Here is a 72,089-nt window from a genome sequence, read left to right as displayed (position 1 = left end):
CGCACAATTCTTATATCCAACATTGGTTATATAATCTGAACTCTCATTTCAATCATTGAGACATTCTTAGAGGGCGTTACATAGTTGTTATTCACAAACCATTTTTCGTCAAAATCATTTTCAAAGTGATTGAAACATAACATGACTTTCCTCACTAGGTAAAGATGAACTTGGCCAAAGCGAAAGCTTACCAACATATATTTCGAGAAATAGATAGGCGAGATAAACTCGGCTCGAAATTGAAAATGTGTATAATCAAAGTCTATATAGAAAAACGACTTTTGTCTCAAGATAGGAGATAGAGTAGATAGACTTTTGAGTGATATATAAGTTCAAGTCTTCAGATACATTTTAGTCGATGAAGTTCCACAAGTTCCTTGAATAGTCCTTCGTCTTGTATGATGATAGCCATGGAGTTCTTGAGCTAAACTACACTTTCTATCCTAGTCCGAGACTTAGCTATAGTAGACTAGAAATCAAGACTTATAGTTTTGATCTCTAACATTGACAAACAAGCTTGAGATAGCAACGCATGCGAGTTCTACTGAGCAATGCTCTAACATTGAGGACGTCATCGCCAGTTTTGAACGTTTTATCTTCAAATGGCTAGTATGTTTGGGTGATCGAGGGATCGATTTTTCGTTTAAGCAGCCTATCCCTGGGCGTCTCTTAGCATACACCGAAGGCACCCATGAATATCAACTTTTCATGCGTCGTCGAGCTTTGAACTTCCCTTTGCGAGAAGCATCTCCTCCTCGCGACTTGTCCTATGAAGACCTTCGGCCGCTTCACGCGTCTGTAAAGATCAAACTTGATGATGTCGTAGATGGCGTCCACCGTCTTGTTCCCGCTACCAAAGGTCTCCCTTTAGAGCCTTTGGTGACTTCTTGGGCTCCCCCTGAAGGATCTGAGCCTACAAGGCCAAAGAAGGGAAGAAGTCATTTTCTGACCGTAAGCCTCCCCGACTAGATGCACCTAGGCCAGTTGTTAGTCCCCTGACAGTGCAGGTATATATCGCCTTCTCACCTGTTCTTTATTATTTTTTATACATGTTTGATTTTTATTGGAGGAAAGTGATGGGGATCATATTCTTAGGGATTTCCTCTCTCCAATCGTGTGGGGTGGAAGGCCCCTTCTTACGTGATGGAGGAGTATCTAAACATGCCTGAGAGTGATTGGACTGAGAAGAGCCTCGCTAAGAAGGCCAGACGAGAAACAGTCAAATTTTTTGCTCTGTGCCCTTGTTTCTCTGCTAATGTCTCATCCTTACAACCTCGGAAAGCCCGTCAGAGGAGCGTGTCACGGCCTCCCAGGAGCGCTAGTGGCAGTCCGACTCCCTCATTCGTAGACCAGTTGAGGGATCTTGGGGTGGATATCCCCAAGGGGACCAGTTGGGTATCCCCGCGTCTCCACATATCATCATTTCATCCTCTTCGTTCTGAGATTGTCCATTTTAGGGGCATGCCTCCAGTATCCCCTAGTGCCGTTTTGCAATCGATGAGACCGTCTGGGTCTAGCCGGTCAGTTTTTGGTGGGTCCTCGTCCCACGTGACACCACCTGTTGGTGATTCTGAAGGTAATTTATACAACCCCTTATTTAATACATGTCTTCGTTTTTATCGTTCTTCTCTCCTCTCTTCCTCCCCCCCCCCCCCCCCTCCTCTTTTTTTTTTATAAATATGGGTTTTTCTTCGCAATGGTGCTCATCTCTCATCTTTCAGGCTGCACTAATGACTCTGAATCATCTTCTAGTTCTTCCATGTCTCGTCCCAAACATGTTGATTCTCCGCTCGATTCATCAATTCCTGAGGTTAGTCTCTTGTCTTTTCTTTTGAATTGTATTTTCGCTTGCTTGTTAAAACTTCGCCGTTGGCACTAGGATATGGGTAACAAGCGCAAAGGGACCACTAAGCCTGAAGGCCCCGACACGGATGGTGTGCGGCTTGTAGTACCTGGTGGTGACGAGTCTACTAAATGTTCTCGGTTGGATGGTAGTAGTTCTTTCACTCCTTTGGAGAAGAGGACTGGTGTTCCTGACGTACCAGCTGTACCCATCGTGCCAGCAAATCCCGAGGACACGCAGATTCGGTTTCCTTTAGTAGTAAGTTCTGCTGAGGTTGTGGTAGATCCTTCCACCCATACACTATTCCACGTTTTTTGGGTGCCAACTGTTTTCGCCGCTACTTATAGGGACATTATGGAGCGTGGCGGCGGTCACATGAAGAGGGCAGATCTTTTGGACATTCGCACTTTGTGTTATATGACTAAAAACCTCTTGGAAGTCGCCGACCAACTCACGCGGGTAAGGGATGATCCTATTGATGCGGTGATAATGCGTGGCTAGGAGACTACCGTGCAGTCAGCGGTCAACATTAAGTTACCGATAGGGTGGTTGGAGGAGCTGTTGTGAAGGTGAAAAGTCGTAATGACCCTCGTGTTCGGCTTACAAGTCAGATTTCTAAACTGGAGGAGGAACTGGAGAAGCGTTCCAAGATGACTGCCAGCAGGAAGAAGGCGCTAAATCAATTGGTCGCTGATGTGGGGGTGGATAGCGATGAGGTGATTTGGGATGAAACCGCGGAGGAGGCAGCTCGGACGGAACTTGAGAAGAAACGGCAGGAGTTTTCCTCGCTTCAGACCGCTTAATGCATTGTTGTTGTCTTTCTGTTTCTTTGGTTGTACTGAACCCTTGTTTCTTGGATAATTTTTTATTGTTGGCGTGTTTGTTGCTGTCTTTTTTTTTTGGATATTGAGATTGTTTGGTTGGTATTAATTTTATTAGCGTTGCTTAAGTTTCACCAGCTTTGACTCCGTGATTTGATGATGCGTTGGATGCTCATGCTTACCTCCCCCCTTTTTTACGGATGAATGGTGTAAGCAGTGTGTTGTTTATGCGTGCATATTCCCCTTTTTCTTTTCTTTTTCAGAGATGGGGTGAGGTGGGTCGGGCGTAGGTTAGACGCGCCTACCGTATTTTCAGATGAATGAGATTGAATGGGTAGGGTGTTGGTTAAATACGCTTAATCCATCTTTCTTTTTTTGATGGATGGGGTGAGGTGGGTAGGGCTTTAATTAAACGCGCCTACTCCCTCTTTCTTTTTCAGATAGATGGGGGTGAGGTGGGTAGTTCTTTGGTTGAACGCTCCTACTCCCTCCCCCTTTTTTTTAAGATAGATAGGGTGAGGTGGATAGGGATTTAGTTAAACGCGCCTATTCATTCTTTGTTTTTCAGATAGATGGGGGTGAGGTGGGTAGTTCTTTGGTTGAACGCGCCTACTCCCTAGATAGATGGGGTGAGGTAGTTAGTTCTTTAGTTAAACGCGCTGATTCCCTCTTTCTTTTTCAAATAGAGGAACGGGTAAGGCGTACGTTAAACGCGCCTACACTTTCTTGGAAGTCTATCCTGTTGGGTGCCTTTGGCATTTTCGTGGCCTTTTAGAGATCCGCCAGCCGACTGGGAGCCTTTGGCATTCCCCTAGCTTTTGTATATCCGTCAGCCGACCAGGCGCCTTTGGCATTCCTGCAACCTTTTGTAGATTTGTCAGCCGACCAGGCTCTTTTGGCATTCCTGTAGACTTTTGTAAAAATTTTAGCCAATCAGGCGCCTTTGGCGTTCCTGTAGACTTTTGTATATTCGTCAGCCGACTAGGTTCCTTTGGCATTCCTGTAGCCTTTCGTAAATTCGTTAGCCAACCAGGCGCCTTTGGTGTTCCTGTAGCCTTTTGTATATTCGTTAGCCGACCAGGCGCCTTTGGCATTCCTGTAGCCTTTTGTAGATTTGTCAGCCTACCAGGCGCTTTTGGTATTCCTGTAGCCTTTTGTAAATTTTTTAGCCAACCAGGCGCCTTTGGCGTTTCCGTAGCCTTTTGTATATTCGTCATCCGACCAGGCGCCTTTGGCATTCTTGTAGCTTTTCGTAAATTCATTATCCAACCAGGTGCCTTTGGCGTTCCTGTAGCCTTTTGTATATTCGTCAGCCGACCAGGCGCCTTTGGCATTCCTGTAGCCTTTTGTAGATTCGTCAGCCGACCATGCGCCTTTGGCATTCCTGTAGCCTTTTATAGATTTGTCATCCGACCAGGCGCCTTTGGCGTTCCTGTAGCCTTTCGTAGATTCGTCAGCCGACCAGGCGCCTTTTCCATTCTTGTAACCCTTTTGTAAATTCGCCAGCCGACCAGGCACCTTTAGCATTCATGTAGCCTTTTGTAGATTTGTCAGCTGACCAGGCGCCTTTGGCATTCCTGTAGACTTTTGTAGATTTGTCAGCCGACCAAGCGCCTTTGGCATTCCTGTAGCCTTTTGTAGATTTGTCAGCCGGCCAGGCGCCTTTGGCATTCCTGTAGCCTTTTGTAGATTTGTCAGCCGACCAGGAGCCTTTGGTATTCCTGTAGCCTTTTGTAGATTTTTCATCCGACCATGCGCCTTTGGCATTCCTGTAGCCATTTGTTTTCCATATTGCTCATGAATTCGAAAGAAAAGATTATTCTTACCATAACAAAAGAAATGGGTTGTTTACAAGCTAGGTGTGATCATTCCTTGTTTCTTCTCCCCTCTCTTCTCTTTTTTTATATTTTTTTTGTTCTTATCTTTTTCTCTCTCAATGGCGGGAAAAGGGGTCGTGTTCGATTGTTTGTTTCACTGCTTCGAGCTCTCCGGAAGCGCATTTTCGCTCGAATATGCTCCTTATGGCGAAACAGTCCACCGTCGCATGTCCCAACCTCCGATGGTAGTGACAATACTTGGTCGCGTTCTTATCCATCTTGTTTACATCTACCACTGTTGGGGGAAGCTGAATTTCCTTTCTTGTAACCCATTGGTTAAGGAGTTCAATCGCGTGTTCTCTACTGTAGGGTACGGGAGGTGGTGGATTTGCGTCTCGCCTAGTCCATCCGCTTATCCTTTGGCCTCCATCGACTGCTTGAAACTGGTCTCCTTTCTCCTTGTTAATATTAGACCTTACATTACGTGGTGCTTCGGATATGGTGTTGACTGCGTGGCGCTAGACCGGGTCTGAAGGTACTTCCTCTACACAATCAGTGATTCATTCAGCTGCTTCCTCTAGCTCGACAAAAGTCTGGAACATGAAATTGATCAAACTTCCCTTAAAGGATTGCATCATTCTACACACACATATTTCGACGAGCGCTCCTTCGCTGATGTCTTCATGGAAATCTAGCGCTAGACGTCGGAAGCGCAAGATATATTTTCCTATCTCCTCTCCTATCCGCTGACCGCTCCTGCTTAAGTCTATTGATGTGATTTTCCTCTTGGGTGAATAGAATTTTCCAAGGAAAAGTGCAGACATGGTTGGCCAGGAATCCACACTTTCCTCCTTTAAATTGTCGTACCGGGTGAATGTTGTTCCTGTTAGTGACTTAGGAAATTCTCTTAATCACAGCTTTCCATCAGAGGCTTTGTCATTCATTGTCGATAAGAATTGGCTAAGGTGTTCTCGTGCATTTCCTTGCCCATCATACGTTTTAAATTTCGGAGAAGCATAGCCTTGGGGTACTAGTATTCTTGGATACTTGTTGGGTAGGGGCTGCTTACGAGGCAGTGATTGTCTTGTGTTTATCACATGGTATTTTCTATAGGTATCTTGTCATTTCTTCCTGCGGTGTCGTGATCTTTTCGCTTCGTCGTTCCTCGCCCTTAGTTACTTCTTTGGGAGTGTTTTGTCCTGCTATCACTGCTTGTGCTATCCAGTCCTCTAGCTCTTGCCTTTTTTGCAAGCATTCATCTAGCTCTATTTGTATGTATTGCAGGGCTGGAGATGCGGGCTCTGGTGATTGGATTACCTGCATGTTTTTCTCCTGAGTTACTCTCATTTATCCATTTTGAGGTCTGCGTCCTATCGGTTTCTTTGCGTCGTTTTGGGTTAGCACTTCTTGTTCGTTGTCCTCGTCGTCTATTGTTACTTCATCCATATTGATGGGTTGGTTGGTCGATTGATTTTTTGCGGCGCTTGAGTTAACGCTTCCTAGGTGTGTCATGGTGAGCTAGGCACGAGCCTCCGGGTGTGGTCACCAAATGTCGATGGGTGATTTTAGTTTTGGTTTCACCCGTCCTAGCTACACCAAGTGACCTCAGATTTCTAGGAATAATAAGAGAGGGAGTTGTCTTTCCATTGTACCTTTTCCTTCCTTATATAGACTTTCCAAAAGCCCCTTCCTTTTATGACATCATGCCACATGTCCTAAACCTCCTTAATTACTCCTAATGTAATTATTTCCTTAATATAACCTCCTTCTTATCCATTAATCCCTTCCTTGTCCTTTCTGTTTCATGGGTATCTTCTTATTTGGGCTTGGGCTTAGTCCCCATGTATCATGTTAGGCTTGCCACCCTCTTTGGGGGAACCCTAAACCTGTTAAGGGGTATTATTTTTCATGTATCAACACTAAACTCAATCAAGGAAAGTGTCCGGAGTTATCTTTCTCTCTCTTGCGATTAAAACGTTTACAAAATTGAATCCGTGAACCTAATCACAATAGAGTTCTTGGACGGTACCAAAGACCAATGTCCAAGGATCAATCAATATCCAATAAACTAGGTCGGACGTATCTACTATGATTTATCAACGCACAACCTGTGATATTTCAATTATAAAGATAAACAATATAATGCGGAAAAAGAAAAAACACAGACACCAGAAGCTTTGTTAACTATGAAACTGCAAATGCAGAAAAACCTCGGGACCTAGTCCAGATTGAACACCAAACTGTATTAATCCGTTACAGGCACTAGCCTACTACCAATTAACTTTGGCCTGGAATGTAGTTGATCCCGAACTCAGTCTCACACTGATTCAAGTACAATCGCGCTCCTTACGCCTCTTGAATCCAAGAAGGACTCCGCGCAATTGATTCCCTTAGATGACGTCACGCCAACTAAGAGTTGCTTCAACTCAATTGAAGACTTTAAACCAAATATGCCTCCCACGGATTAAGCCTATATAATTGATTTCCTGATTAAGATCGAAACGTATGATCAAAATCAAACGTAGGATCAAGGTGATAGAAATCGATAGCACTTTGACAAAGGTCTAGCTATCCTCAAAATCTAGACTTATGCAACCCGAAATGCATCCTAGATTATTATTCACCTCACAAGTATAAAACTTGTGGAATAAATAAAGTTTGAGACGAAGAGAACTTTGATGATTACTATCAATCTTGATCGATGGATCAAGCTCTACAAACAATCAAAATCAGGATACTCAAGTTATCAAGATAAAAGATAACTGGATCTGGCTTCACGAATCCCAATGAAGTCTTTATAGTCGCTAAACCTTAAAAGTCTTTCTGGAGATGACGACTCTATGTACAAATAGGACACACCAAAATGTAGTGTCAGGATTCACAGATCCTAGTTGCTAAGAGTTCTCTTTTTATAGACATTCAAAGAATAGGTTTCTTTAGGTTTAAGATAAGATAGCTTTGGAACCAAGCCAACAACAATAACCGTTGGATGAAACTTTGAATCTCATTTACATAAGCAAGATATACACTCTAGTTAGGTGAAACTGTAACCGAACCGTGTACAAAGACTATGTTCAACATGGTTAGCCGAAACTAGCCGGTTTGAACTTTAAAAGCTTAATACTCATTTTCATGAACACAAAGACATTAATCTTGAGTCACAATCATGTGATCATATAAGTCTAGTGTTTTAGAGAATTAATCAAATGCAAATTATCTCATAGAAATAGTTTAATCACACTTGAGCATAATCGACATGATTAGTAAATGCACAAAGTACAAATACCTTAATCGTTCGTGAATCGGTTGAGTCACATTACGCGTACCGGTTTGGAAGCTAAAGAGCTAATCCGAGTTTCGGAGTTGACAGAACTTTATCAGTTCATGTACCGGTTTGGAAACCTTAAGATTTTTACCGGTTCTGGAGTCCACAAAACTTTTCAAGTTTGTGTAACGATTTGGGTACTAAACGAGTTCAGGAACACATAACTGTTTTGGTTCGCATAACGGTTTGGATACTTAAACCCGGTTCCCTAACCACAGTTCCAAAATGGTTTGCATACTGATCCGGATCACAAATCAAACAGATTTTCCGTGATGTGCATACGGATATGTGTATCACACAATCCGTAAGTCGATATATAACTACTCCTCTATGTGTACGAGTACATGTAATACGGTTTCATACATATAACAATTATCTCAGTTTGTAATACTGATAACACTGTCCTGTATTCTGAATATAATAGTTCTAATTTTTCTCTAAATCAATTCGAAACATTCCCGAATAACGACAATGACACATATCACTGTTCCAGGCTATTTTCGAATGATAAACTTGAATCAAGATTTTGATTGCAAACAATAAATTGTTCTTAACCGAAATTCATCAAGCATGAATAAATGTTCATTAAGCTTAGTCATTATATTTCGATAAATTCGTTAACTAGAAATTAGTCATCGGCTCGAAATTCTTGTTTATGCATAATAGTCGAGTTAGTTATGCGACATCGTCTCAGATGATAGAAAGTGAATATAACTTGAGAAATAGGTGGTTCAGTCTTCACTTACCTTTTGTTGATGAAGTTCTCTAAAAGCTTCGGTTGATCTTCGCCTTCAAACGGTAAAACGCAATGATGACTGGCTCATTTCTCAACTACCTCTATCCTAACCGAGACTTAACTAATTGTAGACTAGAAATCAAGATATAGTTTTGACAACAAGCTTGTGATAGCAACACTTGTGAGTTCAAGCTCTAACAATGATGAAAGCAACAGAAAGGAAAAAAGAAAAGATGTATAAGAACGGTGAGAAGACAAAAGGCTGAAGAAGAAAACAAAGGAACAAAGGTAAATGAGAAAACGAGGTAGATATCCTCTTAAATAGAAAAAATATTCTAAGAAAACCAACATACGTGGGTTATAACAGATAAATAAAATGGAGAAATCGATCAATGATGTAGAGGTACGATGCAGAGAAATTTTTGAGATGTGACTAGTCACAACTGACAACAGGATTTTCTTCCCATCGTAGCCTTGTCCCGATAAGAAGAAAAGAGGCAAACTTTGAGGGATAAATATCCATAGAATACGTGGAGAACATCGGATAACAATAGAGTAAGATAAGGTGTATACAGGAAAGTCATGGAATCATATCACCTACGTGTATGCATCAATCAAGAAATCTACCAAAAGAAAGAAAAGATGACGCGTGTAAAAGAAAAATGAAGATGAACGAAGTAGATTGAAAGGAGCGTTGGAAAGCATTTAACATTGAAATCGTATGAGAAGTTGTGAGAAGACTTTATAGCTAGTTAACGTGTCAAGCTTAGATAAGCTACATACTCGGGGACTATCGATAACCACACCATTGATTCTTCTCTCATGTCCTCAAAACCATCTCAGATTTGTCACTGTAAGTTCCTAAAACACCAATAACGCCTTTAATTCATTGAGATTCCTAGTTCTAAGACACCTCTTCTACAAGTTTTCTAAGACTCCAAGATACCTAGATTCCAAGACTCGAAGACACCTTTACAAAGTTGTTGTGATTCCAAGACTGTCGTTTTCTCTTGCAATCGAGCTTCATTAGACCGTGTTATATCAAATTACAAAATCCTAAGTCTCCTGTTATTTAATTTCTACTGATTTTCCTTTGTGATGCTAATAATTTAATCGATTTCCCTTTGCATCCCCTCAGGCTTTTCAGATCTACTTTTATCTTTCTATCAATTGATCTCTATCTGTCTTAATTAATCTAATTTTCTTACAGACTACCTTTTTTTGTCTCTTAATCTTCCTGTTTGTTTTCTGTGTTTCTGAAATCTAATTGCTGAGGTCTTTTCTTGATATCTAGCCAACAGATTTGATTAAATTAATTTCCCTTATTTCTTCATCTCTGTTAATTTCCCTTTATTCTTTTTCTGGGTTTGTTCTTAGCAGACCAATGAAGTTCTTTAATTTCTGCAAAGGAAAAATAAAATCACTGCCAAAACTAATGCATTCTAGTCTGAATACAGGTACCATGTGCTATAATTAAAATAAATCATGCTGATGATTTGATTCAAATTCATACAAAGAAAGGCTTGCAGTGCTGCAATGAGGTAAACCTAACCTCAAATTTGTTGCCTATTAAATCTAGGAATGTTGTGAGTAAATCCTGCATATATTTGGTTGGTCACCGTTTATCACTTGATTATTGTGTTGTAACCATATTTATATGCGATACGGTTGAACATCTATATTACTGTCTCCTCCCTGCTCTTTACTATGATAGAAAACTAGATGCTTCTTTAAGTTTGCATTGTGAAAATTATTCTTGTTTTGTGCTAGTTGAATTTAGATACCCTGTAATCTCTTATTTTTGGCGGTTTATAAGTATGATAGCCTGGAACTGCCAGGGCTTAGGAAAACTTGATGCTAGAAATAGTCTCTTAGAGCATCCACAATGGTACGATCATAACCAAAGATCAAAGACCAAAACAAACGATCAAATTTGAGAGTAATCTGGAGTGTGACGTTAAGGCAGTGGAGTATATTTAGTCGAGCGGATGTATAATCTACGCTTGCATGTGGAGCGTTCATATAATCTTCGTCCCGAAGAGGCGTAGATATAGTTTACGCTGGTTGTGGGGCGTTGGTAAAGAATACGCTCGTTGTGGGGCGTACATATAGTTAACGCTCGGAGAAGGGACGTAGATATAATCTACGCCTGGTGTGGCGGACGGGTAAATCAACGCCTCCTCCAGGCGTACGTATAATCAACGCCTCATCCAGGCGGACGTATAATCAACGCCTCATTCAGGCGAACGTATAATCAACGCCCCTTGTCAGGCGTACGTATAGTGTTTGACTTGTATTAACACACGTATCGAGCACGTGTGGACTAAGAGAAACTACCACGTATAGCACACGTGTTCACTTGGTGTTTACCCTAATCTTCTCCGTCTTCTTCTTTTCTTTTCTTCTTTTCTTTTCTACCTCCTCTTTGTTTCTACCGCCCACAAACACAACACATCACAGTAACTAGCAGGAAAAGAGAATAAAAAAAAACGAGATACTTGATGAATCCCGGTTAGAAAAGAGGTATGTTTCTTTTTTCTTAATCTCTTTTGTTTTATCCGTATTGTTGTATAATTTATTTAGGGTTTTATTTGTTAAAATTAGTTTATATTAAGATGGGTTTTAAAGAACAAATATGAATATGAAATTGATTAAATATAATTGGGTATGTGTGTTTTGTGATTTTAGAGAATAATATGTATGTGAAAAAAACCATATTTGATGCTTATGTAAATTTGGTTAAAAGAAATTTTAAAATAATTATAGAAGATCTAATTTGTGGGTGGAATAGATTTAAAAGTTTTGGCTACTGTAAAAATTGGTAGTTATGTAGATTATGTGTGTTATATATGTAGAAGAGATGATTTGTACATATGTGAATATGGTTAAAAATAATTGAATTTGTATTGTTTTTTATTGAATTTTGAGGTGATTAATTTTAGTTGTTTTTTGGTTTATTTTTGATGTTCATGTGAATTAGGCTAAAAGATTTTATGAAATTTTGTCAAATATGTACAACACTTAATTTGTGGGTTATATAGATTAATATGTGTTTTTACAATTCACGTGGTTATGCCAAAAATTATAGTTATGTACATTTTGTGTGTTACATATGTAGAAGAGCTAATTTATATGTATGGAATTGATTTTTTAGTGATTTTTATGGAATCTTGAAGTGATTAAATTGGGTTGTGGAATGTTGTAATGATTTTCAAAATGCATCGGTGACGATTTAATTTGTGTTCGTAGAATTATAGATTTTGGAATTGATATAGTTTGTGTTAAGGATTTTTATAGTATTTGGAATATAAATGGTGTTGGACTAATAAAAATATGAAATGGCGTGGGTTGGTCTAATTGCATCTATCTTTTGTGTGCATAGATGTTGAACAAATTCACATCGCGGTTCAATGGTCGCATGAAGACGAACAAGAAACAAAAATTTGTAGCCGAAGAGGATTATAACTTAATCAGTACTGGTAAAATTAAGGAGGTTGATATTCCCCGGTTAGGGAGGTTTCCTATACTGCAAGATGATAAACCGAGGAGGTTGATATTCCCCGGTTAGGGAGGTTTCCTATACTGCAAGATGATAAACCGCACGCTACTATGGACATCACATTTACAGGGGAGCACAAATTGAAGTATCAACATCGTGGATCTCTGGCATCGGTTTTTTATTGTATATTTGTACTTATGTATTTTATTTTTTCTTCACAGCATGAAGCTTACACATTATTTCAAGAAAATGCTGATTTTAATCAACAATTTCGCGATTTTACATTAAAACAAACGAAGGAGAGGATGGACGTTATTATGTCGAAAGAAGCAGAAATACAAAGGCTAAATAATGCGAACGTTGATTTGCAGCAACAACTATCTCTTTTCCGTATGCCGCACACTGTCCAACCTCCCCTTGGATACGGTTCCTTTTCCCAAACAATGCCACCACAAGTTTGGAGTGCTATGAATCTAGGATCACCTTCAACAATGTCCTCAGTCAATACCACTCCGAGAACGCACATTCCTTTTATGGCACCAAGATCATCGACTTCGGATACTGATAATAAGAATGGTTAATTTGTTATGACTATTTAGATGACCTGTCTTTGGTGTTATCTTTTCTTATCTTTTTGTGTAGTCATACTAGACCTACTGATAGTTAGATGCTTATCTATTCTTTCAGCGACTAGTCATTTCAAGTCTACTCTGTTTGATGTCATCTTTAGTAGTCCTCTGAAGTTTGAGCGAGTAGTCAGTGTGTATAGGATTTTCACCTTCCATTCTTATTGTATAGTCATATCAGGTCACTGACAAACACTTTATCTTTTTTGGAAAACACTTTATCTTTTTTGGAAATCAGTACCTCTCTTCTGTTGTCACTTTAATGCTCTTGAAAATGGGTTATAAATTAAAGACCTGATCACTCAATATATGAATAACAATACCTCTCTTTTGCTTCATATAGAAATGGAAAACTATGAGAAAACCGCTCATTATTGCTCTTCTGTTTCTTTTTCATCTTCTTCTTCTAACAGTAGTTTTTATTCCTCGGATGATGATGCAATAGAAGTTATGCAAAATAACATGGCCGTTAGTTTGGGAGTCCTTATTACAAATTCAAAATGGCCTCAAACTCGTATCAAAATACCAAGAGATCGTGAGTCAGGGGCTTCACTTCTATGGAACGACTATTTTTCTCCGTACCCAAACCAACCACCCAATGTTTTTCGCAGAAGATTTAGAATGCGTCGACAATTGTTTAACCGAATAGTGGAAGGTGTCACCAATGCAAACAGATATTTTGTTCAAAATCCCGATGCTTGTGGAGTTCTAGGATTAAACCCTCATCAAAAAGTAACAGCAGCAGTACGAATGTTAGCTTACGGATGTGCGGCAGATGCAATAGACGAGTACTTACGCATAGGAGAAACCACTGTGCTGGAAGCTACTCGTAGGTTCTGTAAGACAATTGTAAATGTGTATGGGAAAGAATATTTGCGTGAACCAATGGCTGGTGATATTGAACTGTTGCTCAAGCAAAACAAAGACCGGGGATTTCCTGGGATGCTGGGTAGTCTAGATTGCATGCATTGGAAATGGGATAAATGTCCATCGGCAGAATCCGGGGCTTACACCGCGTATAAAGGGAGCGAAAGTATCGTGTTGGAGGCAGTGGTGTCGTATGACCTATGGTTTTGGCATGCTTTTTTTGGTATGCCCGGCTCTAACAACGATATTAATGTTATGAACCGTTCATATGTTTTTCGAAGTCTTGTAACAGGAAAAGCACCGCCGGTGAGCTATGAGGTGAACGGACATTCATATGATATGCCGTATTATCTAGGTGATGGCATATACCCAGAGATTCCTACTATTATTATGGCCATTAAACATCCTGTTGGTAGGAAAAAGGAAATATTTTCATCGATGCAAGAGGGTGCAAGAAAAGATGTTGAACGGGGATTTGGTGTACTTCAACAACAATTTGTAATCATCAAACAACCTGCAAGAATGTGGAATCCAGATGTGCTTGCCTATATCATGAAAACCTGTATTATCTTACATAATATGATAGTCGAGGATGAGCGTCTACCCGGTGACTGGCTACATGTTTATGAACAACGTAGCAACGCAGCACCGGTTAATATATTAAGAGGCAATAGTGACGAGTTTTCCCAAATTAGAGCTGAGCAACGCCGACGTACAATGCGTAACAAAGATGCACATATTCGCTTGCGTGATGACTTGATCGAACATATATGGGTAGAATATGGGAATTAAAAATTGTCGTTTGTCATTTCCTTTGTATGTTAATTTTGGATAATAATAAAATAATTAACTTTGGACAAATGATTTTGTTGTACGTTCTATTATCTCTTTGTATGTAACCATCCTCAAGTTTTAATTAAGGTCGTATGTTTCAAAAAAAAATAGAAATTTAATTAAAATCAACGGAAGTAAACTTGAAATCCAAAAATTACATAATAATACGGCTAATTGTTCAGATAAAAAGAAATATTAAAACATAATAATACTAATAATACTACTAAAATCACTAAATAGGAGAAATAAGTAAGGTTTGAACTATTCCGCCTTTGTGTTAAGATTGGTTTCTTTTATTCCGAACTATGTCCGCCCTGCGAAGTTGGAAGTACTATTGTTGTACAGGTTCCATTTTTTCAAGATCCATCATAATGATGCGAAATTCTTCGTCTTCAGCTTGCTTGGCTATTTTTGCCGCATGTTCAGCTTGTTTTGCTACAAACTCTGCTGCTCTTTGTTCCATCTTGAATCTTGATTGTGCTTGGTAATGAGTATTGAAATTTTGTTGTTCTTTAATAATTATTCCCATCAATTCCTCTTGGTGACTGGATCTCTCTCTCCCTGTTTTCTTCAATCTTTTTGCTGCTTTTTTCCCCATCTTACGGAGATATGTGTTCTCTAGGTCTCCCCCATCTGTGTCGTTACAAGTCTCTCCTTGGGTTGTTGTTTGCGGTCCTTCCTCATCTTCCTCGTTATTCTCATAAGTGTCCAAATCGTGAGTCGTATTGAATACAAAAGTCGATCGCCGATTATATTTTATATTTTCTAACACAATTGGATAGCACTCTTCGTACTTAAATTTTTTCCCATCGTTGCATTCCTTGAACCGCTTGTTCACTTCTTCAAGCTGTTAATGTTTTTAAAAACACTTAAGTACATGGGCGTTTATTAAATATTAGAAAATAATTGTTCAAAAAATCAAGAATGCTTACCTTCTTTTGAGGACCCCATCCAGTATGATATCACCTTCCACTTCTGCCTCTTTTGCCGAAAATAACGCCACATCTTTACTTATTCCCTGATATCGTTTTTGCCAGGAACTCCAAGACCGCTCTGGATTATTAGATAAATGAAGTTCAATATCATCCTTGATACGAGTCCACAGCGTCGCCTCTGATTGATCAGCTCCAACACTAGGATCTTGAGATATAGATAAATGAATTTTACACATTGTTACATCTTCAATTGTCTTAAAATTTGGACCTCGTGCTGTTCTTGGTGCCATTGTAAGCAAAATGCAGAAAAATTTCCAAATGATTTGAAAGCAGAAATAATATTTCTTCTTATTGGTGTGATAGATAGTTTGAAGTATTAGTTGTGGGAAAATGTTACACCCTTTCATGTGTATATATAGGTGTTTCCTCAGTAAATTTCCAACGTTCGATTTTCTTGAACGTTCGATTTTCTTCAACGTTCGAATTACCAACGGTATAAAAGAATTTCAAAAACAAATTTGTCTAAGGTTTTGAAATTTTCTGAAGCTTTAAATGGGGCGGAGCTATTAAATCCGCTCGACAACAGGCGTTAACTATACATACGCCGGGCTGGGGCGTTGATATAGTCTTCGTCTCATTGGGGCGTTGATATAGTCTTCGTCTCATTGGGGCGTAAAGTTTATGAACGTCTGGCGTGGGGCATAAACTTTACCAACTTCCCATCGGGCGAACATTTCAGCAACGCCTCATTCAGGCGTAAATTATATACACGCCTCTTTGTGGGGCGGTGTCTTTACGTACGTTTCACAACAGGCGTAGTTTATATGCACGCCCGATGACAAACGGTGATTATACATCCGCTCCACTATATATAGTTTTGGTCTTGGTCCCAGACCAAATATGGTCCGGAATTTGGTTATGGTCCAGCTTTTGATCTTTACTCCGTCCCGCTGCGTCTCGTCCCTGGACCATAATTATAGGTTTGGTCGTCCACTGCAGTTGCTCTTAGATACTCTAAATAAGGAAAATCCCGATATCTTATTTTTATCTGAAACTAAGCAACTAAGCAACAAAACAAGGAAATGCACAAAATTCTAAAACAAGTAAATGTTACGAACTACTACCTAGTTCCACCAAGAGGTATTGCTGGTGGATTATGCCTTATTTGGAAGAATAATGTTAATATTAGAATAATCAACTATGACTATAATTATATAAATGCCACTGTCATTAATCATTTTAATGACAGTAGTTGGATTCTCACATGTTTTTATGGGAGTCTATATAGAAAATTAAAACTGAACTCTTGGAAAATCATAGAACAAATGGCAGCAACAATGGGTAGCCCTTGGATAATCATAGGAGACTTAAATGTGGTTCTACACGAAGAAGAAAAGAACGGTATTTTTCCTTTCAAGAAAAATAAGGCTAAAATCTTTAATGATTTGATAAACAAATGTGGTTTAATGGACTTGGGTTTCTCAGGATACACGTTTACCTGGAATAACCATAGAATTGATAGACATAACATAGAGCAAAGGTTAGACAGAGGCCTAGTAAACTCTGAATGAAATAAGAAATTCCCGAATTTTGGCATAAAACATCTTGGTCCTCTTGCTTCTGATCATGTGCCAATTGAACTCAATACTTACAACCATTGGAATGATGGGCTACCCCATTTAAATACTTTGGTGAATGGATCAAACATGAAGAGTGTAAACCTATTATATCTAAACTTTGGAAAACACATGTCCAGGGTTCTCCAGCACATAAAGTTAATAAAAAAATAGCAACTGTCAAACATATATTGAGACTGTGGAACAGATATAGCTTCGGGAACATCCAGAATAACATTGATAGTGTTAAAAAAGACCTGGAAAGAACTAATAATAAGCCTAACTATGCAAATAAGTCAACTGACCTTGTTAATATCTGAAAAGATCTAGCAACTTGGTACGCCAAAAAAGAGAAATTTTGGAAGGATAAAAGTAGAGACCAAAACCTAGATCTAGGTGATAGAAATACAAGGTATTTTCATAATAAAGCGAAACAAAGATTTAGGAGGAATATAATCGAAATCCTTAAGAACAATAAAAATGAATGGTTAGATAATCGTAAGGAAATCGCAGACTGCATAACTGGCCACTTTCAAAACATTGCTACCACTGTTAATCCCACTATTTACCAAAGCATGATAGACCTCATTCCTAGTAGCATAACTGATTTGGATAACCAAATGCTTTGTTGTACTCCCTCGGAAACTGAAATAAATGGAACCTGATAAAAGTCCTGGCCCGGATGGTTTCCCGCCTAATTTTTTCCAACAAAATTGGGAAACTGTAGGGCCTGACTTGGTAAACATGGTTCAATCTTTCTTCATATCTGAAAATCTCTCTAAGGAAATGAATGCCTCATTCATCTCTTTAATTCCCAAAACTCTTAACCTCACTACCTCTGCCGAGTTTAGGCCAATAGCCCTTGCCAACACGTCCTACAAAATAATATAGAAACTAATGGCAGGAAGAATGAAAGGTGTTTTGTGGAAAATTATTTCACCATATCAATCTGCCTTCATTCCTGGAAGGCAGATCTCTGAAAATATTACGATTGCGCATGAAATTATTCACAAGATGAAGAACTCTAAATCAAAAAAGGAATTTATGGGACTAAAAATATATATGTCCAAAGCTTTCGACAGAGTCGAACGGGACTTCTTGATACAAATTATGACCAAAATAGGATTCAACAACAAGTGGTGTAAACTTGTGTACTAATGTATTTCAACAACTTCTCTTTCTGTTTTACTAAACGGGTCCTCCACTAAGTTCTTTAAACCTACCAGAGGTTTGATACAGGGAGACTCAATGCCTCCATATTTGTTTCTTTTTTGTATGGAAGCGCTTTCTAGATCAATAATGCATGCTAAAAACACGGGACTAGTAAAAGGTATCAAAATAGTTCACCAAGCTCCCTCTATTAGCCACTTATTGTTTGCTGACGACTGTCTATTTTTCTGTAAAATAAATGAAAAATTTGTCACAATCTAGTCAACATGTTCAAGAACTTTGGTTTAGCTTCAGGGCAACTTATTAATCTAAGTAAATCGGGTGTCTTCTTTAGCCCTAAAACTGAAACAAGCATAAGAAACAGAGTTAAAGAAATTCTAGGGGTTGCGGCTATACCTTTTAAAGATAAGTATTTAGGATCTCTTTTGTTTACAAATAAATCTAAGATTGAATGTTTTGAACCATTGGTTGAAAAAATGAAAACTAGACTGGCTAGTTGGAAAGGGATTGACTTAAGTAATGCTGGCAAGACTGTAATGATCAAGAATATAACTACATCTTTGTATGTTTACCAAATGAATTGCTTTAAGTTGCCTATAAATATTTGTAATAAACTAACAAAGTTGCAGAGAGATTACTGGTGGGGAAAGGATGAAAACGAGCTAAATGAGAAAGGTAAGAAGGGTGTTTGTTTAAAAAACTGGGATTCTATTAGTAGATCTCTTGAGGAAGGGGGGCTAGGGATAAAACATGTGCATAACTTTAATTTAGCTATGATTTATAAGATGGGATGGAGATTGCAAGAGAATCCTGATTCTCTTTGTGCCTTCGTTCTCAAAGCAAAATATTACCCTAATAGTGATATTCTTCATATAAATAATACCCCTAATAGAAATGATAGTTGGATTTGGAAAGACCTGTTAACTGACATCAATCAAAAATCAAAAAATATTGCTTCTGGGAAGTTGGTAATGGCTCTAGTATTGACATTTGGGATGATTTCTGGATCCCAGAAACGGAGCCTCCCCTTCGGAAACCAAAAATACAAATTCAAGGATTAAACATGGTTAGCGACTTGTTCACTCCTCACAAAACTTGGGATATTGAAAAATTGGTAAACTGTTTTGATAGTCAAACTATAGAGAAAGTTAGGAATATAAGATTTTTTGCAGATGACAAAGCAGATATACCTCGCTGCACTCTAAGCAAAAAAGGTACATTCACTGTGAACTCTTTATATAGTCATATAAACTCTGACGGTACTACGAACAACTACTGGAAAAAGATTTGGCAGATGGAAACATCATCATCTGTTAAGAATTTTATTTGGAGAGCAGCTCACACCATACTTCCCAATAGTATGAGGGTGGCAGCTGTCATCCAAATATAAACACGAAGTGCAATTTATATAATGATAGTCAAGAAACACTCACCCATTTGTTTCTACAATGTAATTATGCTCAACAAGTTTGGATGCATTTTAACTATGACATGCAATATGTTACAAATGGAACAAAAAAATTTCATGATTGGTTAAATAACTGTTTTGAAAATCCCGATATAGGAGGTTATGATATTGATTGGCATGTCTTGTGCAGTGTTATCATTTGGCATATATGGAAGCTAGGTGTGATATTACCTTCCAAAAGAAAAGCCAAAATAGTGTCGTTACTGCAAACAACATAATTAAATTCATCAATGGATATAAGTATGTAAATCAAACATGTTATAATGTTATGCAATCACTGTATTACAACCCCAAGTATGATGAGGTGATCAAGGTCAATAATGATCAGCTGGATGTGTCTGCGGCATCCATGAACCTGAAAATTAATGTTGCACTAACAATGATGAACTTTGTAGCTAAGGATGGAATTGGTCTAACTTTGTTTGATCATGCAGGAAGAATTAAAGAAGCCAGAGGACTACACGTAGACTGTACTACCAGAGATGAGCTAGAAAAAGTTGGAGCGGATGCGGCTTTCCGATGGGCAACAAAATGGAGTGTTAACATCATCTCTTTCAGAAGCGATTCTCAGCCAATTCTATTGCTGCTAATAGGAAAGTATGCGGAAGCTAGACAACAAAGATACAAGATCATCAGTGCATACACCAAATTTGATATAAATTTCATACCTAAGGACTTCAATTTAGTTATGCGATCCCAAATTATTTGGGCAGCTAAGATAGCTGTGTTTTGTAACAAACACGCTATTAAGCACAACTGGTTAGACCAAAGCCTATGGGCTATTTTAACTTTTTTAAACATTCAAAATTGAAATGAAGATGTAATGATTTACCGTAACTCTCCATGCGGAAGATACGGTTCTTTTCTGTCAATACAATGAGGATTTCCTTTTTTTCGAAAAAAAAAAAACTACATGCTCGGGATAGAACCCGAGGTGAACTGTAAAATAATACTCGATAAGCGTGAAGCTCGAGATCATATTTTGGGCTTTAAATAGAGGTCATTTACATATGTTTAAGACACGTCAAATTTCGTAAGCAAATATCTTATATTTTAAAGAAATATCAGAGAAATCTCATATTCAAGAATAGATAAATATCATCTTTGTAACTTCTTAACACATTACTACAAGTCCGTGGATGTACGTTTCATTAACAAACGAATCACATTAACAAACGAATCACGTAAAAACTCTCGTGTGTTGATTTATTTTTCTTGTTTGGTTTACGTTGCATTTATCTTATTTAGCATCATCGTAGATCTCATCTTGAGGGATATAGGAATTTATGCAAAACAGAAATTGTTTAGTTTTGTTGCGCTTTTAGTAAAGGTTGGTGTTATAGGTTTGTTGATGTAGGCAACAAAATTAGTCACAAAACACCAAGATGACCAAACTAGTGGTACAAAATATCCGGTCATATTATTTTTAATAAATAAAAACCATTTGATTAAAAAGTGGCACAAAAACCCCAATTCTAATGATAATGAGTAAATTTAGTTTTTATTACTTAAAAAAAAAAGCCAAACATACTTTTTGTATCTTTTCTTCTTCTTCTTTCCTTTCTTTTTCTTCTTTATTCCGTCTCCTTCTCCCCACCATAACCATCAGCAACAACAAATATCTCTACGAACACCAGCAGCAACACCTCTTTCACCATCACCAGCAACACCCCCGTCTCCTCCACGAACGCCTCCGTCTCCTCCACGAACACTTACGTCTCTTTTAATAAAATCTAACACTAGAAGCAACACCTCCGTCACTTACGAACGCCTCCGTCTTCTTCTACTTTTATGTTCAGATCTATCACCAACAGTAGCTCCGCCACCACCAAACCAGTCGTTCTGTCCAGATCCGTCACCAACAACACCTCCATCTTCTCCACAAACACCTCCTTCTCTTTTCTTCTACTTTTATGTTCAGATCTATCACCAACAGTAGCTTCGCCACCACCAAACCAGTCGCTATGTCCAGATCCTCCACCAACAACACCTCTGTCTCCTCCATTAACACCATCATCACCTTCTTCTCTTTCTAAGTCCTGATTTTCCATCAACAACACCGCCTCCTCTTACTTCTGTTTTTTCCCACCACTACATGTCAGATCTGCCACCAACACTACTTCTGCCTCCTACTTCTATCATCTAAAACTATCACCAATACCTTCAAATTGGTTTCATCAAATTCTGACAATTTTGGTTGATGAAAACAGTAAATTTATGATGAAACCAAATTTGGTTTCATCATAAACTTGTTTATTTTATATCATGAAACCAAAGATTTTAATGATAAAAATTAAGTTTATGATGAAACCAAATTTTGGTTTCACCTGATTTTTTCCTAGTTTATTCGGCCTGACTTGGAAGTCAGCGTGTTTGGTTTTATCACTGATGTTATGTTGGTTTGAAAATATGTGGAAAAACGATGAAACCTAATTCGTATTTTTTTTCATTTTGTTGAATATTGATCTGTATGAAACCAATTTTTGATGGTGAAACAAGATGGATTGTTTTTTGTTAAAACTAATTTTAGTTGAGGAGGTAATGTTAGTGGTGGTTGTGGTGCTGGTGGTTGTGGCGGAGATGGGGGTGGTGCAGTTGAGGTGGTGGTAGGTTTCATCTTATTGTGTTTCATTTTTTCTTCTTTCTTCCTTCTCCTTTCTTTTATGTTGAAACCAAATTTTGGTTTCAACTATTTTTTTCTAGTTTATTCGGCCTTACTTTGAATCCGGCGTGTTTGGTTTCATCATTGAAGTTGTGTTGGTGAAATGACAATATGTAGAAAAATGATGAAACCAAATTTTAGTTTCATCCAATTTTGGTGACATCATTTTTTCGGTTTGGTTTCAATAATTTTTTCTCATTTTGTTGAATACTGATCAATGAAACTCATTTTTTGTGGAGGTGGCAGCTGGTTGGTGGTGGTGGTGGTGGCCAGGGATAATGGTAATGTTGCTCGGCGACGGTGGTGGTCGTCGTCGGCAGTGGTATGTGGTGATAGTCGGTGGTGGTGGTCGGCTGCGACGATGGTGGCGCGGTGGTGGTCGTGGACGGCCGTGGCGGAGGTGGTGGTGGTTTGCAGCGGTGGTGGGTGGCGACTGGTAGTCGTTGATGGTGGTGGTCGGCGGCGATCGGTGGTGGTGGTCGGCGGAGGATGGTGGTTGTGGTGTTGCTAGTTGATGGTAATGAGTTATTGTTGTTGGCGATAATATAATAAAAATTGAAAGTGGGGTTGATTTTTGTTTTTGTTGGGGTGATTTAAACTAAAAGGGTAATATAGACAGTTTATGTTAAATGGGGTTTTTGTGAACATTTTGTTTTATTGGAGTTTTTGTCCATGGATAATGACACCTTTGGGGTTATAACTCGCGGCCCATGTAGGCAATGTATATGTCGATAAATTCGGTGGTCGAATTTAGAGTGATCAACAAAATACTATTACAGGTCATTTAATCTAAAGATAGACAAACTATCTGTACAAAAGATTTAGTTCTTCGCATAAGTTGAAGCGACGCGTGATAGATGAATGTGATGTACGACATCTGATAAAGTTAAATAAGCTACTCTCTTTTCTTTTCTTTTTTTTTTGATACTAAGAAGAAATTTTATTAGATATTGGAATCAAGTGCACCATTCATATCAGCATATAATGCTTCTGCGATAAATTTTGGTGGATTACGTATCCAACTACTACTAATTTGAAAATTACGCGAATGTCTGGCCAGTTTATCAGCTGGTTTATTATATTTTTTACTGATAAATTTGCAAGTCCATAAAGGATACTTGCAAAAGAAACTAATGATATCCAAGATCATTGTTTGTGATTCCCATCTGACTCTTTGATAATCTCCATTGGCTGCTGGTACTGTATTGTGAGCATCGAGCTCAAAACATACTTGTTGTAGTCCCAATTCTTCTGCCCATAACATAGCCCGCTTCAGTCCCTCTATATCAGCATGCTCTGCATCTATGTGTCCACGTTCATGGATGCATCGTCCTTGTTCGAATTCACCTGCAGTATTACGAAGTATCAGTCCCAATCTTATGTGAGTTTCAGATAAAACATTTGTAAATGAAGCATCACAACAGATAGAATAAGCAAAAGCAGTTGGCGGAATCCATGTATGCTGAGTTAAGTTATTCAAGCTATTAGTGTTGCTAGGTTGTGCAGGTTTTTTCATGCATGACCCTGTCATCTGAATGACGTGCTGACTACTACGAATTACTTCCACTGGATTAGGTTTTTTTCCTTCAAAAACACATCTCTAGCGTTCCTTACATATTTCCCAGCTTATGTTGGCCATCTTCACTATCCAGTCCTTGTCCAAATTTACAAACTCATTTGTAAACCAACTTTTTATCCAACCTTCAACACCAGTATCGGTAGATTCCACGCTCCTTCTAGCACCAGGGATCGAGGTCCAGACTGCACGAGCAAAAGGGCATTCCCAGATTATATGCTTAGTAGTCTTTATGGCCTGATTACACATACTGCAATTATCCCCACTATAGCTTGCTACTCTTCCCATTCGTTCACTTGAAGGTATAATGTCATTTATGTATTTCCATAGAAAGGTTTTAACCCTTGGCAGAGTATCCAGATGCCATAGTTTCTTCCACAGCACACCCATATCCCTATCATAGTTTGCAGCTGCATTTGTTTTGATATCCACAAGCTTTCTGCATGCGGGTTTTACAGTGAACTGACCATTTCTGGTAAGTGTCCAGATCAATATATCTGTTGAGCAAACTGGTATTCTCATACTTGAGATTTTGCTAGCATCTTCAGGGGAAAAGAAGTTGATGAATGACGACAACTTTCCAAGCTTTGGTATCTGCATCAATTAAATCACTGAGAGTGTTATATTTAACCGCCGACTCAAAAACTGCAATGGAAACTGGTGGCTCATGTTTCCCTGTAATCCAGTTATCTTTCCAAGTGATTATTTTGTTCCCATCTCCCAAGAGCCGCAGAAGCTGTGTTTTTGAACGAAACTTATTTCAAAAATAGATTGAGTTAAGAATTTGCGGTTCCACTTCCAGTTAAATAAGCTACTCTAGACTTGATGTAGTGTGTCGCTAACCAACTTAGCTTCAATACATGTAATCCAGATTATCACTGATCCGGTATAACTTATGAATCCTGATGATCAAGAAACTAATCATGATTTGTCGCCATGCCTCGAAAGGACAACACAAACAACCAGGTAACAAGAACAGGATCCGTGAAAAATAAGAAAGAAGATGAATTATAATCGGTGAAACAGTTACACTAGCATTGGTTAAGAGCAGTTTTATCACTACATATAATATACTTCTAAAAAGAAGTATGACAACTTCTAGATTTTGGCCAGTTACACCAATGAATTGTCGATGCATAAATCCTAATAGCACCTGTTGAAATTGTTCATGGATTTGGATACAACTTGTTTAAAAGCTCCAAGAGAAGAATCGCAGCAGAGTCCTTGGCCTTTTTCACACTTGGCATTGGCTCCCCAATGCAATCATCTGTCCATCCCTTATCAGTAGTATTCACACGTACGGAGTATGTGAATTTCTTCGCGTGTGCAGGGCCACCCTCATCAACACACCTAGAGAAATGACATTAAGGAAGTTAGTAGATAGATACGGTAATAAAATCTGAATACCAGAATCTTTCTGCCGCACATTTAAAGAAGGCCAAGAGGACAAACAGTCTTCAAGTTCAAAAGCTGGTTAGGCCATAGCTCATCCATAGTTCAAATACAAACAAGAAAAAATACCGGTATTGAGGCATTGGCCATTGCCTCCGTAAGCATATATCATTAAGAGTCTGTCTAGTAAATGCTGGATTGCCATTCTTCTTCTTCCCATTCTCACCCTTCTCCTTTTCTTCAATCTCTTGCTTTTCTTTTAGAACAACAAGTGCATTCCTTGCAGCTAATTTTTGAGCCATTTTCTTTTGTGGGTTTTGAGCAATCCCAATCTGTACACCATCGATATACACCTCAACAGTAGCCAAATTTCCACTCCGAGTAGCTTTATATTCAAGGCCTTCAGCTTGTTGTTGGCAACGCTCTTGGAGTTCCCTAACCGGATGCATTGGAAGTGTTTCTGGGGTCACCATTGGATGCATCAAAGGTTGGAACACCTATAAAATCAGCGCGAGAATTAGGTTTAAAGGTAATTCAGTGGCACAAATACCCCCATGCCATCTTTAAATTGAACTACCTAAGTAACACAAATTACCTTCCACACAACAGAGGTATCTCGTCCACTGTCTAGAAAAATAGCACCAGCTATGGATTCAAAGATGTCTCCGAGAACTTTGGGAGCTTTGCAATCTCCTACACCGAAGGAGTTGAACCCTGGCTTCAACAATTCATCTTTAACATCTCTCAGAAAGTCCCGAATCTGAATAAATCAAAAAGAAGAAAGAAAAGCTGCTGAGAAATAGCAAGGTTTCCAGGCACATGGACAAAGATTAATAAGAGAGGCAAACAGACAGGTAAATGACTTTTATCATTCGCATAGTCCAAGAAGACCCCACCATGCCACTGGTGGGAACCTAAAAGGTCATTCCTACAAAAGACTGTCTCCTCAGTGTCTTTAGTCCCATGCCCAACTGGTTAAGACGAATAAGAAGCCTATAAAAAAATGGAATTGCAATTAGTTGCGAGGAATATGAACCTGAGCTTCAAGGGCACTTGACCCATGTCGGAGGTGCAAATGAAGCTTGTGCTTAACAACAACGCGTGCAAAATTCTCATTGTTTACAGCAGCAGCTCTTAAGTCTGTCAAACGCCCTGGGGGTAGATCGGTGTACATAAAAAACAAGTGCCTTGTAATTAGATGATCCAAGACAGCATCACCAACAAATTCCAGACGTTGATAACAAGAAACCCCAGCTGAAGGCCGTGAAGCATGAGTAATGGCTTCCAATAACAGGCTCTTATCGTGGAACTTAATATTCAATGAACTTTCTAAAGCATCAAAGTTGACACTTTTCAGAACACTATCTGGAACACTACACGGCTTTTTAACAGCATCCACCTCCTCAGGGTCAAATTCCACCTCTATCTCGATCCAACTCATAAGATGGTGTGCAGCATTCTTCCCACCTTCAACATAATATACCCCAATCAGGGATTCGACAACATCTGCCAGTGTTTTGCTAGAGAGGACCCTGTAACAGCTAGAGTCACTCTCAACCTCAACCTCACCATCTTCCATATCATCATCCTCATATCCGTTGTTATCTAGGGCAACCTTATGTGGATCAGAAGAGTTGCTCTCGGGTTCAAATAAGGTAGACTCGGTGTCCTTCGTATCCTCATCAAATACAGGAAGAACGCCAGGGGCAGACCATCTAGATGGAGCAAATCGATCAGCTTGGATAAATGACTGAAGACCTCTATTCAGAGCACACTGATAAAGTACCATGTTGCTAACCATCTGTTGCCTCATTCTTGTAAGCTGGCCCTCGTGTTTTTGTGGATATTTTAGGAATAGAAATCTGCTTACAATCCATTTCAAGTAAGCATCTCCAAGTAACTCAGCTCTTTCGTAACAGAATGTCTCCTGACATGACGCAGCAGTCAATGCTTCCAAGATCTGATTAAGAAGAAGCATGCATCAATAAAATGACGTAACATGATCTAACATGGTTAAGCAAGTAATTTTTAAGTTTAACTGGATCAATCATAAAATCTATATGATCTTCTCAGTAACAGGTCTCCAATAATGTGATCCTTGTGAGGATGATCCACATAATGACAGTATTGATAATTGGAGCTCAACAAAATAGTGGAGTTAGAGAGGCGGTGCATTTTATGCAGGTGCTAAACATCAGATCAATGAAGGAGCACAAGCCTTGGTGTGTGTAACAAGAGATGGATTTGGCACAAAAATACATCTTCTGTGATATATACACATCAGCTATTCGAACCAATGAAAATTCATACCTTGGAACCAGCAATTGGATAGTTAATACTATCCCTCAGCTGAACTGCAAGAAGCATACTTTCAACTCTCCTCATAATTGAAGGCAACCTTTGGGCTCCTCGTACAAGTGACCCAGGAAGTGGATGTACAAAACACAGCTCCGGGGGGAGGAAAACATAGTATGTTTTGTTAAGATTTTCATCCGACTCATCTTCATGCGCTACAAAATATTAAAATAAAACAAAAAGTATAAGGAAACAAAAAGTACAATACAGACATCCCTACCTTCATGGTAAGAAAGACAGCAAAGAAGGAAAGAAAAAAAATGACGTAAACAGCCACACTTCAAAAGTTATTATAGAAATGGGTTACCTTCAGAATGTTCGAATCGGGGAGAGAGAAGATTCTTACAATACGAAACACCTCGTCCTCTAATAAGAGGTTGTTTTTTGTAAATCAAATCCACACCATGAGGAAACCTAGGTTATAGAGGACGACTCTAGCAGGAAACTAGAACACAAGAGTGTCATGGATTAAAAAATCATGTTGCATGAGTCTATTTAATAATAAATATATGTAGCTTTGAGATCCGGGCAAACACTTTCTCAGAGATGAAATTCTTATTAGGAACTCATGTAAGCATGTGAGAAGTACGCCTTGAAATTACATAAAAAAATATACACTATGGTTTAAGGTTCTGGGACAATGTACAGTGATGATTCATATTGGCAAGTATGATTATTGGACTTACAAGCATAAGTGGTGTTCAATAATACTTATGACTTAAACCATGATTCACAAGCTCAGGAGATTTTGTGAAAAAAGTTGTCCTTGAAGTGTTTACCAAAGTTATGCACAAAGCTGAGCGGTACTCCACGAACTCGGGATCCAAGGGTACACGTACCATGTATGCATACCTTATCTCATTCGCAAACTTTGATTCCCAATGGACATGGATAACACATATCTTGCTTGGATAATTTCCAAATGATCAACTTGAAACAAAAATAGTTCATGAACAATAAATTGTTCTTAACCAATATTGTTATGGATCTAAGAACATCCAATGCCTAAATCATATTTCGATAGATTTATCAAGACAAGCTTGACTCGAAATTTCTTCTTTGCAATTTTATATGTACTAAAATCATACGACATAGTTGATAGACGCATTTATGTGTCTATTTTGTTCTCAATGTTCTGTATTTTTAGACTCGATTAAGTACTTATTGTGTTATTTTGTGTTTTTGTAGATGTTTTTAGAGAAATAAGCCTTTGCGGCGAAATGAGCTCGAAAAGTATTGTTTTACACCCCAGGATAATGTACCGGAGGCACCTCAGAAATGCACCGGAAGCGTCCCAGAAATGTACCGGAGGAACCCAGAAAAATTACTATTTCCACCCCAAAATTAATATTTCCTCCCCAATTGCTAAAGGGACACCCGTACATGATTAGGGGTAGGACACTTTTCTTCTCATAATTCAAATTTCATTTTTGGCGGGAAAATATATTCTCTCCCTGGCAGATTTTCAAATTGATTTTCGATGGATTTGTGGAGAGACTAAATGGCTGGAATTAATTGGGTCATATCTATTGAGTATAACAAGATTATTCTGAGCGTTGGAATGAGTTAAATTTGGCTAGAATCCGCTAACTTTCAATCGAGAGTTAAACAGGGAAGATACGCTCGAGTTCTCTGTGAGAGGAATTTTTGGGAAGTTTTGTGGACTAAATGGGGAAGATATCTGATCTTCTTAAGTGTTTATGCAACTATGGAAGTATTACAGCTCATATGTGCAGGCAGAGGGGATGGAGAAGATCATATCTCGGCTGACAGTGAAGAAAATGGAAAAAAATATTTTCCGAGTAATGGAGAATTATATGGAGTGAATGAGCGAGATTCGATGGGTCTGTTGGCTATAAATAGGTTGCTGGGGTTGAGCAGAGGGGGTGTCGAGAGTTTGGGGAAGTTTTGGAGGCTACAGAATGAAGAACTCACGAGTTGCAGAGCTGCCATTTTTCTGCTGCTGCTGCTGATGAAGAACACCAAGAACACGAAGAACGGACCTGCACCAGCAGTCGTTTATCGTGGGTCGTAGGTGTGGGTCTTAGAGATACAGTAACAATAGCACTTCTTCTGTGTCGTTCATTTTGGACGCTTTCTGTGGGTCGCACATTCACTGTTTTATTATTTCATCTCCATTTTCATCCTTGTAAACACCCTTTGAGCAATAAATAAATATTTTGAGCGTGTTTTTATCATGATGAGCTAAACCCAACACTGGGACGACGGAGGATGTCGAATTTCATCCATGTGGTAATTTCATTAATTCTTTAATTTACTTTTTGCACAAATTTTAATTGAATTAAGATTTTAAATTAATTACTTGTGATTTCATTTGATGGAGTATGCTTAGTCCTAGGGATTTTTGATATGCCATGCTTAAGAAATACAAGTAATATTTTATAAAATCTATCTTGGCAATAAACTAGAGTTAATATTTGTTTTGTTTTTGAACTATAATTGCTAGAATTAATTTCTGAACCATTTGAAGAAAAAAAAACGGCTGAATCTTTAGTCCCAGTACTCTTGCCCATATTGTTAATATTTTTTGTATATATTTTTATTTTTAAATCTTTACAAGTCCGAGCAACGAACTTTTACCACCACTTTCAACACTATAACAAAATGGCGCCGTTGCCGGGGACTTGTATATAGATTTATTTTTAGTTTTTTTTTTTTTAATTATTTGTTCCTTTTTACTTTGTCTTTTTTTTCTTTGATTTACAGGTTCGAAGTGGAGCACTAAGGACTTGGAGAGGAAAAAGCTTAAAGCGAAAAGAGAAGAAAAAAGGACAATTTTAGGATTTAATTTTTAATTTTTTTAGAGTGTGTGAGGAAAACTGTAATTTTTTATTTTTTTTATTTTGGACTTTGGAGTTTAAACAATTGGACTTTATTTATTTTTTTAACCCTACGGAAGGGTATTATTAAACAAAAAAAAAAATTATATAAACTGTGTGCAGGGAAGGACGACGATTACTATATCGTCTCGTCCCATCGGGTTCGTGCATGACATAGGAGTCGTGGCCCGAGTCGACTTCAACGGTTCATCCCCCGTCTGGTACGGGAGGTAAGTCCATCGAAACACTCGCGAATCTCCTGTAAGCGAGTTACTGTATTCCTTAAGGTGATCATTGATTGAGGACGAATTTGGACTGTCTTTATTTTCCTAGTAAAGGGCAAGGCCTGGCCTAAACAAGATAAGGGTTCGGATTTCATCACCGCTCCCTTCTTGCCCGCTTTAGGAGAACAAAACCTAACGCGAACCCAATCTTTAAAATCTGATTAGAAAAAGACCTATAGGGTATCGAGCTTGTTAGGAAAATTTTTCGAAGGATATTGGTTATTCTTTTAGCATACTTCGAAGTTCATGACGGTTTCTGTGAGTTGAACGCGTGACTGCGCCGCCTTGTGATAGCGATGAGGCCTTGGGTATCAAAGCTCCACTGAGCTTCCCTCGCCTCAATTCAACTTACTTTGACTCGGATTGATTCCAGAGGGGTTTGCTTAAATTGTAACGAATTCCCCTTCGAGAGATAGAAGCAAGTCTAGAAACAATCTAAGTGAAGCCATCATGCTTGTTGTTTGCTAGATTTTATAGGTTTGATTTGGTCGAGTCAGCCTTGTTTGTGATTGTGTAGAATTCCCTTGCAATTAAGAATGTCGAACTGGTATGATAGAAGCCAATATAATGATTATCGACCTGAATTTGAATATGGACATCATCCTTTTTATGACCATGTTGGGAATAGTGGTTGGGAACGCCATCCTTTGGAAGGATATGGGTCATACCCTGGTGAGCCCAATTACTATCCACACATGCATCAATCTTACGAGCAAGAAGATTATAGTACTAGTTCTTCGTCTCTAGAGGATACAATCAAACTATTGAAAAGTAGTCATTTTTATGATCCATCTGTTCCTATTCCTCCTTTAGAAGTGTCCCTCAGGGAGTTAACTGAGTCGACATGTAAGTTAGCTGAGATGAATAGTGTAATTATAGACGAAATAACTACAATAATGAGTGAAATTTCTATAGAGGAATCGCTCAAGCTGATGGCTGAGACGAACGAAAGACTTGCTCGAAATAATCTTAATTTCCAAAATAATGTTTCCAATTTTACCCTTGATATAAATAGTGAATATTTGCCTAATTTAGAGGACGAGGTTAGAATAAAAGACACTACTTATTTAGATAAGGTTCAATCATTTTCGTACTATGATGATGAGGATAGCAGTAATGAAGAATCCGAAATATGTAGGCATAGTGATCAGGAGTCTAGTAATCCAATTGAGCTGTATAGTGATTATATTATTTCTAGTTCAAATCCAAATAATTTTTATGATTATTCATCTATTCAAAAGGACGAGGATTTGATTAGGGATACCACCGTTTTAGACGATGTAGTTTTTCCTTTTGATTACGAAGCCGATAGTGGTTTAGAGGAATGGGTTCATTTCGAAAATACTGTTTTAGAGTCTAGCGACTTAGAAAAATAGTCTTGGAAGAAGAAGATAGACCCGTAGAGATAAGTAAAGATGCACTACCTGATAATAACTTAGAAGAATCTCTTGAATATTTTAAGGACTCTGAAGATACGTAAATTCAAGAAATAATTAGAGGTCTATCTAGAGACACTGAAAACTCTAAGTTTGAGGGTGATTATCACTTCCCTAGTGCCTTACCTTTAACTCTCATAAAGTCCCTACACTTAGGACTTGATATTTGTGCCTCGACCATTTTACAAGATTACCTTCATACTCGTTTTCCCGAGCCTAATGATGTCCATGAAGGAGTTCAGTCGTTAGAAACCCATCCTCTGGTTGATGTGGTTTGCCCAGGCTATGATCCCCAGATTGACTTTGTTTTCCCACCAAATAGTTTTCTTCCAACTGTGGGAACGTTTATATTCCAAATTGTCGAATATTAAGTTCTGAGACTAGACCTAAATGCTTTAGGAAATTAGAATCGACACATTTGCTTAAGAATGACCACTACTCTCACTGTGGTCAATTATGTAAGTTAAACCCGATTGACTTAGAGGATCCTCAGTTATTTAGGTTATTATTATTTTGTGATTCTAAGTTCTTATTTGAGTTTTTCCATACTCTAGGACCTAATAATTTGGATCCAACCTATGAGGAAATGCATCTGAGGAAAATATTTTATTTAGACCCTTTCATAGAACCTGAATCTGAACCGCAATTAGCGATAGTTTTCAGGAAACTAGGTAAGGGCATGCTATTCTTGTCCATTTTCTTGGTTCACTGCAGTTTCCTATGGTCAGCTCTATTTGGTTTTGAAGACCCAAAGTTATTTCGACTGTTACTTTATGGTTCGAGTTGACCAATCCTTTTCTAAGTCTGGCTGAAGACTTTAAACTTAGCACTTCTTGGGAGGTATCCCATGCTCATGCGACACGGTAATATCTTTCCTTAACTCTTTCGCTTCAAATGGTAACAGTTTATCCTTGTTCATGCTTTTAGTTTCATCTTTAGAACATTTAGGACAATGTTAGATTTAAGTTTGGGGGTATGGGAGAAACTTTTTAGTTGCAATAAATAAACTCCAGAGCCTAGAAATTTATGCGTATTGAGGTAGGCACTAACTAATCTAAGTGGATGGAAGCATGTTGGTTGTAGGAGTTGAGGAACCAATCTGATTAGATGGAAACATCTAGAAGAGTCTATTCATAAAAGCACAGAGCTCAGGTGTTAGAAATAACATGATAGTTTCACCATATCTCGTTGAGTCCTTTTCACTTCTGTTTTTATTTTTTCTTTTTAAATATGTTTTTAAGTGATTTGGTGGGTCTCACGATTCAAGTTGTTACCAATGCTAGGGTGAATTAGAGTGATTGAGATACCATGAAAAAAAAAAGAGTTGAAAAAAAAATTTTTTTTAGACCAGACCATTTGACCAAAAGGAATAAATTCAATAAAGTCGACCACTGGTACCCTTGTATATGCCAGTTGTTTTGACCTAGAGTTAGGTTATCGACCACTGGTACCCTTGTATATGCCAGTGTGTTGATATTAGTCAGACTAGTATCTCAATCCATTAGGATAGGTTCATTTTGGCGGAGGCCTTCAGACAGATATGGGAAACGCCGTTCACTTAGTAAACATCAAAACCATCTATGTTTTTCTATATCCATATTCTTGATCTATCCATATGATTAGTTTGACTCCGAATATGATGTCCATAGTGCAACTATCTGAGTAGAGATCTGTCACTTATATATGAATTTTAGTATGCTTGAGTGCAAACTCGTGTACATCAATTGGAATTTCGCATCAGGGTACTTCCTCTTGTAGTCAATAAGTATGCCAACCAAGGAGATTCTTTAGTGCCTTCCAAGGTTCGTTGTAGATAGTTAGGGTCTGGAGTAAAGGTTTTGTGGGTACACCTCTGGTAAACCCTCCGGAGACAACACTCCGCCACTAGGGCCACCTAGGGGTTCAAATGATTTTCCTTTCTAGAATAAATTTGCTCGAGGACCACTTTTGGGGGTATTTGATAGACGCATTTATGTGTCTATTTTGTTCTCAATGTTCTGTATTGTTAGACTCGATTAAGTACTTATTGTGTTATTTTGTGTTTTGGTAGATGTTTTTAGAGAAATAAGCCTTTGCGGCGAAATGAGCTCGAAAAGTATTGTTTTACACCCCAGGATAATGTACCGGAGGCACCTCAGAAATGCACTGGGAAGCGTCCCAGAAATGTACCGGAGGAACCCAGAAAAATTACTATTTCCACCCCAAAATCACTATTTCCACCCCAATTGCTAAAGGGACACCCGTACAGGATTAGGGGGAGGACACTTTTCTTCTCATAATTCAAATTTCATTTTTGGCGGGAAAATATATTCTCTCCCTGGCAGATTTTCAAATTGATTTTCGATGGATTTGTGGAGAGACTAAATGGCTGGAATTAATTGGGTCATATCTATTGAGTATAACAAGATTATTCTGAGCGTTGGAATGAGTTAAATTTGGCTAGAATCCGCTAACTTTCAATCGAGAGTTAAACAGGGAAGATACGCTCGAGTTCTCTGTGAGAGGAATTTTTGGGAAGTTTTGTGGACTAAATGGGGAAGATATCTGATCTTCTTAAGTGTTTATGCAACTATGGAAGTATTACAGCTCATATGCGCAGGCAGAGGGGATGGAGAAGATCATATCTCGGCTGACAGTGAAGAAAATGGAAAAAAATATTTTCCGAGTAATGGAGAATTATATGGAGTGAATGAGCGAGATTAGATGGGTCTGTTGGCTATAAATAGGTTGCTGGGGTTGAACAGAGGGGGTGTCGAGAGTTTGGGGAAGTTTTGGAGGCTACTGAATGAAGAACTCACGAGTTGCAGAGCTGCCATTTTTCTGCTGCTGCTGCTGATGAAGAACACCAAGAACACGAAGAACAGACCTGCACCAGCAGTCGTTTATCGTGTGTCGTAGGTGTGGGTCTTAGAGATACAGTAACAATAGCACTTCTTCTGTGTCGTTCATTTTGTACGCTTTTTGTGGGTCGCACATTCACTGTTTTATTATTTCATCTCCATTTTCATCCTTGTAAACACCCTTTGAGCAATAAATAAATATTTTGAGCGTGTTTTTATCATGTTGAGCTAAACCCAACACTGGGACGACGGAGGATGTCGAATTTCATCCATGTGGTAATTTCATTAATTCTTTAATTTTCTTTTTGCACAAATTTTAATTGAATTAATATTTTAATTAATTACTTGTGATTTCATTTGATGGAGTATGCTTAGTCCTAGGGATTTTTGATATGCCATGCTTAAGAAATACAAGTAATATTTTATAAAATCTATCTTGGCAATAAACTAGAGTTAATATTTGTTTTGTTTTTGAACTATAATTGCTAGAATTAATTTCTGAACCATTCGAAGAAAAAAAACGGCCGAATCTTTAGTCCCAGTACTCTTGCCCATATTGTTAATATTTTTTGTATATATTTTTATTTTTAAACTTTTACAAGTCCGAGCAACGAACTTTTACTACCACTTTCAACACTATAACAATAGTCTAATAAGATAGAATGGAAAATTTCGTGAGTAAATAGGATGGTTTAGTCTTCACATACCTCTTTGTTGATGAAGTTCTCGCAAATATATTCATTTGTTCTTCAGTCTTCAATCTTCGAGGGTTATTCCGTGATGTCTGACACTCAACTACCATACTCTAATCCTAGTCCGAGACTTGACTTTATGAGACTAGAAATCAAGATATAGTTTTGTGTATCTAACATTGACAACAAGATTGAGACAACAAAACTTGTGAGTTCGACCGAGTGATGCTCTAACATCTTTCAATTTAAATTTGAATCTCTTTATCTAATGAATGTGAATTTTCATTAAATAATTTCCCGAAGAATCTCCTTTGAAGTGATATTAAAGAACATGAAAGAGATTGTTAAATGCTGAAGATATATGCCATTACCTGTGTCAACATCTTGGGATGGGCATCAAATATCTTAAGTTAAGAGATTACTCGCCTCAGTATACCCCAGTAAGTTTATTGAAGAATCATATATTTGTATTCTCTTTCTATACTTCTATTCTTCCTCGTTTATTGCTTTGGTTTTGGTAACCAGGTATTACGGTAGTGGTGATACATACACGAAGACCATTGTTGCAGATTTATAACAAAAATGGCATAATTAATACATTTTTCTATCATGTTAGTTTTCTTTGGAAGAGATGATGTTACAAGCATTTGATCTTAAAAAATTATCTAGTTTCTCTTTTCTGAGAGTGTACTTAGATTCTCATGAGATTGTACCTAGATTCTCTGAGAGTGTAAGAATGACAGTTGTAAAATTATGGGAATAATTAACAAATGAATGATGTGAGTCAAAATTGACACAAAATGATAGGGGTTAAAATTGACACCCGAAAAAAATTACTTATTATGCAGGTTGTGTCGTTACGATTCGGGTCAAGCTCTAGTATATATAACATTAAATTTACTAATTATTACTATTATTATCATCATTAGAGGTATTATTGAAAAGACGAGGGTAGCCAAATATACCTCAATTTAAAACTTTTCCACCTATAAGTCTTTTCTCCGAAAGTGATTGTCTATGGACTGAGTCGAGACAGTACAACTAATCGGTTCACACTTTGTGTGATTGTCTATGGATACGAGATCGATACAATACGATAACAAGATAACTTGTGTGACTGGCTATGAATATAAGATCGAGACAATACAACAACAAAGTATGATTACTTGATAATAGGTTCAGACTTAACCAAACACAATAGGATTGCTATCAAGAATTAGGAATTAACGTTTGTGTATTTTACTTCTAATTATAATTAAAAAAAATATAATTGCGGAAATAGAAAAGTAAAAGACACGACAAGATTTTGTTAACGAGGAAGCCGCAAATGCAGAAAAACCCATGGACCTTGTCCAGAATTGAATACTCTCAGCATTAAGACGCTATACAAAATCCAAACCAACTTCGTATAGTTGAGACCAAGCAACTAAACCTATAGTTCACCCAGTTTTGTCTGTATCCTTGCGCCTCCAACTTGTAATAAGTCACGCACTTGGAACAATTCCTTTGATTCGTATTCCAAACAGTAAAGGAACAACAAATCTGTTCGGTAGCAACTCTTTTCAAACAAGTGATATGAGTTTGACAAAAGGCTCTTCCGTTTATCCCAATAAACTCCTTTGTCAGGTTCTTAGATCTATATATTTAACAACTACCAAAGTAAGTGTCTAGATTTTGCAATCAATACTTCTTAGTCACAAAGACAATATATTGATGACGATCTACTCAACTAATCAATCAAGATTATCACAAAGATAAACCGATTATAGTTGGATCCCCAGCCGATCAAGTTTTGTGCACACAAAAGATTATGAACTCAAATAAGAAATCTTCTTTGTCTTCAAATCTTCTTAGATCTTCAATAAACACCTGCACACAATCAACTTGAATCTCTTTTGATCAATCACACACAAAACGGAGTCTGTTAACAATGGATTATCACAAGACGTCTTTAGATCTACAAACAGGCTAAAGATCACCGTCGAAACTTCGATCTAGTTTGAGTGAATCTTATATCAGAAGAGAAGATTCTCAAGCATGAACAAACTAAATGCAATCAAAGTTCAACAACCGTTAATCAATCAAATCAATCGAAAACTAATAATAAACTGCAATTATCTAGTTTCCCACCAACGGTACTCGTAGAGCTTCCAATCCCAAAGAAGTCTTTAAAACGAGCGATCGTAAGAGATTTCGCTTAATTATGGTACTTTCCTCTCCGAATAGACGACACCACCAGTAACAACACAACTAGGTATTTTTGCTGGCTTTGAGGATTAGTTTGCTTGAAATGCAAACTTCAATAGACCAACGAAGTTTGGACACCAAGGAATTTCCAAAACCGAATATTCTCAAAGATATGCAATATGGGCAAATATGGTTTTCATAATTCCTGGAAATGCTCTGTCCAAATATTGACCGAAATCTCAGTAGAAAATCTCCAATTAGTAAATGCACATTACCAATTTTTATTTTCTAAAGATATGCATTTTAATTGTTGGAAATTAAAAGCATATAAAACTAAGGGTCCGGATCATGGAACTCTCGGTTTAGACGCAGAGGTTAAACACATCTTTCTATCCGTCCATTACAGGCAGTACCCTCTCCCGATGTCGCATTGTTTTAAGGCTTAAAAACGTTAGACGGCCACTACATAAGTCGAGCCGATAACTGAATCAAGTATGGGGACTTAGCTTAAAAAAAACTGAATCAGGTATGGGGATTAGATGATAAATGAAACATGTATATTTTTCAGCTGTAACTTCCCGGATATATCTACCAAGTTCTCTTTTTCTTTATTTTTTCTTTTGTTTCATAAACTCTTTTCAACCTTCTTCTTTGTTTCTCCATCATAGATTCATAAACAAGTTCTCCTGCATACTATTATCATCAAAATTTAGAAGTTCTCTGCGAGAATTCAAAGTCTAGCCTATATATGTATGGATCAATCATGGACTTGGGTTAAAAACTCTCAGTACCTGTATACTTCAATGGGGAAGCAAGAGACGCTCGAAACGTTGACTTAACACGATCAAGAAAATATCTCTAGCAGCTAGCAATGTGTTGTATGTTGTATGTTTTTTCGCTGTAATAAGAGCATCCTTGTATACCGTTCTGATTTTATTGATGATGGAAAGAACAAAATGATGAGTGCAACACTGCCACTTCAACTCTAGCTAGATTCTTCAGCATGATACGAATCAAATCAATTCGCCATTATATCGGTATTGCTTCAATCGGAGACCAGATTAATTTTATCAAACTAGAAAAACAATGCGATGAACATGTCAACACCACATTACCCATCGACGTACTCTAAGAAAAGTAAATCAATAACTCTTTGGACAAGCTACAATATTGAATAAACAATTCACAAAATTGGTTAAAAAGACCAAAATCAACAATTCTTGGGTGAAAAGGACATTTAGATTTTGATATCGTTTCAATGGACAAAAATGTAAAAATAGACATGATGTAAACAGTTTCATCCTACCCATTTTCAAATACTTTTTCTTATTTTTAATTTATATCAGGATGCATCCAGTTTCATCCTCGTTATTTTTTAAGTTTAAGTCAGGATGAATCCAGTTTCATCTTGCTATCATACTAATTTTTACTCGTCCATCTGAACCATGTTTTAAAAATATTTGGACAAATGACCCATTTTCCGTATATAATTTTTCTCAATAAGAAAATTCAGACCAAATGTTTAATGAAAGCAAGACCAAAATTTGGGATCAACTTGTTTCAAATAAATCAAGAAGCCTAAGAGAAATAATCAATCAATTAGAGTGTATAAGATTAAGAAAAATCGCATATCTATGCATTTATTGGTATGAATTCAGAACGATAAACCTAATTAGTAACAATTTTGAAGAAGAACCGTACTAAAAGAAAAAATAAATAAATAGAGATATGCTTTATATTTGTTTCCTTTTATTGGCTTGGCTTGGGCAGTAGTTGTATAAGTTTTTAAGCCTTAAAACAAAGCTACCTCAGCAGAGAATACTGTCGTTAGATTTAGTATAATGGACGGATATAAAGATGTGTCTAATGTATGTGTCGAAATTGAGAGTCCCGCGATCCGGACCCTAAAACTAAAAACCTTAATTAAAAGATTCTCAATTTATTTCGATCCGGGATTCTCCTTTAGTTATTAAGGAATATATTTGAACAATAAAAGATAAGAGTTACTGTACATGTTCAAAGTATGTCGACATATTTACTTTGTAAATCCTTTTTCATATTTACAATCTTGGAACCGATTTGCCACATTTCCAAACGAGTTTAGAATTGGTTCATCTGATCTCCAAGAACTATGTGGCTGATCAATAACATTCAATCACCATTAATGGGTTTCACGGTTCTACCAAAACAAGTTTCGGTTCTACCTCCAAGTAGCTACTAGGATCGGTCACATTAGTTTCCAAAACATTGTTGACTAATTATTTATAAGTACCAGGATCAGTTACCACTTATTTATAGCACTTACTTGTGATCGGTTGCACAAGTTATAGGATTGGTCACACCAATTACTAAAACTTGTTAACCCACTAAAAGGATCGATTACACATCTTGTGATTAATTAGTCCCAACCAGGTTCTAGGATTTGTTACCCAATGACTAGGAATGGTCACACCAATTACACGTATCGATCATACCATCTCAGGTGATTACTTAAGATCGGCTTCACTAATAAACGTCATACCAATACAAAAGTCAGGCATTGTGAATAGTTTTACCAAGATACATAAACAAGTTGTGAGCGGTTATACTAAACACACATATTGGTAATCCAAAGATTTGCAATGAATAACAATACCAATAAGCCTAGCGATTTCCCTTTTGATTCATAAAACAAGTTTATGAATTGTACTTCCTTTAAAAAAATGTGAAACATTGTTTCCTATGATGAAATCTTCACCCATACCCATACCCATACACATAATCACAATCGCATTCATACGATTATGTCGATGTCTTATTTACGTAGTTCAAAAGATAGACGTTATACTTCGTATTGTAATTCCTTATTAATATGTCTAACTAGAGTATAATCATTCACAGCTTCGCAATTATGTTTTCAATATGCACGACTTGAAAGATACGTTAGGAATGAAACAGTTCAAGTCAAATATTACTAACCTCAAGTGGAAGGATGATGTCGTCGTTGTAGCTCTTTACTTCTTCACATTCTTCAAGTCTTCACGTAATACTTGTAAGTCTCATATCCTAGTAAATTTCTAGCTAACCTATACGAAGCTGACTCTAGTAAATAATCATGCGACTCTCTAAGTGAGTTTTGATTCACTAAAATATGACAACCAAACTTGACATACCAACGCTTGGTGGGTTCAACCGAGCTATGCTATAACAATTATTTTACTTAACCACTTTTTAGATATAATTTTTCGAAAAAAAACTAAAATTAAATAATTGTTAATTTTTGCTCCTACTTTTATTATTGATAAGTTAAAAAAAAAGTTCAATTAAATGGTATATAAATTTAAGGGTAACTTTTGTCATTTATATAAAATAAAATTAGGATAGAAAAAGAAAATAAAATATCAAATAAAGGTGGGACCACAACTTTTGCTTTCGGAGCTTTTAAAAGCTCCTCCTCCATAGCTTATGAAAGTTGGAGAATATCGGAAGTGTTTTCCATAAAAAATATTTTGCAAAAACTTCACCAAATACTAAGATGAGAAAATATTATAAATATGTTTTGAAAGTGCTTTTGAAAAAAATAAAAGCTGCCTAAAACTTTTATGTAATCCAAAATATGTTATTGGACTAATATGTACATTTTGGCCCCCGATATGCTTTATGTCTCAAAATCTGTACCAACCCAAATATGCCAGCGAAATGAAAAACAATATAAAAAATATGTATTTCACCCATATATGAATTATTACCAAAATTTGTTACAGATCCTAACGCATGTTATTTGGGGAAATGATACGATTTTGTAACTATTTGCATTGGTACAATTTTGGTGTAATATGAGCTTGCACACGTCTATGATTCAACGATCCTTATTGATAGAGCCTATCTATTGGAAGAATGAGTATGCCATCAAGTTCGAGTGAAGAAGAAAAGCAAGCACTGACCATAACGAAGGGAACATCAGACGTAATGACTGGAGACACATGATCATCAAGTATTTATCATAAACGATATTTTCGGCAAACAAGAGGAAGGAAACGAGATTATATCCAAAGCGCTACAATACGAAATACTCTACATTCGATCATACATGGAGTCGTTATTGAGGTATGCATCTTGAAAATAACATACTAACATCCATAAGACAATCCACACAGGAGATAGTAGTAACCACACTGGAAAGAGGTCGTTGGCAAATAAGACTAAACAACAAGGATAATTTCGCTATATATGAACGCGAGTGCAATATAACTAGTACAAAAAAGCTAAACATGTAAAATGTGAAAAAACTTGTACATTGCATATCATCCTCAATATCATATTGCTTCAGAAAGGAAAAGAAAAAAAAATCTCAATATTCTATTAGAAACTCAGAAAGTTGTTGTGCATAAACTTCTGCCCTAGATGTATTAGTCGTCTTAATGGAAAAAGCCTTTAAGCAAAGAACTACGCAAAATAATTCATCAAGAAAATAGTGGTGCCAAAACTTGTACGTTTGATGTATTATTTCATCTTAACACGTGTGAGGGATTTTCTGTGTACGTCCGATAATGATTTTTCCTCGACTATCTCATCCATCATGATGGATTAAGCTTCTCTAATTATACGGAGAATCCATACAGTGGGCAACATGATATAAGCAACATAGAACAAAACACTCTGCACATAGAACCACACTGAAAACCACCTGCCTCTCCTTTTCTCAAAATTAATTGCGATGCATCTTTTGATTCTAACACTTGACTAACGGGTATTGCACTTATCCTACGTGATTTTGAAAGAACATGGAGGGGCCGTCGCTCAAAGTGCTATGAAGGAATAGAGAACTTTGAGCAAGCAGAATGTATTGCATTCTTTGAGGCTGTCAATTGGAGTATAAAAATGCAGTCGACTCAGATTGTGTTAGAGACAGATCTTCAAGGAATTGAAGGCTATGTTAATAAGGCTGCTCCAGTGATATCATGGGAGAATGAGACTATTATACTAGATGCTATAAATATATTTAAAACTATGCATTGATAGGAATCTCAGTTTGTTTCAAAAACTGTAATAAAACTGCTGATATTCTTGCAAAGTTCAGCAGAAAGTTTGGTGTTAATAAGACTAGTTTTTCACCCGTGCGATGCACGGGTCTGTTTTTTTGTTTATGCTCGGAAAGGGGTAACAAATGAGCAACCATTACATTATACTTACAAATAAATAATCAATAAACCTTAGTTTGTGTTCATGAACATAAAAATGAACCCAAAAAGTGCTAAAAAAATTTAGTTGGTCATCAGATTATTTGTTTCTCCGTATCCTTTACAAATGTTATGATATTTCTGTTATAGAATCGGTATGATTCTAACCTCAGAAAATTTCCAATTATTCCCTACCCAAAAAAGACCAAGTTATTCCTATCCTTGAAAAACACTTGTTGCTCACCTTCTAAATGATAGGGAATCCGTTTACTTGGATCGCGATTCTGGACATAGATGTATGAATTTTTGTTCCACGTCTCCGAGATATATATTTATATTCGTTTAATTCTTGTCACGAAATCCTCCAACATGACTTTGCTGATACTTGGCGAAAATCCAAATAATCACTTTCTTTATCGATAACCTTTTCCGCATTCCAAGATTTGGGTATTTTGGTTTTTATTTCCATTTAATTCGGCAAAAAGTCTATTTGAACCGAGAAGAAAAATTATGGCAAGATCACTCCTCACAAAACTCTTAGTGGGACCCACCATAAGTGGCCCCCCTGCTAACTCCACGTGGGAGGATCCCACCCCCATGTGAGGGGGCGGTTTTGTCATAGTCTAAAAATTCGGTTCATACAGAACCACTGTAAATTCAGTTTTTTTTTTAGACATTTTTTCTCAATGATAGTCGTCCTCTCCCGTTGAAGTGTGCATCGAATTGAACAATCAAGTCTATGATCACTGGTTAAAGAAATCTACTTCATCCTTATGAGCATACACATTAATCTTGCACCTCCGATAAACTGGATACCCATTTACATCGACCGTTATCCCATATACCCATTATCCTTACGTGGGGTTCCTTTAAATAGTGTTTCGAACACTTTTTGTTTCTCTTGCATTTCTGGTTTGGTTTGTTAATTCCAAAAGGCCCATGCACCATGACCAAAGAACAACTTTTTGCCCACCTGGAACCATTTTTTTGTTAGGTATCTCTGTCAATATTAATACGATTTATTTATGATGGAGCATGTGGTTTTTTCTTTTTATCCAGCCATAAAAAGAATGTGCATGCGGCAATCCTCTGTTTTGAATTTCGATTGTATATATTGATGCACATCAAAGGGGCAAGATCAAGTCACTGCTGAAACAAACAATAAAAGGTACTTACTTATTTTGATCCATCAGATTCCATGCCTAAATAAATGCTTACTGAGACTCATAAACCTCAAAATTTGCAGTTATCTACAACTAACTATCAATAGACAACAACAACCTAATTTACTGGATGTATACAAAGCTAAAATGTATACCAAAACAACCTAATTTACTGGATGTACACAAAGCTAAAATGTATACCAAAAAATTATAAAACATACTTGCAGTCATTGTCCCAAAATGCTTCTTCCACGGAGATCTTTCATCAGCTCCTTTAAATTCAAATTAAAAACTCTACTCACAATATCTGGTCTATCATCTCCACGTTGCCCAGGAATCAGTACAACTCACTCTGGATCTCAGACCACTTTGGATTGCAAGTGAACGTTAGAAAGATATCGGGTAGGTCCTTGCATCTACAGATTGCAATTCCATCTTGATAATGCTCTATCATGTATCTTGGACTACCTGTAAAAGCGGAAGGCAATACAATTCTCTTTCCATTAGTTTCTCCATCAGTGTCTCCTCTTATTAATGCATCTTGTGAGTTGCAATACAACTCAGCCAGAAAAGTGTGTTGATCAACTTCATATTGCCGTAAAAAACGGCCACCCCTTATTAGTGTCTGACCCCCACCTTTGCAACCTTATTTTTATGTCTATGACGGTTTATTTATTTATCGCTAGTTCTAGATCCAGTCGTGGATTTTTCAGTGTCACTACTGGTTGCAAATTTCCTACACACATTATATTAGCGCATTAAATGTTTTTCTTTCCTCTCTTATGGGTTTAAAACTCTCTCAATGACATGTTTCTCTTTTTTCTAGCAATATATGAATTTAATGCACATAATTCCAATCTGTACCCAAATCATGGTTTGGTATTACACCTAACGGCATACCTCTTAGCTCCGTTGGACACAAAAATGCTTAGAAATAAACACCTGCATCCGAGTTTTCGGTATGCACTTCTCGTCTTCCCTTGTCTCTCCTCTCCAAATATCACACACATACGCTGATTTAATTTTGCTTCTTCCACAGTTACTGGCATGGTTCTACATGTTCAAATGATTTATTTGAGTATTTTCCTGCTACATGAATCAAGATTCAACAAAAATGCGTCTGTAATAAAATCTGAACCAAAATTTAAAATTCCATGCACACCGTAAATACACATAAATCTTCACCTGCATCCGAGATGAAATATATTCCTCGTCTTCTCTTGTTTTTCTTTTCAATATCACACCCATAAGACGTAAAAGATTTATCCTTGCTTCTTTCGGAGTTACTGGCTCTAATATTTAGTCCTTGTACTCGATGATGTTCCTGTTGCATGGATTATTTGGCTCTAAAGTTTTTACATTTTCTTAATCCTTTTAGCCGAAATCATTTTATTCGAGGCAACAAATATGATGCCAAAATTATGCAAATAATGCAACAATTAGCATGGTAATATCTTTTTTTACCTATTTAATTAAGGAAATAAAATGATATCAAAATGGTGTAAATATTGCAATGTATCGTTAATGAGAATATTTTATAGATTTTCAAAATCATCAACTTAAAAGAAATATTTTCAATATGGTATTTACCGCAGATATCATTAAACTATCTGTTGTCTAAGATGAAACCGCACACAAGCCTATACCAGATACACACATTTTTCTACACCAAACCAGAGGAAGGTGTTTACTGACCTAGCAGGAACTCACAAGTTTATTGAATTGATAATCATTTCAATCTGGCCACAATATTTGGATTACAATGAGCACAAATCACTCACTAGAAACACATAATTTCTTTTTAAATATGATTGATTATACTTTCAAATGAGTGGATCAAGTGGATTCTCAATCAAGCTACACATTCCAAAAATCTTAAAACCTTGCCCGGAAAATTCATCCATAACACATCAGTTCGCCTTTATTGGACCATTTAGCTCCATTATGTGATTGCAATCCCTTTTAAGCACACTAAGGACACATACATCTGTTAAAAAGGATAATAACAATAACAATGCTGGAAGGTTTACATCTCCCAATCTCAATCACAAATATATATAAAACATAAACTAGCGACAAATAGGATTTCACGATTATTTTTTTTTCCTTCAAAAATATTATTATTATTTTTTCTTAATTGAATGAATACAAAAATTAATGATTAAATATGATTTTACGATTGTTGACAGTAAAAGAAATGCCCATAAACAAAATCAAACCATGTTACCTGAAGCCATGTGTAGAAACATTTTTAAGAAACTACTCCACAATAAAATGTATACCTGGGTAAAAATCATCGGAAACAGGGAAAAAATAAGAAACAAAGATTACTACACATAAAAAAGAAAAAAGTCCTAGAAGTGAACCAAAAAATTCAATTTCAACAATTCATCAAGCGCTGTGATGATACATCATCAACAACTGCAAAACAAAATCAGTAAAAAAGATAAACCTTTAGTGTGATTTTTTATTATTAGGACAACAAAGCCTCATAATGTAAACAAAAAATTACAATCACACAACACAAATAACACAAAACAAAACAGTAAATTTATCACCTTCTAAATACATGGATTTAAACTATCGCCAACATAAGGAGAAGAGGTACACGATCACCTGCAGGTTAAAAAAAACTGAGAAATAAAAAAGCTAAACCGTAGAAACAAAAGAAAAAAAAGAAAAAAACAACAACACGAAGACGATGAGACCTTACGTTTACTCGAGTTCTTTATATAGAGAACATCAAAGTCCATAATTTCCTGAAAGAAAATTATCGATTTAGAGGAAAAATCTATGGTTTGGGAAACAACACCCAAATTATTACAGAACTTTCCTAATTTTGAGAAGCCACACTATTCTCAAATCACCGTAATTAATTGTTGGAGATATTTTTGTAATAAAAAATATATTACATTGAGTATTTAAATTGCTTCAAATATTTTTATATAAAAAATATATTACATACCAAGAGATCACTAAATAATTTACTTTACACTTTAGATGTTTTTTATTTTTAATTATGGTATGAACAAATTTAAGAAAAGCAATATGAAAATGAAAATACTATTTTTTTATTACTTCAACTTTTGTATGCTTGTATTTTTCTTGTGTCTCAATTTGGATTTCGATTTTTTTCTCTATCAATTGTGTATTTTTCTAACAATTTTTTTTTATATAATTGGACAGGATCACTAAAAAGTTTACATGAAAAAAAGCCACATCATCTGATTCAAAGGTTAGTACCTATAACTAAATTAATCTTTTTTTTTTAATTCTCATGCAAATGTAATTTCAATCTTTTAGTTTTAATTAATAGTATGGATTTGTAATTTAGAAAAGAATGATTTTGATAATTGTAAGCGGCCATTAGACATTTTTCTTTATTGTTTTTTCAATTTATTAGTTACACGATTGATTAATTATATGATTGATGCATGATTGATTACTTTTTTTTACTAAAAAATTGTGATTGCGTGATTGTTTCTTTATTTAATATATTTTTGGCAAGATATTCTCTTTTGGTAATAAAAGTAATTCCATTTCTAATAAAAAGAAATCATGTGGACCAGAAAATATTTTCCACCTTTTCAATTATGCCACGTCAAATAAATTTTCATTAAGAGAATTTGGTGGGGCCAGAATCAACCAGAAGCTCCGATTAAATGTAATTTCAATCTTTTAGTGTTAATTAATAGTATGGATTTGTAATTTAGAAAAAAATGATTTTGATAATTGTAAGCGGATATTAGACATTTTTCTTTATTGTTTTTTTAATTTATTAGTTATACGATTGATTAATTATATGATTGATGTATGATTGATTACTTTTTTTATTAAAAAAATTGTGATTGCGTGATTGTTTCTTGATTTAATATATTTTTGACAAGATATTTAGTTTTTGAGATATTCTCTTTCGATAATAAAAGTAATTCCATTTCTATTAAAAGAAGAGCGTTAAAAAAGAAGAAGAAGAAAGGATTATACAGTCTCATCTCAACTTATACGTATCTCGTACGTACTACGAGTAGTAGGGGAGCTGAAACTGAGAGAGAGAGAGGGAGAGAGAGAGCGCTATCGACGAGCGAGAATAGCAAAGAGGGTCATTACTTAGTTATTAGTTTTTGTTTCTCATTAAACCTAAACACACAAACTGGTCTCACTTCAAGCCCTAAATCATCCTAATTCATTGTTCCAATTGATTTTAAGTAAAATCACCAAGAAAACCTGGAATTGCTTTTGATGAATTGGTTAGTATTTATATTGTCGCTGCTTTAATCAATGAAACTTTTATGATATTATTAAGTAACATTGGTTTATTTAGGAAATTACTAAATTTGATTCATTTACACCGAAAGATTTATGGCTTTTCATATCTAGCTTAATGTGCTCATTTGTTTTAGCTAGGGTTTAGTTACATTTTTTTTTTCGACTCACTACTAAGTCGAGATTTGCAGGTGTTCCTGATAAAATTCTTGGAGGTGGGTTTACTTTGAATCATGGTTAGTGGGGAGGGGAACTCGACGCCAAAGGCGGCTTCGTCCAAAACATCCACTTCTCAGGTCCAAATTTGTGTCTTCTTCTTCTTCTTCTTCTTCTTCTTCTTCTGCATTTCAATCTCATTTTCCCAAGTTAACGTTTTTGTTGATTTGTGCAGGAGCAGCAGCCCCAGCCTCAGCAGCAGCAGCAACAGCAACCTCCTCCTACTAGTAATGCTGCAGTGTATCCAGACTGGACTGGATTTCAGGTTCTTGAGTGAAACTTAATTTTTTTTTTCAAACCTTGTTATCTCAATTTAGCAAGAGTTTGTTAGTTGGGACTGCTAGAGTTCCTTTTTCTATCTTCATGGTTTCAATTCTTCTCAAATTTTGTCTCTTTTTAGGCTTATTCTCCAATGCCTCCTCATGGATTCTTTCATTCCTCGGTTGCATCGAGTCCTCAACCTCATCCTTATATGTGGGGAGCTCAGGTAATCAACTATTGTTCCCCCATCTATATTCTGTAGGTTGATTAGCATATTCAATGCTGGTTTGACTTCTATTAGCACCTTTTCTTTAGCGTAGCTAAATATTTAATATGTAATAGAATTTTGTAGTAATATGAAAGCGAATTATTAAACTTAAGAAGAAAAAAATAGAAAGTTGAAACCACCTAGCCCCTGTGTATGTTCTCTTGTTCGTATTAGTTATTCAAATATGCGACTCGAGTAAAGGTGCTGGATGTTACAATTCAAATGCTCTTGAACCCGACAACTGTAGTGGTTTTGCTTCAAATATTTGACCTGAGCTGGTAAGTACAATATTGTCTATAAACTCCATAGTCACCGGACTCTCCACATGGAAAAAATAATGCAACTCTGTTAAATCCTTGCATGTTTGCGAGGAAGTTCCAGTACCCTTAAAGAAGTGGCACTGATGAGGCCAGGTGTCTTAGTGCCACATTTGTCTTCTCCATTTTGATAAGAACTTGAGATTTTTAAGTGTTGGGGTAATGAGAGGGGTTCGATATCGTTGCTGAATATACTTTTTACAATTACTCTCAATTTTGTTATTTAGATTGGAATTTATCATCATTAGCAAATGGCGAATTGATTTATAAGAGTAGTCTCTCTTTAGTTTGGCTTTTCCCCCTTTTTCCGTTTGTGCACTAATGTAGTTCACTATTGGTGAAGGAGGTATCATATTCATTACTTGCAAACTAGTTGTGGGAGGGTTGAAACACTGGTTCTTTCAGTTTTCTTTCTTCATTTTTGAACAACCTCTGAAAATTTGCTGTTTGCAGCATCTTATGCCTCCATACGGGACCCCGCCACCTCCATATGTGATGTATCCACATGGAGGAATGTACGGTCACCCATCAATGCCTCCGGTAGTGTATCCGTCTATCTATTCTGGAAGCTGTAAATCATAATCTTTTCACATCGTGTAGAATATTCTTTAAGTTCCTAACAGTTCTGGATGCCACCAACCCCTGGTTATAATATTTGGTCTTCAACAGGGTTCACTCCCCTTCAGTCCTTATGCTATGCCATCTCCAGGTGGCCCAGAAGCTTCTGTAAGTGACTCAAACCATAATTCGCATGTCGATTCTCCATAATGTTGGACTATAATGTTGGACTTCTCCTTTAGGTAACTATGACTGCTGGGGCAGAAGCAGATGGGAAGTCATCGGATGGTAAGGAGAAAAGTCCGCTGAAGAGATCAAAAGACAGTTTAGGCAGTTTGAATATGATTACGGGCAAGAACAATAATGAAAAGGTTAAAACATCAGGGGCATCAGCGAATGGTGCTTATTCCCAAAGGTATGAACTACTTCCTGGTTGAATAATGTGATTGATGAACAAGGCTAGCTTCTGAATCTACCTATGCTGATTAACACCTTTGGTGCTTCGGATTCTACCTCTGAGATATGCAGTGCAGAGAGTGCGAGTGGAGGTTCAAGTGAAGGAAGTGATGCAAATTCCCAGAATGTAAGTACATTACTACTCATCCACCTTAGTTCTTTTTTAGTTGGTTGGATTATAACCTACTAAAGGGAAGAAACCATTAGTATTGTTATTGCCATCTAGACCTTTGTGTACTTTCCTGACAACTTAGTGATTGGAGTCTGATACTAGATTGGTTGGGAATGGTAATTAAGAATGTGGGTGGTTATTGCCTTACGATTGTCTAAATTTTACAGGACTCGCAACCAAAGGCACACCGTGGGAAAGATTCGTTAGAAGGTATGTCTGGTTCCCTTCTAATATTTAAAATTCGATATTGTGATCGGTGAGAAGTTACAGTGAATTGCATTTCAGGGGAATCATCTCAAAACGGAAGCTCTGCCCATGGTTCTCATAATGAGGTATCTGGTACACCACATCATCCAATGTTGAATCAAGCAATGACTGTTATGCCTATGCCACCAGTGGGGGTTCCTGGAACTGTTGCTGGTCCCACCACTAACTTAAATATTGGGATGGACTATTGGGGTGCTCCAACTCCGTCCTCTTTACCTGCCGTGCATGGGAAAGTTTCCCCAGCAACTGTTCCTGGGTCAGTGGTTCCTAATGGTCTCATTGGGTCCCGTGAGGGTGTTCAGCCCGAGCTATGGATACAGGTCAGTTGTCGCTCTTACTGCAGTTGTCTTTATGGCAATTGGTTATCCAATTCGGTGAACAGATATCTTTACCAATCATACTCGAACTCAGAAAATTATGTTTTCTGTGTATTAAAAGGTTAGCTGGTTGAAGTGCAATGCTATGTATAATAAAGAGATTACTTTCTTCAGCATCTTCTGTTGTGATGCTGACTTTTATGTATCTGTGTGTGTAACCTCTTGCTTTCTTATTTTGTTACTGAGTGTTCTTTTTTACTCTATGCGTGAACAAAAGTGTCCGTTTTGTTCCCACTCTGTTTTTCATTTTGTCGAGGAACAAATTTCTTTACAAGTTCACCCATTTGAATATTTCTCTTCTCTTTCATCGGGTAACTGCAATGTGTTCTGTGAACAAATAGTAATATAACGTCAGACAAATAAAACGAATCGTGGTAGGAATATCATGAAGGTACAGAAAATCATAATAATTTTTTTTAACTCTCTTTCGATCACTATGAAGTTGCTGGCTGAGTCCTAGTTGACCACTCAGATTCGACGCTTTCCTTCTGAAGTCTTGTTTAGCAGTGCATATTTTTTGCATACATATGATCAATGCAGAACATGTGTCTACACCTTATCATGTGTAGGCTCACTGAAAATGTCAACCAGCGAGGGTTATAAGTAGAAAGAGAATTTGATTGGCCACTGAGTGGCTCTTGTGTAGGGCCATATCTCCTTCACAGAGAAACTGATACTGACTGCTAATGCACTTGAATTTTTTTAATGTTTCAGGATGAAAGAGAACTTAAAAGGCAGAGAAGAAAGCAGTCAAACAGGGAATCAGCCCGTAGATCTAGGTTACGCAAGCAGGTACCAAATCTGCTGTAATAAAAGAATTGCCTTTTCCAGACTCCCCCAGATTTGGCTTTACGCAGAGATTTTGGTTACTTACTGCTGGTCTTGAGTTTCAGGCGGAATGTGAAGAGTTGGCTCAGCGTGTGGAAGTTCTGAAAGAAGAAAACTCTGGACTGAAATCACAAGTTAGTCACATCAGAAGCGAGTATGAGCAGCTTCTTGTCCAGAATAGCTCTCTCAAGGTGATCCTTTACCTGACACTAACTTTTACCGAAGGACTGAACTTTACAGTTTGAACTATTGAACATACTCTCCAAACGTTACTTTGTCGGGAGTCCACAAGGCAGTTCGAGAAATAGGCATATTTGGGCTGGATGTTAGTAGACTGTTAGAACTGTATATATATTAAATCATTAAATGAGATGTTATCTGTGCAGTAATTAAGTTCTACACCTTCCTTTGTTAAATGGAAACCAAAATATATGTATATAAAAGAAAAAGCCAAGTGGAAACATACGTTCCTTATTTATGGACGAGCTAAATAAAATATAGGTAATCTTGGTATGTCAGCTTATTCATAGGAATTTTATTTTGCAGGAGAGACTTGGGGAAATCCCAAGAGGATCTGAAGGTGAGGAACATCTGGGTGAGAAGGTTCAGCAAGTAGGTGAAAATTGATTCGGAGACCCCATCTTAATGGGGGAATACTCTAACCCAATTAGTATCACTAGCAACTTCTTATTTATATAGGTAGGATGGTTCTCAAAATTTGTCAAAGGTCTAACTTTCTGGTCACCAACTCTGTGTATACCTGTAATCGTTCTTGTCACTTTGGCCAAATAATGGCGGTCAATTGTGTCAGAGGCGGCAGTGGGTAGTATTTGTCTCTAGCTACAGTGAGCGTAGCAGTTTGGTACACTGCCGTCTTCGTATTACTTGTGGTAGATGACACCTGTACTTTAAGAGAGTGAGAGGGAGAAAGGAGAAACTAATAAACTTTAGGTTTGCCTTGTGTGTATGAAGCTTTTACGTAGTTGAGGAGTGTTTTCTTTTTGTACTTCCTGTACCTGTTGAACAAAAAGTACTAATGATATATTTATCTAGTCTCTATTTAGGATTTTATGTGGATCTTTACTTCTCTGACCGTTTTTATTGAGCATAAAATACTTCCAGAAGTTGATTATAATTTTAAGTCTAATATTCCATGAATTCTTCTATCCATCAATCATATGTACCTCTCCTGTTATTAAGTTAGATTTCGAGTCTTCCAATTAGGACTTAGTAGCACATATAATTAAAAAAAACAAAACAGATAAACATATTATCTCATCCATTTGGACTGTGCATAGGGTGTTAGACTGTCTTTCGGTTAACTAATTCTTTTCATAGAAGTTTCAATAATTAGTAGTACACCAGTGACAGTATCATACAGGTCATTACAGAGTGCAATAACAGTACAACAAGTGCTCGTGAGGATTCTGACGTGTGGAATCCCGTGTGATTGGGTGACGGGGCGATTGCGGGAACCAAATCCTGGGAATCTTCTAAAGGTGATGACTGCGTTGGACTAGGTTCAGCTCCAGGTGCACTATTTGGACTTGTCACACAGTGGGATGAAGGAGGCAATGCAGTACCATTTTGCTCAGGTTCTGTACTCAACAGCACCCCATTTATTCCATGGCATCTGATTGAAAACCCTGCGGTGCAGATATCCGGGCTAATAATCAGGATATCATTGAGATAAAAGCTTCTTCTGTTTCCATTGTTCGAGATCTTGAGCATAAAATTGGGTTTCGATGTTGGGATCATAGAACCAGTGGGAAAATGTTTCATCTGATCTAAAAGAAGAGGAGAAGGAATTGAATGCCTCTGTATGAACTCAGCAATTTCATGTTCAGGCATTGAGATATTTGATAGCAATCGATCATTGGGCATCAAGAACGTGATATTTTCCGGTAACTTATCTGATAGCAACATATTAAGAAGCATCACAAAGCTGAAGTGGTTGGCTTTCTGCATTTCTTTGATGGCAACAACTAAGTCATCCTTTGTCGAAAAACTTTCTGCCACAGATGTTGATAATATCCGACTCATCATCAACAGGATCAAATACCTGTGGTAAGTCGCCATGAATTCTTTTGTTAGATTATTGAAAAGAAAATGTCTCTCTTGCAGTGAATCCCCTGTGATTTCTTTTTTTCCGCCTTTCGCATCAGTATCCTTTATATGTTAGGTCTTACATCTGGTGTAAGTTAGGTTGGTCATGAATCTCCACTATTTTAACAACCAGTTTCATTAATCATCCTTCCTGCATGATTAGGATTTTTGATAAGCAAGGTTTACATGTCATTAAGATAAGTCATTGTATCCCGACGTCTAAAGCAACACTTGCAATTATGTTAAATCCAGCATGCTCCAATATTGATGATAAAGATCCATTTTAGGAAGATGGTAGGACTGTATTTGGTTGCATATAAAAATGAGTTTCCATACAATTTTTGGAACAGTCCAAAATCTTGACTGATATAAAAAGTTGGATAGGGGGTTTTCAATGAACTGCATCAGTGCTCGAATATGTGGACCATTACCAAAATAAAATGAGGATACATACCTCAGAATGTTAATCTGTACACTAGTTTATGCAAATGGCCTTTTGTATCTGAATCAATTATTAAACTATATCTGTTATAAGGAGTGAGCTGATTGTTTCTTCTCTTTGCATGCTTAGGCATTTTGCGATAATTGATGATTCAATCGTCTCTGCACCATTTGAAGAATACCTTTCTGCAATCCCTTACAGTTCTGATAAAATCTTCACTTTGTACCAGCTCAAGAATTCTGGTTTATCGTCAAAATAATTCTCTAGCAGTTGTTGAAGTTGACTGTGGACTTGGTAACCAATTACAGATTTTAATCTTAACACTAGGCCTGGAAGACTCTACAGAACTGTTTTTCCCGTTTTTCCTCACAGCTGATGCCAAGGAGTATTGTGCTTGTTGAACTGACACAACCAAGTGTGTTCCATAAAATCATAATTCACAAGTTACATGATATGGCATACACGGTTAAGTATTGTGCTTTCTGAACTGAACTTGCCTTGTGGGGGGATTTTTCTTCAGGAGGAAGTGGTCCATAATCTGAATCTAAAATGTTTTTTTTTTTCATTAGTTTTTTTACCCCTCAACAAAAATAACCCGTTATAAGGGCGGCATGGTTTGGTTTATTAGAGGGGTTGCATTCTAATAGGACAAAAAGGGTCATTACATGATCATTCAAGGTGTCCCTTATAAAAAATACTGGAAATGACAAATTAACCCTCATAATTGATAACCTAGTTTAGTGATGATAATCAAGTTTAGTGTTAATGATTAATTTCACTTATACTCGAAATCAAAATCAAAATCAGATTTTTAGAGTTAAAAAAAAAGTTTAGAGGAGAAGGTCAATCTCAATCAACTGAAGAAATTAACCAACAAAATGAAGAACCAGGACCTGAAAATGATCGGTATACTTCTAAATTAGTCCCAACTAGCTTTTTATTGCTCAAAGTTATCTAAAGTACGTAAAAAGTTCAATTTTTTTACATTTTCAGAGCTGATTACGGATGGAATTGTGCTCATAACCAACCGTAAATCGAAGTTACGGTTCGTAAAAGATGAACTACCAACCGTAACTGGTTAAATTTGAAGAAAACCCAATCGTAAAACCAGTTACGGTTGGTAACTAAATGCTCGATACGAACCGTAACTCAGTTACGGTTGGTAATCAAATGCTCGATACGAACCGTAACTGAAGAAAATTCTCAGATATAAGAACATACGGTTGGTAATTTAACTATTACCAACCGTAACAACATCAAAATATCCAGTTACAGTTCGTAATTGAGTTAAAATCAACCGTAACTTACATAAACCCAGAAATTTCAATTTCAATTTTCATCTGAAACCCTAATTTTCGATAGAAATTAAACTTAAATCGAACAAAATAAACCAAATCGTAACTGGGTTTTCAAAACATACCTCATATAAGTCATTACACTACACTTGATTAATTTTCGAATCGTCGATTAATCGAAGACGATGAAATTTTAATTTTCGAGTCGTCGATTAATCTAAGACGATGAAATTTTGAGTTTTAATGGAGGTTACGGTTGATGGAAGGAGGAGAAGAGAAGAAGAGAAGAAGAAAGAAAACAAATTTTCAATTTAGCTTTGATTTAGGTTAAAAAATGGGGAGGGTAATCTAGTTAATTTACACCCCCTATAGGATATTTCCTAACCAACTAGAGGGACATTACTATCACACTGCCGCTTCTCTAATAAACCATCCCGCCTCTATAACAGGTTACCAACAAAAGGTTAAACTGTAGGTTAACAAGGAATAAAATTTTATAGGCGTGGATCATCCACATATGTTGTAAAAGGCGCCCTAGGCGAGTCGCCCAAAGGGCGCCTAGACAATAAAACGCCTTAGGCACCCAAGTATGACCAAATTTTTTGTTTTCTAATTTTTCTCTGGGCGCCTAGAGAGCCTAGGCTAGGCGAAGGGCCAGGCGCCTCGCCTAACCCAATACAACATAGTCATCCACCGGAGTGGATGGAATCTTTCATGAGAACAATTACCTTGCAACAACCATAGGTTACTTGGTTCTTTTTTTCACACACCACAAATAGGTTCAGTATTGGTATTATGGAGAATTGTGTTTCTGAAATTTGGATCTAGACCATGGGCGTAAACGAAGCCATTTTAAGAGCAAGGGCTGTGACACTATCTTTTTTTAAAATGAAAGAGAGTAGATCTGATAAATGAAAGAGAGTAGATCTGATAGAGTGAGTTTCCCGGAAAAAATGATTTCAGTGATGGGTGAATAAAACAAATGATAGAGTGATTGGTGAAGAAAACAATCCCGTCCCACTTCTTTTTGGCTGAAGATGCATCCAAGCTGCTCATATTTAGGCTCAGATAATCTCTGATATAAGGCGCAGATTTTAATTTTTCATGATACATAACATTTTAGATTCCCATACAAAATAACTTCATCTCCGTCCTACAAAATAGGATGGATGATATACTAAATACAAAGGTTTTTAAAGAAAGTCTTAACTAAACTTCATGAATGCCCTCCATGTTTATTCCGGTAAATATTTTATCACATAAGATGTTCTAAAGGTTAACTCATATACTATTAGAGATAGTTTATTAGCTACGAGGTCCTATACTCTCATAGATCAAGGTTTTTATAAGACTTCCATATAGAATTTTTTACATCCAATGTTGGTAATGCGCTTATAGTTTCCTTTTCAACACTCCTTCATACGAAGGAATGTTTTGTAAATTTTGGGACTAAAATGGTATTTTCTATACCGTCGCACCAGATTTGACCAAAATTTCTAAACTCCTCCAATCCTCACCCCTCGCTCTATGCAACTTTGAGAGTTGACTTTTTCTCTTGCTTGAATTTGATTTAGATACAACTTTTTATGGAATCGAGTTTAACAAATAGAGTTAAAGGGGGATATAGTGGACTTGTCCAATAATATGGTGTAATTAGCTAATCACAAGGTATCTCAATTCTCATCATGGTAGGGGGCTAATATTCCTATTGTCTATTTTCATGTCTTTGCGAAATAAGTAGGAGAGCTACATGGCAGAATTATTGCTCAGAAGAAAACTGCGGGACTAAAGATTTCACATGTTTTCTTGGAGAGTGATGCTCGTGTCTCGATAGAAAAATTCTCTATGAGATTTTTGATGGGTCTACTACCTCCATGCTTGAAGGAAAAATGTTGAATTCCAAGTTTCTAGTATTAAGAGCTTTCAATGTCGTTTTATTCTGAGAATTTGTAATATCGGAGTGCATCACTTAGTTGCTTGAGCTATGAAAACAAACGTGTATTATGTTTTAGTTCTCATCTCTTGGATGGTTATTTCGTTTTATTCTGAGAAATTGTAATAGAGAGCATCATCACCTAGCTGCTTGGGCTACGAAAAAAAACGTGTATTATGTTTTAGTTCTCAGCTCCTGGATGGTTATTGTTAGAGCACTGCTCGGTTGAACTCCCAATTTTTGTCATCTCAAGCTTGTTGTCAATGTTAAATGAACAAAACTATATCTTAATTTCTAGTCTACTAAGTCAAGTCTAAGACTAATATAGAAATTGGTGGTTAAGTATCAGACATCACCCTCGAAAACTGAAGATAGACGAAGACATTTGGAGAACTTCATCAACAAGGTATGTCAAAACTGAACCATTCTATTTATACACAAACTTTACCAATCGATCTATAAGAGATTATGTCGTATGGCTTTTAGTACATTTATTGCAAAGAAGAAATTTCAAGTCAAGCTTGTCTTGTTAAATATATCGAAATATGATTCAAGCAATGGATATCCATTGATCCTTAACAATATTAGTTCGAAGCGATCTATTGTTCAAGAATTAATTTTGTGGATAATTTGAAAATTGCCTAAGCAATGAATTCTTATCTATGTGTTTTGGGAAGGTTTCAAACATCAAAGAGGGAAATTCAGAACTATTTTAATTTGGACTCAAGGTAGGTTGGTGAACCATCTCGCAAACCATATATATCTGACTTTCTGGAATACAAGAAGGTTGGCGGACCAGTTCGCAAACCTTAAGTTCAATATAGGATAGTTCACCAACTCGGTTCACGAACCGTGGCGATCTGAAATTGATGAAAAGCCAACGGGTTTGTGAACTATCTATTTTGAACCATTGGCCTTTGTGATTCCTCAAGACTTTGTGAAAATTCTTTTCATCTCAGACTTTGTGATTCCTCAAGATTGATATCTGAAAACTATTATTAATTAATTAGTTCAGATTGTTCTTGAGAGGTGGTTAAAGAATCCAGGCTTCTCGGCTAACTAAGTGTAAGTATTTCGGATTTGCGAGGTTTGATAACTTTGTCTATTGCAAACATATTTCCAGGCCTTGATATTTAATCTAAAAGTAAACCAAATAGGCTTATCTGTTAGAGGCATACTGGTATAAAAAGTCTTACTTAAGTTGAAACAACTCTTAAGTTATAAAGCACGTCAGCAAAGGGAACCAATTGCGTAGAGCCTTGCGAGGTTCAAGAGACGTAAGGAACACGACTGTAATTGAGTCGCTTGGAGGGTGGTTTCAGTCTCAACTACATTCCAATCTGAAGTCTAACATGTCTTGCTTTCAAGACAAGCTTCTCACATGCTTACTTGAAACCCTAATTAGTGTTCCATCTAAACAAAGAAAGTGTTTGACTGAATCTCAACTTATCTTAGCTTGAATTCTAAGCAACCCTCAGTCTTGAAGACACTCACTCAACTGGGAAATTCAATCTCTGACACTATATGTCCTAGTTGATTGCTAGAGTCATCCTCTATTGTCCTAGGTTTCCTCTGAAAAACATAATTAGGCCTACGATTTAAAGACTTCATTTGGGGATTCGTGGAGCCAGATCCGAATATCTTTACCTTGATAGTTCATGTATCCTGATTTTGCTTTTCTTCTATCGAGGTTCTCGTAAGCTCTTTCATGCAAGATAGATAGAATCACATAGTTCTATTCGTATCAGACTTTGTGATTTCTCAAGATAGATATCTGGAAACTATTCTTAATTGATTAGTTCAATATTTTTCTTGAGAGGTGCTTAAGAATCCATGCTTCTCATCTAATGAAGTATAAGTGTTCAGAATTTATGAGGTTTGCTAGATCTGTCTACTACAAACAGATTTCCAAGCCTTGATCTTTAATCTAAAAGGAAATCAAATAGGCTTATCTGTTAGAGGTAGATTGGTATCAAAAGTCTTAACTTAGGCTGAAGCAAATCATAGGTTGTAAAGGACGTCAGCTAAGGGAATCAAATGCGTAGAGCTTTGCGAGGTTCAAGAGACGTAAGGAGCGAGATTGTAACTGAGTCGCTTAGAGGGTGGATTCGGTCTCAACTGCATTCCAGTCTGAAGTATGATAGTAGGCTAGTGTCTGTAGCTGCTTAATACAATTGGTGTTCAAATTTGGACGAGGTCCTGGGGTTTTTCTGCAATTGCCGTTTCCTCGTTAACAAAACTTCTGGTGTCTTGTGTTTTTTCCTTTTCGCATTATATTTTTTATCTTTATAATATGATTTATACAAGTAGTATTATTCAATTCTAGTAGATACATCCGTATAAATAATATTAATTAAGAGACTTTTTTTTTGTAAAATTCGTATCTTGAAAGATAGATAACAAGTTTCATACTTGGAAAACTTCAGATCTGAATATGTTGGATACCACCTGATTTATCTTGGATATTGATTTTTGAGATCGTCCATGTACTCTTCTTAACAATCAGTTTCACGGACTCCATTGTGTTAGAGCATTGCTCGGTCGAACTCACAAGTGTTGCTATCTCAATCTTGTTGTCAAAATTATATCTTAATTTCTAGTCTACATGTAGTCAGTCTCGGATTATGATAGAAGTGTGTAGTTGAGAATCGGATATCTCTGCGTTCTATCAGTTGAAGGTGAAGATCGACGGGAGCTTTGGAGAACTTCAACATCAAAAGGTAAGTGAAGACTGAACCGCCTGTTTTTCAAGTTTTCACCTTTTATCTATGAGACATTATCGCATGACTAAATTAGACAGTACATGCATAACAGAAATTTCGAGTCAACTTTATCTTATATATTGTTCTCGGAATATGACTACTTATACTTAAGAACATTTGTTCGTACTTGATGAATTTGGTTAAGAAAATTTTATTGTTCATGAATTAAATTATGATTCAAGATTTAATCATTTTAAAATATCCCGGAATAGTGATATGTGTCATTCATATTGACTATTAGAGAGATATAAAACTACTATTAATCTGGATACATGACAGTGTCCATACCAGTTCACATACTGGGAGAACTGTACATGTACCCAGTACCCTGTACACGTACCTCCGTAGCTATAGTTCGGCAGCGACTTTGTGATACACATACCCGGTATCCGTACCGCAAAAAGTTCATGACTCGTGAACCAGGAACGGTACGCACACCCAGTACGCAAACCAGAAAAGATCTGTTGGTTTTGATACCGAAAAGGATATGCATACCAGGTATGCAAACCATAAAATATATGTGACTTCCTGAAGTTGTTTTTTGTCTTAAGGGTATCCATACCGGTACACGTACCATGACAAAGACATTCACAAACATGTACAGTACATGTACTTACCCTGTTGAATATTTTCAGATGCATCAAAATTATTTCTATGAGATAATCGACATTTGATCAACTCTCTAAAAACATTATCTAGACATTTTTGATCATATGTATTATTCATGAAAAGTCTTAAAGTGTTATATGAAAATGGTTAAGTATATAGTTCAATTGGATAGTTTCGGCTAACCTACATGAACATGTCATTATACACGGTTCGGTTACGGTCCATCCTAACCAGAGTGCATATTCTGATATGTTAATCTCAAGTCAAGTTTTTCATCTAATGGTGATTATTGATTGCTTGGTTCCAAAGTTATCTTAGCTTAAACCTAAAGCAACCTTGGTCGTGAAAGTCTATAAAATGAGAACTTCTAACAGATGGGATTTTTGAATCCCTAACGCTATTCTTGTGTGTCCTAGTTTTAAACTAGAGTCATGCTCTCCTTCAAACCCTTTAAGGGTTTAGCGACTAAAAAGACTTCACTTGGGGATTCGTGAAGCCAGATATAACTCTCTTTATCTTGATAGTTCGAGTATTGTTTAGATCGTTGAATTTCACACTCAAACAATATAGATAAAAACCAAAAAGTATCTTCGTCTCAGACTTTGTGATTCCACAAGTTTCGACTTGTGAGGTGAATAATAATCCAGACTGCTCTTCGGGAGTCATAAGACCGGATTTTGAGGTTTGCTAGACTTTTTCTATTACAATCGATTTCTACCTCACCTTGATCTTTGATCAGAACGGAAATCACAAATAAGCTTATCTGTGGAAGGAAGATTGGTTTAAAGTCTTCAATTCAGTTAAAGCAACTCTTAGGCTATAAATGACGTTAGCTAAGGGAATCATTTGCGCGGAGTCCTGCTGGGATTCAATAGGCGTAAGGAGCGTGACTGTAACTGAATTGTTGTGACGGGTTCATTCGGTCTCAACTACATTCTACTCAGAAGGTCTGATAGTAGGCTAGTGTCTATAGCGGTTTAATACAGTTTGGTGTTCAAGTCTGTACTAGGTCCCGGGTTTTTTCTGCATTTGTGGTTTCCTCGTTAACAAAATTCTGGTATCCGTATTATTTCTTTTTCCGTATTATATTGTTTATTTTTATAATTGAAATATCACAGGTTGTACCTTAATCAACCAAAGTATATACATCCATCCTTGTTTGTTGGATACGACTTGATTGGTTCTTGGATATTGATCTTTGGAATCGTCCAAGTACTCTCACACATAATCAGGTTCACAGATTCAGTTTTGTAAACTTTCTAATTATGATAGAAATCGATATAAGCTATTCGTATAATTCCTTGATTGAGATTCATTAAGTTGAATCTCAGAATTATATTCGATTTTAGTTCATACATGTTGCTTAAGAAAAAGTTGGTGGTGTATCAACCTCTCACGGGAACCATGGCTCGAGTGACAACAAACTTGGTTCAACACAAGGAGAAACGACAAAAGAACTGGGTTGTGACCGGAGAATAACTCTCGACCTAGTTTTCTGGTACAAGCTTATAAGAAGGGAGGTTCTCCCTATCTAAATGTTGTCTGTCCATAACAGTTCTGAAGAGTTGTCCATAGGCCCGAGTAGAAACAACCAGGTGCTTCAGTAGTACTTTGTTCTCAACTCCCATGATCACCAAGTAATGAATTTAACGTTTTTTTACCTTATTTCTTTTGGCATGACTCCAAAGTATCTACAAAAATGCAAAAGAAGTATAATATACAAAAAATACAAGAGAAATAGTTAAGAAAAGTATAAATAATTGATATTCAAAAGATGTATTTTAGGCACTTATCAAATTCCCCCACACTTAATCTTTGTTAGTCCTCGAGAAAACAAAACAAACCTAAAATACAACAACTCCCTTTCGTTGAGGATACAATTACACTTAGCATGTATAACAAGCCTTTATTCTCCTAGGTGTCCCTAGCAGACGAGTTATAGTCTCGTGAGGGTTTACAAGAGATATACCCACAAAAGCTATGCTCCAACTCATAGCTATTTTTGAGCGATACAGGATAAACACTAAACAAGCTATTTAGTTGGCATCTAATCCCGACTCAGGTGAAATATACCTCATCTTCGAAATTTTTTTTCATCTACTTAGAAAGCCCAGTGTTCATTCTAAATTGTTTAAAAATCTCTAAGACTTAGAGTTTTATATACGTCAATTTTTTTGTGGAACCCTACCCCCACACTTAAATCATACATTGTCCTCAATATTTCAAACCACTGCAAAAAGAATAAAATGAATACTTGAAAAATACAAGGAAGTAAGAATTGCATTTGTCACCTGATTGAGGCATACAAGTAACGTTCAAAATAGATTCCCTATATATCAACAATCTAAAAATTTGGGGATCTACCCATAAAACAATTTGCATATATATCAATAGCTTCGCAAAAATATTAGCAAATGGTGGGAAAAGTGAAATTATCAACCCACGAGAGTCACCCCCACACTTAGCCTTTTCTACACTCGGAAGTGTATACAAAACAGAAGAGGAAGGCATTTCTACTCGTTCCTATCGACAAACCTGCATGGTATTAGATTCAAACACATATGGTGGAACTTAGAAGCAAGAAAATCAGATAAAACTTCTGAAGCACACAATTCCAGCCCTAAATGAGGTATTTCCCTAAAATATGAATTACAAACTCTATGAGAAACTACTTCAAGTTTGGGAGGATCATCACTAGATGGAGATTCATGTAAAGTATTATACAAACCTTGCAAAACCTCATGTATTATGGGATCCTCGGTATTGCTGGGCACTTCCATTCTCACATCACAAGTATCAACATTCTCACTCAAACTCTTGTTAAGACATTCATTGGTTTCTTCTATAACCAAGTCGTCCTCATCTAAAAAGAAATCAGAATCTTTCATAAGCAAATTATTTTAATCCTTATGTTCTTCATTACAAGTTGACTTCTCATTCAAAGTATCGACTATCTCTAGATTTGGAGTAGGATGCACAAAAAAGTCATAATCATCACCATCATACACAACATAAGTCTTACCATTAATAATTGTAGTGTTTCTGGACTCGGCTTCTTCCTTTTGAATAGGAGAATGATCATTATGATCATGAGTTGAGATAGTTGCACCGTCATTATCAATATTTTCCAAAGGTTCATCATTTTTGGAATCTCTTCTTGGGGCCCTTATCCATTATCCACACGGCGGTTAACCTCCATATGTATGGACCTGGAAATTGCTTGAAGAGTCTCTTACGTTTCTCCCTCTTCTTCCAGCTGCTCATATTGTCTAAAGAGTTTCTTTATGTTAACACAGTTTCCGTTACTACCCACAATAGGTTCTCTATACCATGTCTCTTCCCGTTGAATGGGTGAAAGATCATAAATACGATTACAGGTATAAATACACTATCATATGTTTCACTTTGTACGAAACTCTGCACGTTGAGAGTTGAGTTAATTTGGTTCCATGTATGTTGCAAATCCTTGAATTCTTCAAACATCTGCATAAAACTAGATTGGAACATATGAAAAGTATAATTATCCCCCCATCCTTGTGATTATCCACTTACATAACCACCAAAAGTTTATTGCGATGTATGAGAATAATCACAAGGTCTTGTAGAATAGTCATTATAGCCAAAAGATTGGTTTTGATTGTATCCCACATATGGTTGGAAGTTATTGTAAGAGTGAGACTGAAAATCAGAATAGTCATTATTACCATAATATGGTCTTGTGAACCATATATGTTGTTCCCAAAAGGAAACATCTTGAAATATTATGCATATAACTCGTTTAGAGACTTACCTCTTGTTACCAACTGTGCACACGCAAAAAGAATGATTAATGGTACCTGAAAACAAGATCATGAAATTGAGAGCTTAAGATCATTCACACCGCTAACTACTAAAAAGCAAGAGTTATAAGCACAATAAATAGCATAATTTTTCACAATTGATAAAGTTTGGAACTTGAGTAAACAAAATGATTAGTTTGGTTAATCTAGGTCTGGTGTTTTTCCTAAGAATGATGAAAAATAGAATATAGTGCCTAATCTGCAATTGTACTCTCGTGGTATTCTTCTTCTTTGTCAGGTCTAGTGATTTGCCAAATAACATTCATTTAGAACCAAATGAAGCAGGGGTTTATGAAGCTTTACTCGTTTGCTTGCAGTACCCATATATGATTTTCGATCAATAACTCAACATATACTTCGGGTGTTCAATGACCTATTGATGTTGTGAACAAGGTTTTTTTTTTCAAAAAATGGATGTGATATCAGGAAATTGAGAAGGTGTCAAAACAAAACAAAACAAAACAAAACAAAACAAACAAAACAAAACAAAACAAAACAAAACAAAAAAACAGTATGTGTCGCTACAGTTGAGATTAAGATCATTGTTCTCGATCAACAAAAACAAACCCAAAATGATATTATAACTTTTGTCGCAATTGATAAAGAACAAATTAAAGTCAGCTTCAGGTCCAACAACAATTTATCTATTTGTGCATCTCATATTAATTAAAAAACTCAGTTCTGTAATCAATCTAAACTAATTGAATCCATATCAAAAAATTCAGTTTTGTGATCCGAAAATATCTGGATAGACAAATGATAAAGAAAAGAATGGATTTTAGTTTGGTTGTATTAGGTGCTGCACAACAACAGGATTTTAAAAAGTTTGCTAAATCCTCTATAGTCCATGGTGATTTTCTATCAAAGCTCAGTAAGTTACAGCTTATTCATCATTGCTTCCACATCTATATATAAACTTCTTGGACAAATATATATGGACATCAGCTTAGTTCTACTAAACACATTATAACTTGCATTTGATGAAGAACATATTAAAGCAAGCTTCATCTTCAACAAAAATTTATCTATTTATGCATCTCATAATAATTAAAAAACTCAGTTCTGGTATCAATCTAAACTAATTGAACCCACATCAAAAAATCATTTCTTTAATCAATCTAAACGCTCAAAATACCCTCTAATTTCGCGTTAATCCTTCACCCAATTTCATATAACTAAACCAATTATCAATTGTTTCTGATGAAATAGAGAACTCAATCACTTACCTCGTCAAAGAAAAAAATGAACTAACGAAATTTATCATCAACATAATCAACTCTGAACCATCTTCTTCATCTTCATTGTTCAGATTTTAGGTCCAATTGATGGACATAATTTACATGATATATAACCTAGCTAAGGCTGAGTTTGGTAATGCTTAGTTTTTTCAAAATGTATTTATAGTAACAATTTTTCATCTTAATGTTTGGTAAAGTTTTTGCAAAGTACTTTTTATGCAAAACACTTCCAAAATTCCCCTACTTTCAAAAGTTGTGGAGAAAGAGATTTTAAAAACTCCAAAATATAAGCAGTGGTCCCACCCTAATGTGATATTTTCCTTTTCTTTCCTATCCTTATTTTATTAATGACAAAAATGACCCTTAAACTTATATATCATCAATTTTTTTTCTTTATATGCTATTCTTTAAAAATTATTATTTTTATTTCCAAACTAATTTATATACTATTTCATTGATTTTTTTTACCTATATGTAAAATACTTATTTAATTTTAGTTTGATTTAAAAAAAAAATATATATCTATAATATTTTCAAACAATAATAATTATTATTATTGAAGAATCACCTCTGAGGGCCTTTATTGAAAATAAACATAGAGTTATTTATACAAAATTTGTTGGTAGTTTGTTGGTAGTCTAGCCACCAACTGCGCGCCAACGCCCTTTTGTAGTGCAATGCCTACTCTATGAAATAGAAAGCTGTCAGTGTCACAGTTGGCATTATTGTTAGCAAGACAGTTCTTCAGTCTCTTTAAGAAAGTGGTAGCGTTTTCGCCTAGTTCAACTAGAGTGGTGAAAGGAAGAATACCCAACTCGTATCCATGTGCTTCACAAGTGGTAAGATATTTGTTGCGCTTGCGAATAACTGCGATGGCCTGGACGGGTGTGAAGTAACGAATGCCATTCGTTAAAGGTGAGACACCTGTGATGCCAAAGCACGCATGCTTACCATTGTCCCACTTGTAAACTAGTAAGCCAGCAGGAAACAAAGTAGTGTTATTCCGTGAGAAGAGACCTAGTGACGCTTCCTTCCTGGCTGAAATTCCAGCTCTGAAACATATGTCGACAAAGATGTCTCGTACCAGATCGTGATGAATTTTAAGCCCGACCTCGCTGGCGCATTGGAGTGCATGATCCCCATATATGTCCACCACCCTATTGCAACTGGTGCAGTGGCTGCCTTCAATGAATAACGGGATTCCAAGGCGATAGATGTTGAGTGTCTGGTTTAAGCCACAAATGGGTATCGCCAGTAAGTAGTATTGCGCGTGCTTCATCTTGTTTCTCTTCCAAATCACATTATCTCGTACAGACATAGCGAAGGTAGTGGGTATTTGTTTCTTGACAGCTTCAAAATATGTTACAGCCATGGAATATATATAATGCATGGAATGAGGGGCTGTCACATCAAAGCTGAGCAATAGGATTGAATTCCATAAACATGGGTGTATGTCTGTAAGGCTTGCTGATGTGCTGAACAGGTTGTGCCTGAAACTGCGAAGCTAAGTAACAGTACTTAGATGTGTCAGACATAGTATAGATTCCAAGTCCACCGTCTTTCATATGAAGAGTTGCTATACAAAACTGCAGGGGGCCAAAACCAGTTCCGTCTGTGGTAATCAACAGCCTCAAGTATTGATATATGCAATCGTCAAATGTGCGCATAGTAAACTATAGTATGGAGACACCGGAGAAATTGCGCAACAATAACAACTCACATTGGGGGTATTTAAGCTTCTTCACGATAGTCATAAGCTGGATTGTCTTCTCGACTCTTTGCAAAACCATGTCCTTACAAAACTGTAAGTCTAAACTTACAGGGCCGCCTAATAGTTTGACTCCTGATGATGGCCTGTCAATATCAGTGGGAAAGATATCTGGCTTCCGACTTTGAGGGTCTGCATTGGGCCAAAAACCTCCGTTTTATGAATATTTAGGTGAAGACCTCTACAGACTCCTTCAGTATGGATGATCTGCAAAGATTTAGATACCTCTAGGGTGTCACCAATGATGGTGTCGTCGTCCAAGTACCATGCCTGTATGTCTAGATTGCACTTGGATGTTCTTCACAATGAGGTGGAGTGTAAGAGCAAAGAGCAGGGGTCCAAGGGGATCACCATGTTGAACCCCTTGCGCCGAGGATATAATAACATCCTTGTAATATAACCTGGATGGACTTGCGTAGCAAAATTCTACCCAATATGAAATTGTAGGGCACTGAGATCTAACCTCCTTAATTAGTGTAGTCCTATCTACTATGTTGAATGCATTTGTAAAATCAATGAGTAGCATATATGTATCGGACCTGTTGCCCTTGAGCTCTAGTAGTCTGTTGACCGAATGGAGGATGCTTTCTCCACCACAAGGAACTCAAACTCCAAATTGGTAATCGTCGAGGTACACAGATATGTCTTTCCCCACTTTACTAGTAGCGATCTTTGAGACTAGTCTCCTCCAAATGGTGCCTACGGCAATGGGTCGAAGACCACCACCACGCTTTTGCAAGGGAGTGATAGGGGCACTGGCTATAAATTCACCAAGCGCAGTTGGGAACTTACAAGATAACCACAGATTAACCACCTTGGTGATTGAGGATATTAACTCATCTGCGACTGCATTAGCTGCGCCACTCATGGCGTCAAGGAGATGTTGATCTCTCAACCCATCTCGCTCATAGGAGGTTCCTTTGGGAAAACTTTTAATGGCATTGAGAACAAACACATCATCCACAGTAATAACATCACAAGGAATGGCCTCAGCAGGAATAGCTGGTGGAGGAGCAGTAGGGTGTTTGTATAATAGTTCTGAAAGTGTTGCCTCATTGCAGGAAGACACACCATCTGAGAAAAGCACCCTAATGGCAGCAGTGTAGTTTCCGTAAGACAATTTCTTACGGCAAGCTTCCAGATTTGCGCTGGATTGTGCCTGTTTGCTCTTAGGCTTGCTTAACTGGCTGCACTTCGGCCTTTCTATCAAAGTGTTGATCAGGTTGAAGCATCCATTTGGTTCTCGGCAGTCCAGCAAAGCTTGGTTAATAGAAGCAGCTTGCAACTTATTTCTTGTGCCTGATCGTTCCTCTGAAGAATTTTTAGGGATATATAGATTGAGAGTGCATATGGGGAGAAGCAGTAATCGTATCCAAGAAGATATATCCCTAGGGTTAAGAATGATTGCGTTGATAGACACATTTATGTGTCTAATATATCTCATTTGTGTATATCATTAGTGCTCGATTTTGTACTTATTATGGTCTTTTATGCTTTTGTAGGTGTTTTTGGATAAATAAGGCTTTGCGGCAAAATTGGCTAAAAATGTGGCCCTTGGAAATGCCCCAGAAGTGTACCGGAAATACCCCAGAGGAATCCTGAAAAAGTGCGGAAAACATCCAGAAGAATTGCTAAAGGCACCCCTAATTTGGATAAGGGGCACCCCATTTCAGGGCATGTACTAAAGAGACACCGGAACTGGATAGGGGGAGGTCATCTTTAAAATTCAAAACAGAAATTGGCGGGAAAAAAGGCAGCAGCGACAACAGTTTTTGAGCAGAGATTTGAGCGACTTAGGAGGAGATTCAATGGGCATATTTGGTACCTACGGACTCTAGAAGACATAACAGGCCTAATGCAATCGTCTAGACCCATCCAGTTGGGCTGGATAAGTCGGAATATGATCAAAGTCCCAACAGGATACAACTTCTCTGTTTAGGATTTGGGATTGGTCAGAGAGATTTATCGGATTTTCTTGCGTGGGATATACTTCAAATAAGTTGAGTCCAAGTCCTAGAAGATATTTGAGACGAGAGAATAGCTAAAAACAGGGTGGAACGCAACAAGAAGAGGATTATTCTTCAAACTGCCCGTAGAGAATAATGGAGATTTTCAACGAGTTTGATCTAGTTTCAAGGTGATTCAAAGCCTATAAATAGTTGTGTTTTCATCATAGAAGGGTTAGAAACCCTTAGGAGAGAGTTTAGAGTTCAGGATAGACGAGAAGAAGAAGTTACAGGAGATATTGCTGCTGTTGCTGCTGCCATTGAAGATCCTGAAGAACACGAAGAACAGAATCACATAGTCAGTCGTTCTTCAGCAGTCTTAAATAACAACACCAGTGTCGTTCTTTTGAAGCAGTAAAGGCTTATCGTTTACAGCAGTCTTAATAGCACTTACCCCTTTGTAACAGTGACGCTGTAACACTTCTATAGCATTGCTAATTCCTGTTTCATCTTATATACATCAATAAAAAAACCTATTTTAGCCATGAATTAATCTTGTGAGTGTGTTTTTGGGATGAGGAGCTAAACCCAATCCCAGGGGTGATGGAGGAAGCCATTCTTCCAAAAGTTATGTGGTAAAATTCATTTAAATTTATTTATGCAATCCTTTTATGATTAATTGCACCGAATGAAAATTGAATAAATGATTTTTATTAATGAATTGTGTTTTCTCTTGATGAAATATGCTTGGTTTATTGCTTTTGATATTTCATGCTTGCGACTAACAATTGATGTTTTGAAAATCTGATTTAGGCAATGATTAGAATCACAATTGTTTTTGATTTGAATTATAATGTCTAGAATTGCATGATAATAATTATTATTGAATCACATGAATTTTGGTGAATGGTGAAATCCTAACCCCTGGTCTTTCCATAATATTTACATCACCTTTGAATTTAATTTGTTTTATCTTTATTTTTATTAAGTCTAAAAATTATTTCCTTCACAAGTCTGAAAAGAACCCAGTTTTTACCACAACTACAACATCATTTGAAAATACATCAAATTTTTGGCGCCGCCGACGCGGATTTGTGTTTAGGTAGCATTTTTAGATTTTTTTTTTATTATTTTCATTTGTTCCTCTTTACGTGTCTTTTTGTATTTGATTTACAGGTTCGAAGTGGAACACTAAGGACTTGGAAAAAACACAAACTTAAAGCGAAAAGAGAAGAAAAGAAGACAAATTAATTTTTAGGATTTAATTTAATTTTAATTTTAAATTTTTAGATATTTTTATTATTATTATTTTTTTTTTTTTTAGAATTGTAGTAGGAAATATTTGTAATTTTCTTTTTCTTTTGCACTTTGAACTTTGGACTGGACATTTGGACTTTAATTTTAAACCCTACGGAAGGGTATCCTTAAATACAAACTGTGTGCAGGGAAGGAAGACGATTACAATATCGTCTCGGCCCCTCGGGTTCGCACATGACATAGGAGTCGTGGCCCGAGTCGACTTCAGCGGTTCATCCCCCGTCTGGTACGGGAGGTAAGTCCAATCGAAACACCCGCGAATCTCCTGCAAGCAGGTTACTGTGTTCCTTAAGGTGATAATTGATTGAGGACGAACCAGACTGTTTTTATATTCCTAGTAAAGGGCAAGGCCTGGCCAAAACAAGATAAGGGTTCGGATTTCATCACCGCTCCCTTCTTGCCCGCTTTAGGAGAACAAAACCTAACGCGAAGCCAAGCTTTAAAATATGATTAGAAAGAGACCTATAGGGTATCGAGCTTGTTAGGAAAAATTTTCGAAGGATATTGGTTATTCTTTTAGCATACTTCGAAGTTCATGACGGTTTCTGTGAGTTGAATGCGTGACTGCGCCGCATTGTACTGCGGTGAGGCCTTGGGTATCAAAGCTCCACTAAGCTTCCCTCGCCTCGATTCAACTTACTTTGACTCGGATTGATTCCAGAGGGGTTTGCTTAAAATGTAACGAATTCCCCTTCGAGAGATAGAAGC

General features: G+C 36.9%; 3 protein-coding genes and 2 long non-coding RNA genes across 6 annotated transcripts; 2 read left to right on the top strand and 3 right to left on the bottom strand.

Moving 5' to 3' along the window:
• The first annotated feature begins 9,265 nt into the window (after positions 1–9,265).
• On the top strand, positions 9,266–12,901 carry LOC113301836. 2 transcript variants are annotated; one of them, XR_003336499.1, is made up of 3 exons: positions 9,266–9,395; positions 10,000–10,083; positions 11,925–12,901. It is a non-coding gene; the product is annotated as an uncharacterized LOC113301836 (long non-coding RNA). The 2 variants fall into 2 exon arrangements; XR_003336500.1 differs by lacking the exon at positions 9,266–9,395 and having other exon boundaries at positions 9,402–11,065.
• Positions 12,902–24,834: 11,933 nt separating this feature from the next.
• On the bottom strand, positions 24,835–28,384 carry LOC113305721 (endoribonuclease Dicer homolog 1-like). Its single transcript, XM_026554730.1, has 7 exons — positions 28,254–28,384; positions 27,850–27,956; positions 27,498–27,697; positions 26,224–27,147; positions 25,783–25,947; positions 25,317–25,684; positions 24,835–25,145 (listed from the first exon to the last, which is right to left on the bottom strand). The coding sequence occupies exons 1-7, from the start codon at positions 28,382–28,384 to the stop codon at positions 24,962–24,964; spliced, it is 2,079 nt and encodes a 692-aa protein (XP_026410515.1). The 3' UTR covers positions 24,835–24,961.
• A 17,446-nt stretch (positions 28,385–45,830) lies between these two features.
• On the bottom strand, positions 45,831–46,998 carry LOC113302886. The gene is made up of 4 exons (XR_003337166.1): positions 46,857–46,998; positions 46,702–46,759; positions 46,371–46,425; positions 45,831–46,114 (listed from the first exon to the last, which is right to left on the bottom strand). It is a non-coding gene; the product is annotated as an uncharacterized LOC113302886 (long non-coding RNA).
• Positions 46,999–48,114: 1,116 nt separating this feature from the next.
• On the top strand, positions 48,115–53,205 carry LOC113301835 (bZIP transcription factor 16-like). The gene is made up of 13 exons (XM_026550665.1): positions 48,115–48,390; positions 48,598–48,702; positions 48,798–48,887; positions 49,023–49,109; positions 49,922–50,008; positions 50,138–50,194; positions 50,269–50,441; positions 50,555–50,609; positions 50,822–50,864; positions 50,940–51,241; positions 52,013–52,090; positions 52,192–52,317; positions 52,673–53,205. Exons 2-13 carry the CDS (start codon positions 48,640–48,642, stop codon positions 52,751–52,753), a joined length of 1,242 nt encoding a protein of 413 aa, XP_026406450.1. The 5' UTR covers positions 48,115–48,390; positions 48,598–48,639; the 3' UTR covers positions 52,754–53,205.
• Positions 53,206–53,476: 271 nt separating this feature from the next.
• LOC113305720 (FAS1 domain-containing protein SELMODRAFT_448915-like) lies at positions 53,477–54,205 on the bottom strand. The gene has a single exon (XM_026554729.1). The coding sequence runs from the start codon at positions 54,203–54,205 to the stop codon at positions 53,477–53,479; it is 729 nt and encodes a 242-aa protein (XP_026410514.1).
• Positions 54,206–72,089: the final 17,884 nt, after the last annotated feature.

The sequence above is a fragment of the Papaver somniferum genome, chromosome 8 (assembly GCF_003573695.1).
Source record: "Papaver somniferum cultivar HN1 chromosome 8, ASM357369v1, whole genome shotgun sequence".
In the NCBI taxonomy this organism is placed as follows: domain Eukaryota; kingdom Viridiplantae; phylum Streptophyta; class Magnoliopsida; order Ranunculales; family Papaveraceae; genus Papaver; species Papaver somniferum.
This window is presented reverse-complemented; position numbering and strand designations above follow the sequence as displayed.

Excerpts from the sequence above, each read along its gene's own strand:
- LOC113305721 (XM_026554730.1), bottom strand. The coding sequence starts at position 28,384 with ATGGTACGTGTACCCTTGGATCCCGAGTTCGTGGAGTACCGCTCAGCT. Across the intron at positions 27,698-27,849 it reads CCGATTCGAACATTCTGAAG|CGCATGAAGATGAGTCGGAT; the intron begins GTAACCCATTTC and ends AATATTTTGTAG. Across the intron at positions 27,148-27,497 it reads ATCCAATTGCTGGTTCCAAG|ATCTTGGAAGCATTGACTGC; the intron begins GTATGAATTTTC and ends CTTCTTAATCAG.
- LOC113301835 (XM_026550665.1), top strand. The coding sequence starts at position 48,640 with ATGGTTAGTGGGGAGGGGAACTCGACGCCAAAGGCGGCTTCGTCCAAA. Across the intron at positions 50,442-50,554 it reads AATGGTGCTTATTCCCAAAG|TGCAGAGAGTGCGAGTGGAG; the intron begins GTATGAACTACT and ends TGAGATATGCAG. Across the intron at positions 50,610-50,821 it reads GTGATGCAAATTCCCAGAAT|GACTCGCAACCAAAGGCACA; the intron begins GTAAGTACATTA and ends TAAATTTTACAG.
- LOC113305720 (XM_026554729.1), bottom strand. The coding sequence starts at position 54,205 with ATGGCGACTTACCACAGGTATTTGATCCTGTTGATGATGAGTCGGATA.